This window comes from Silurus meridionalis, chromosome 14, assembly GCF_014805685.1.
Source record: "Silurus meridionalis isolate SWU-2019-XX chromosome 14, ASM1480568v1, whole genome shotgun sequence".
Taxonomy (NCBI): Eukaryota; Metazoa; Chordata; class Actinopteri; order Siluriformes; family Siluridae; genus Silurus; species Silurus meridionalis.
Genome location: NC_060897.1, coordinates 1,348,138 through 1,420,226, shown reverse-complemented (window position 1 = coordinate 1,420,226; position 72,089 = coordinate 1,348,138). Strand labels below are relative to the sequence as shown.

General features: G+C 41.5%; 1 protein-coding gene and 1 long non-coding RNA gene across 2 annotated transcripts; one reads left to right on the top strand and one right to left on the bottom strand.

Moving 5' to 3' along the window:
- Nucleotides 1-14,164: 14,164 nt before the first annotated feature.
- lrrc4ba (leucine rich repeat containing 4Ba) lies at nt 14,165-54,416 on the bottom strand. Its single transcript, XM_046866935.1, has 3 exons — nt 54,271-54,416; nt 18,586-19,134; nt 14,165-17,228 (listed from the first exon to the last, which is right to left on the bottom strand). The coding sequence occupies exons 2-3, from the start codon at nt 18,829-18,831 to the stop codon at nt 15,288-15,290; spliced, it is 2,187 nt and encodes a 728-aa protein (XP_046722891.1). The 5' UTR covers nt 18,832-19,134; nt 54,271-54,416; the 3' UTR covers nt 14,165-15,287.
- Nucleotides 54,417-62,603: 8,187 nt separating this feature from the next.
- LOC124397049 lies at nt 62,604-65,641 on the top strand. Its single transcript, XR_006927881.1, has 3 exons — nt 62,604-62,819; nt 64,171-64,430; nt 64,529-65,641. It is a non-coding gene; the product is annotated as an uncharacterized LOC124397049 (long non-coding RNA).
- The last annotated feature ends 6,448 nt before the right edge of the window (nt 65,642-72,089 follow it).

Sequence of the window (72,089 nt, the reverse complement as noted above, 5' to 3'; positions counted from 1 at the left end):
TATTGTTTTAAGTGAAAACAGGGGGAGAAATCATGATGATGATGATAATAATAATAGTGTGTGTTCTTCACCTGGGTCTGGTTCTTCACACAGACGATAATCACGCTCATGCTCGACTCCGAATCGACTCACTGAGACTCTGAGTTCAATGAGAAATACAGTAATCACAGCAGAAGAATATCCTGAACCCTGACTTACTGAGTATTTCTCATGATCGGGATACAAGAAACCAAACATAACCTCCTTAAACCTGTAGACCATAAGATCACGTCCCATTTCCTGCTATAATTAACCTTCACTCTTCCGGCAAGATGTTCCAGAGATTTGTGAAGATTCATTATGGATGTAGATGAGGTGAGGAGGCCTGGGTGTGTGTTCAGTAGGGTGGAGGTCAGAGCTCCAAGGCCAAATTGAAAAATAAATCATTAGCAGAAAATATCTGATTGGATTCGATGAAACAAAAACTATGAAAGATGAATTTATGGAGTGAATTCAGCGTTCGCTCGTGCTGGAACGTGGGCCCGGCTCCTGGATGAAAAGTGGAAAGACTTCGCAGGAGAGGAGAGAAGAGAAGAGCTTATTGCAGGGGGAGATTTCTTATGGAAAGAAGCGTTTTAGGACGTAAAGAACCCTGTGGAGAACCTGAGAATCGATATAAATCCACATAAGCAGTAAGGAACCCTTCCCCTGAAGAGCTCATGTTGGTGGAATGAGAGGTTTATGGGTTACACTAAGATGTAATATATGAAGATGGAAGACCCATGGAGCAATCAAAAGAATCTTTGTTCTTTGAGGAACTGTACAGCAGACGGTACTTCTGTAGAACATCTAAGCTCATAGAGGAGACTTAAGTCAAAAGAACATATAATATCTTGTTTTCCAGGAAACTTTCACTCTGTTTTTAGAATTAATTAGGCCAAGAGAAAATGAACGAAATAAACCTCCTTGATTTGATTTTGTTTTCTTCACAGATCTGCGTGTATGGATACAAGTGAGGCATGAGGAACGGGGAGAACATGCGTTAACTGTGTGTGTGTGTGTGTGTGTGTGTGTGTGTGTGTGTGTGCAGAACAATCAGTGTTTGTTGAGTCGCCTCGGGCTCGTGTACAGATCACCGTGATGACGCAAAGAGCTGCGGTGAACAGCTGATCTCATCTTCTGTCATTAACGCTCAGCAAACACACACACACACACACACACACACACACACACACACACACACACACACACACACACCACGATGCCAAATGTTTAATTTTCAACCTGTCATTTTCAACCGTGTGGTTAAACAGCAGTGTGAATGCTAAATAATTTTACATGAAACAAAAAAGTAAAAGTAAAAAGTAAAATAAATAAATAAAAAAACCAATAAAATTAAAGAGAAAAAACCCAATAATGAAATAAAATAATTAAAATAAAATAAAAATACAAAAAAATTAAAAAGACAACGGATAATATGGATTTATATAAAATTAACAGTTTGGTGCTGAAACAAACAAATAATAAATTGTTGATTAATTTTTGCATCAGGGCCTGTTGACAGACCGTTTGCTGGAAACGAGTGTTAATCATTAATGGTCCGAAATAAAAGCAATTTTAACCAGTAACTGGGAAAAGAAAGAGACAAGTGTGTCCCCTAAACCATCAGTAATGTAGTCGTTTATTTGTAATTCCGATAATCCGTTTAATATAATTGTAATCTGTCACGTAATCTGTGAATCCACCCCAAATCCTACAAATGGGTTTATTTATAAGTTTTCTTTTAAGGAATAATTATTATTTTAAAGTTTTTTTATTTTAAAAAGAGAGAATTTCATTTCCCTGGGTTGCCAGATTTAATCAAATGCATCCCATACAAGTGAGTAAAAGTTGTTGGGAATAAAGTTGGGCACTATATAAGGGCTTATTATTATTATTATTATTATTATTATTATTATTATTATTATTATTATTATGAATGGAATTAATTAATTTATTTTCTTAGCTTCTGTGTAGAAATCGAGGTCACACATTTCTGGACAGACTTACATACCATTTCTAAAACACACTTTTTATCCTCTTTTGATCAGTTGTGTAAGATGTCTTAGAATAGAAATGTTTATGTGAATCATAGACACAGATATTGGACAGTCTGCACTCACAGTTTCACCTTGTTGGATATTTATTACATTTCATTTCTCAAATACTATAAACTGTGGTCATGGTGTGAAAAACGCATCCCTGGCAAACCGGGGACTAAAATTCTGAGCACAGTGGGCAGCTATGGACCTCTTAACACCTGTTGCAGTTCCTGTTTTTGACCACTGGATGCATGAACATTGCACGGCAGGTAGAAAACAGTGATTATAATTAAAAGACTAGTATTTATTTATTATGTTTTTTTATTTTATTTTGTTTGTCAGGTTTAACATTTAGTGAATATTTTTGACCTTCGCAGGAGGACGTCATCATTTTGGTTTTTGTCTGTTGCAATATTTTTTTTTTTTTATTAAAAATGTTTTTGTGCTCTTTTTTTTTTTTTCGATAATACCTTAAATATCCATTAAACAATGTGATTATCATTTTCTTCAATGCTGAATATATATAGGTGGCGCTTATGAAACTCAACTCCCAACTCCTAAACTAAAGCTGCTTCTGAAAATGAATCAACAAAAGAAATGAACACACACACACACACCACGATGCCAAATGTTTAATTTTCAACCTGTCATTTTCAACCGTGTGGTTAAACAGCAGTGTGAATGCTAAATAATTTTACATGAAACAAAAAGTAAAAAGTAAAAAGTAAAATAAAATAAATAAAAACCAATAAAATTAAAGAGAAAAACCCAATAATGAAATAAAATAATTAAAATAAAATAAAAATACAAAAAAATTAAAAAGACAACGGATAATATGGATTTATATAAAATTAACAGTTTGGTGCTGAAACAAACAAATAATAAATTGTTGATTAATTTTTGCATCAGGGCCTGTTGACAGACCGTTTGCTGGAAACGAGTGTTAATCATTAATGGTCCGAAATAAAAGCAATTTTAACCAGTAACTGGGAAAAGAAAGAGACAAGTGTGTCCCCTAAACCATCAGTAATGTAGTCGTTTATTTGTAATTCCGATAATCCGTTTAATATAATTGTAATCTGTCACGTAATCTGTGAATCCACCCCCAATCCTACAAATGGGTTTATTTATAAGTTTTCTTTTAAGGAATAATTATTATTTTAAAGTTTTTATTTTAAAAAGAGAATTTCATTTCCTGGGTTGCCAGATTTAATCAAATGCATCCCATACAAGTGAGTAAAAGTTGTTGGGAATAAAGTTGGGCACTATATAAGGGCTTATTATTATTATTATTATTATTATTATTATTATTATTATTATTATTATGAATGGAATTAATTAATTTATTTTCTTAGCTTCTGTGTAGAAATCGAGGTCACACATTTCTGGACAGACTTACATACCATTTCTAAAACACACTTTTTATCCTCTTTTGATCAGTTGTGTAAGTTGTCTTAGAATAGAAATGTTTGTGTGAATCATAGACACAGATATTGGACAGTCTGCACTCACAGTTTCACCTTGTTGGATATTTATTACATTTCATTTCTCAAATACTATAAACTGTGGTCATGGTGTGAAAAACGCATCCCTGGCAAACCGGGGACTAAAATTCTGAGCACAGTGGGCAGCTATGGACCTCTTAACACCTGTTGCAGTTCCTGTTTTTGACCACTGGATGCATGAACATTGCACGGCAGGTAGAAAACAGTGATTATAATTAAAAGACTAGTATTTATTTATTATGTTTTTTTATTTTATTTTGTTTGTCAGGTTTAACATTTAGTGAATATTTTTGACCTTCGCAGGAGGACGTCATCATTTTGGTTTTTGTCTGTTGCAATATTTTTTTTTTTAATTAAAAATGTTTTTGTGCTCTTTTTTTTTTTTTTTTCGATAATACCTTAAATATCCATTAAACCATGTGATTATCATTTTCTTCAATGCTGAATATATATAGGTGGCGCTTAATGAAACTCAACTCCCAACTCCTAAACTAAAGCTGCTTCTGAAAAATGAATCAACAAAAAGAAATGAACACACACACACACACACACACACACACACACACACACAATATATATATATATATATATATATATATATATATATATATATATATATATATATATATATATAAATAAAATACTGCTCAAAAAAATAAAGGGAAAACTTAAACAACACAATGTAACTCCAAGTCAATCACCCTTCTGTAAAATCAAACTGCCCACTTAGGAAGCAACACTGATTGACAATCAATTTCACCTGCTGTTGTGCAAATGGAATAGACAACAAGTGGAAATTATAGGCAATTAGCAAGACCCCCAGTAAAGGAGTGGTTCTGCAGGTGGTGACCACAGACCACTTCTCAGTTCCGATGCTTTCTGGCTGATGTTTTGGTCACTTTTGAATGCTGGCGCTGCTTTCACTCTAGTGGTAGAATGACACAGAGTCTACAACCCACACAAGTGGCTCAGGTAGTGCAGCTCATCCTGGATGGCACATCAATGCGAGCTGTGGCAAAAAGTTTTGCTGTGTCTGTCAGCGTAGTGTCCAGAGCATGGAGGTGCTACCAGGAGACAGGCCGGTACATCAGGAGACATGGAGGAGGCCGTAGGAGGGCAACAACCCAGCAGCAGGACTGCTACCTCCGCCTTTGTGCAAAGAGGAACAGGAGGAGCACTGCCAGAGCCCTGCAAAATGACCTCCAGCAGGCCACAAATGTGCATGTGTCTGCACAAACAGTCAGAAACAGACTCCATGAGGGTGGTATGAGGGCCCGACGTCCACAGGTGGGGGTTGTGCTTACAGCCCAACACTGTGCAGGACGTTTGGCATTTGCCAGAGAACACCAAGATTGGCAAATTCGCCACTGGCACCCTGTGCTCTTCACAGATGAAAGCAGGTTCACACTGAGCACGTGACAGATGTGACTGGAGTCTGGAGATGCATTGGAGAACGATCTGCTGCCTGCAACATCCTCCAGCATGACCGGTTTGGCAGTGGGTCAGTAATGGTGTGGGGTGACATTTCTTTAGAGGGCCGCACAGCCCTCCATGTGCTCGCCAGACTGTCATTAGGTACCGAGATGAGATCCTCAGACCCCTTGTGAGACCATTTGCCGGTGCGGTTGGCCCTGGGTTCCTCCTAATGCAAGACAATGCTAGACCTCATGTGGCTGGAGTGTGTCAGCAGTTCCTGCAAGATGAAGGCACTGATGCTGTGGACTGGTCCGCCTGTTCCCAAGACCTGAATCCAATTGAGCACATGTGGGACATCATGTCTCGCTCCATCCACCAACGCCACGTTGCACCACAGACTGTGCAGGAGTTGGCGGATGCTTTAGTCCAGGTCTGGGAGGAGATCCCTCAGGAGACCATCCGCCACCTCATCCGGAGCATGCCTAGGCGTTGTAGGGAGGTCATACAGGCACGTGGAGGCCACACACACTACTGAGAAACATTTTGACTGGTTTTAAGGACATTACATCAAAGTTGGATCAGCCTGTAGTGTGTTTTTCCACTTCAATTTTGAGTGTGACTCCAAATCCAGACCTCCATGGGTTAATAAATTTGATTTTCATTGATCATTTTTGTGTGATTGTGTTGTCAGCACATTTGACAATGTAAAGAATAAAGTATTTAATAAGAATATTTCATTCATTCAGATCTAGGATGTGTTGTTTAAGTGTTCCCTTTATTTTTTTGAGCAGTGTATACACACACACACACACACACACACACACTTACATTTATGGTATTCTGGGATTTAAACCAACATCTCCAACACCTTCATCTCCAAAAACATCTACACGAACATAAGATAGTATTTTTAGATGTAACTGTAGAAGGTAAATTTGGATCAGAGTAATGAAATGCTAACGATCAAACATGAAGGAATTTTTACCCGTCTGGTGTGTTACAGAAAGTCTAGACTGTAAATCAGAGATGATTTGAGTGAAGGAGTGTGTGTGTGTGTGTGTGTGTGTGTGTGTGTGTGTGTGTGTGTTGGGCGGGGCACGAGCTGGAGTAATTTCCTCAGAGACTCACTTGCGCATCTCCTTTCACACTCGGTATGGTCTCATCGATTCATTAACAAGCCGGAAGAGTAAAGAAACGACCTTCCATCATCTGAGTGTCAGCAGAGGAACCGGAGAAATCCGAGCTGATCTGAGTGCACACAATTCAGAAAATCAAGAAGAAAGTTCTATCATAACCTGCTTACATTTTATCTGAATTTTTTTGTAACGTTTCCCACAATGCCTATGAAGATGGTGCGATGCGGCGGTGCTTTAATCCTTCGCTCCGTCCCCTGCTGAGTGAGAAAAGACGATTTGCATTCTTTTAAACTCCACAACGTGAACAACAACCATAACAACAACATGACATAAGAGTGTGTGATCCAGAACCGCTAACTTCTCACAGGATCATAATAAGAACAGCACCAACCTGAACACGACAAGGTGGTTTATAAAAGTTTCAAGACTAATGGTGTAACTGGTGATATTCTGACCCACGTGCGACAGCAAGTTGGAACAAAGAGCAAATGTAAAATTCTGCATGAAACTGGACAAATCTGCCACTGAGATGTTTGACGTGCCGTACGTTTGACATACGGAGACCCTGCAACAAGTCGTTCGAGAGCGGAAAAAACATCGCTGGAAGACGACCAGAGATCAGGAAGACCTTCAATGTGCTCGACCCCTGAAAATGTCAAAAAACGTTCAGCAACACGTGCATGATGATCGTAGGGGAACAATCCACACGATCTCACTTCCGCACCCACTCTAGTCATCAGATTTGGGACTTCGCCCCCTTTTTCCGAAGATGAAGCTCAAAGGTCACCGTTTTGGCACCGTTGCGGAGATCTGGCACTAATCGCAAAAGGTGCTTGACACACGCTTTGAAAAGAAGACTTCCAGGACATGTTTCAGAAGAACACTGGGGGTGCTGTATTGCTGTGCAAGAGGGCTTTTTTAAGGGTGATAAATAAAGCACTTTCTTGTTAACAGAGCGAGACTCAGAACTTTTTGATACCATCATATAACCTTGTATGAGATTAGTTCAACTTGACTAGGCCACTCCAAAGTCTTCATTTTGTTTTTCTTCAGCCATTCAGAGGTGGACTTGCTGGTGTGTTTTGGATCATTGTTGTGCTGCAGAACCCAAGTTCGTTCAGCTTGAGGTCACAAACAGATGGCTGGAGATTCTCCTTCAGGATTTTTTGGTAAACAGCAGAATTCATGATTCCGTTTATCACAGCAAGTCTTCCAGGTCCTGAAGCACCAAAACAGCCCCAGACCATCACACTACCACCACCATATTTCACTGTTGGTATGATGTTTTTTTTCTGAAATGTGGTGTTACTTTTACACCAGACGTAATGAGACACACACCTTCCAAAAATTTCAACTTTTGTCTCATCAGTCAACAGAGTATTTTCCCAAAAGTCTTGGAGATCATCAAGATGTTTTCTGGCAAAACTGAGACAAGCTTTTATGTTCTTTTTTTGTTATGGTCTTGAAACTCTGCCATGTCATGAACACTGACCTTCACTGAGGCGAGTGAGGCTGCAGTTCTTTGGATGATGTTGTGGGGTCTTGGATGAGTCGTCACTGTGCTTTTGTGGTAATTTTGGTCCACTCCTGGGAAGGTTCTCCACTGTTTAATGTTTTTGTGAATAACGGCTCTCACTGTGGCTAACTGGAGTCCCAGAACCTTAGAAACGACTTTATAACCTTTTTCAGACTGATGGATCTCATTTACTTTCTTTCTCATTTGTTTCTAAATTTATTTGGATTTCAGCATGATGTCTAGCTTTTGAGGATCTTTTGGTCGACTTCACTTTGTCAGGCAGGTCCTATTTAAGAGATTACTTGATGGTGAACAGGTGTGGCAGTCACAGTTTTAACAGGGGGCAAACACTTTCACACAGGGCCATGTAGTTTTGGATTTTGTTTTCCCCCAATATTAAAATTAGTTTGATGATCTGAAACATTAAAGTGTGACAAACATGCAAAAAAAAAGAAACCAGGAAGGGGGCAAACACTTTTTTACACCACTGTATCTGTGATTGGCCGGTTTAAATGACGTCATTACAACATATGTAAGAAACACCTTCTCCAATTCTCAACAAACGCAACATCCTGCATCAGCCCTCGAGTTTAGCGAGCGAACACAGAAGTGATCGAATCATCTGGCCCTCGGCTTCGTCCTTGTTAGCAGAATTTAAAACACTTATGGAGCTGAAAAGTTCATTGCTTTTTTCCTTCACCTGGAGCTCAGCTCAGGAGCTTAATTCTGACATCACGCTTTCACCGTTCATTAATCTCCAGCCAAAGCTCAAACGGCGGAGAAGAACGAGCCCTCAGAGAAACTGCTGGAACGACACTTTTCTCTCTTCCCCTACTTTTCATCCCTGAAAGCGAGAGCTGTCCTAGATTTCCCCGTCAGCGCCTGAGGACGGCGCAGGACCAATCAGAGGACAGGAAGGAGGACACATTACTGCATGACCTGGTGTCTTGTTCAAAATGTCACCCTGCTCCCTATTCCCTACATTTAAGAAAAGCAAAGTAGCACATTAAAAAAACAGGGTTTGTTCATCACTGTTATAGTGACAACACAAACACTGTGGACGTGTCCCAAATCACACCAATTTAATCACCTCTGCTGACCAGGCAACAAAATCTCCATCCAGGGAACGTCTGACTATTATACCTGTGTCCCAATTCACACTCTGTCCACTATACACGTAACAAAATCACATCATCTTTTAGCATTTCATCATCAGTATAAAGTGGATGTGTCCCAAATTACACCAAAATTAGCTCACTGTGGTTGTGTCCCAAATTACTTTCTATTCACTACATAGAAAATATAACAAAGATTCTAATCCCACATCCCATCCCTGGGCGTGTCCCAATCCACACTGTATTTACTGTGGATGTGTCAAATCACATTGATGCCAGTCCACTGTGGGCGTGTTCCAAATCACATAAATGTCAGTCCACTGTTTACATGTCCCAAATCACATTCAGTACACTGTGGACGTGTCCCAGATAACACCATAATCAATCCACTGTGGAAGTGTCCCTGATCACATTTAATACACTGTGGACGTGTCCTAAATCCCATTATAAACAGCCCAATGTGGTCGTGTTTCAAACTGCAGCATGTTCAGCACAGCGTGGATGTGTCCCAAATGTCTTTACATTCACTACACTGTGGACGTGTCCCTTATTGCATTAATATAAGTTCACTGTGGACATGTGCCAAATCGCATAAATGTCAGTCCACTGTTGACATGTCCTAAATCACAGCCCACTGTGGACATGTCCCAGATTACACCATGAGCAGTCCACTGTGGACATGTCCCAAATCACATTAACATGAGTCCACTGTGGACCTGTCCCAAATCACTTCAACAGCAATGGATGTGTCCCAAATCATATGCACAGCAATCCACTCTGGACATGTCCCAAATCTCATTCAGTACACTGTGGACATGTACCAGATTACACCATAATCAATCCACTGTGGACGTGTCCCTGATCACATTATACAAGCCCACAGTGGCAGTGTCCCAAATCAATTTAACAGCAATCCACTGTGGATGTGTCCCAAATCACATTTAATACACTGTGGACATGTCCCTTCCTGCATTAATATAAGTTCACTGTGGATGTGTTCCAAATCACAGCATGATCACTCCACTAGGGATGTGTCCAAAACCACATCCTATTCACTATGCAGATCCTCAGTCCTGTGCAGCAGAGTCAGAATTGACCCCTTAATTACTATGTAGGACACCGAATGTCCATCACAGTCCATCTGACAAGACTGTGGCCACGTCCCAAACCAAATTCTGTTCTGTTTCTAGGCCACATGAACATCATTGCACATGCAGCATAGGTATCTTCCTCCTTATGTCCATCACAGCATTGCGCGTCTCACTCAGAGACTATATATACACCGCAGTGCATCATGGGATTGCTTTAAGATTGCCAGATGTCTCCAAAAATAGAGCACTATATAGTGAACTGGGCTTGAATTGGAACACGCCCCCGTGAGGAATAACCATCCGTATACTGAAGAAACTGATGGGTTTAAAATGGATGCTCGGCTCCTCCCTCACACTCTCAGGTTTCCTCCTGACACATACACACACACACACACACACACACACACACACACATATATATACACACATATACACATATACACACACACACATACACATACACACACACACACACACACACACACACACACACACACACACTCTCTCTGACAAGTGAATGTGGCAGACAAGAAAATAAAAGAACTAAAATACTTAAATCATAGACAGAATTCACACACACACACACACACACACACACACACACACACACTCTCTCTCTCTGACAAGTGAATGTGGCAGACAAGAAAATAAAAAGAACTAAAATACTTAAATCATAGACAGAATTCACACACACACACACACACACACACACACACACACACACACAGTTGAATTTTGATTGGTCAGAAGGTGTCATGCTGAGATATGACAGGTTTATATGAACATGCTTGTTTCTATAGCAACAGCTCGTTCTCAGAGACATGCATGTGTCACGCTTTACATGTAAACAGATTAACACGTGGCCTTCGATATAGCAAAGGAAACCAGTAAGTAAGGAGTCTCCAGTGTTAGCGCTGTGAAAGCGAGCACACTGACAATTTCAATACAGAATATAAATCCTTTAAGACCTGGAACACCACACACACACACACACACACACACACACACACACACACACACACACACACAAAACCACACACGTTTTCTGTGTAACTCTTTGCATAAACCCTCATCAGCCTTAAGCAGGCTGGGGCTCTGCTCACTGAATATATATATGTGTGTGTGTGTGTGTGTGTTAGAGGAGAGCTGAGGACTGCTGGTGCTGTGTGGTGTGTTTTTCCCTTCGTGACTCAGACACTGCAGTGCTACGAGGCACAGAGACGGAGACAGTTCACAGTTTATGAAGTTTCATAGAGAACGATTTACACACACACACACACACACACACACACACACACACACGTGTATATATAAATTAACCAGTTTAACCTTGATCTGTCTGAGGCCACGCCTCCATCAATATTTATAATCAGTATACAGACCTCGCCTGCTTCAATATCCATAATCAATATTCAGGCCACACCTTGTTTAATATTTATAATCACAGGCCACATCTCCTTTGATATTCATAATTAATATAGAGGCCACGCTTACTTCAATATCTATAATCAATATACAGGCCCTGCCTTCTTCAATATTCATAATCACAGGCTACACCCCCTTCAATATTCATAATCAACATACAGGCCTCGCCTTTTTTAATATTCATAATTCACAGGCCTTGCCTCCTTTAAAATGTATAATCGATATACAGGTCACAAATTCTTCAATATTCATAATCACAGGCCATGCCTCCTTGCATATACATAATTAATATACAGGTCACACCTAATTCAATATTTATAATCAATATACAGGCCACACCTTCTTCAATATCACTGATCTATATACAGGCCACGCCTCCTTTAAAATTCATAATCAATATACAGGCTACGCCTGTTTCAATATCTGTTCGATATACAGGCCACACCTTCTTTAATATTCATAATCAATATATAGGCCACGCCTCATTCAATATCACTTATCTATATACAGACCACGCCTCCTTTAATATATTGATCTATTTAGAAGCCACACCTCCTTCAATATCACTGATCTATATACAGGCCTACTCGCCACGCCTCCTTTAATATAATTCCCACACAGGCCACACCTTCTTCTATACAAGAGAGAGAAAGCTAGTTAATGGAAAATTCATGCACACGTGCACACACACCCACACACACACGTGTAAATCAGAGTACAGGTGCAGTGCATGTTCTCGGTGCAGAAATAATCGTCCATCGTCCAGCATACAGAAGATCAGCGCTGTGTTACGACCATATGAGAGTCATGAATGCCAACAACCTGGTGTGTGTCATGCATAAAAAACACCTGTGTGTGTGTGTGTGTGTGTGTGCGTGTTACACCTTCGAGAAACGCTTTCTGTCCTCACATTTGCATCAGAGACCTGCATGAACACGGTGCTGGTGACCGTTGCAGAGGTAACAGTTGCCAAGGAAACGTCGCCGTGGGAACGAGCAAAGATGCTGGGGCCAGAGCGAGGATGTGTGTGTGTGTGTATGTGTGTTTTTCAGGTTGAAGGATCTTCAGATACACCAGCAAATGGACCAGTGAAGATGGTCCGGCAGCTTTGATGCGGTTCGGCATCAATTATATATCGGAGGCGCGTTGCTATGGCAACAGGATGCTGACATGCTGCAGCTTCTCTGCACCGCTAATAGGTGTCGTTCCAAGAACGTCGTCCCTCCAGGCGTCCGCAGAAGAAGGACACCGCCGTCTTTTCCTCAGAATCCATACGCTCTCGATTCACCTCGTAGGCCATAAATAAATAAATAAACAAACAACACAATAATAATGAAATAAACGCAAATGAAACAGCAGCAGCCACCAAGGTTCGTTACGTTTCCCATGTTTCGTGTGCCATATTTCTTTTTAATTCCGCTAAACAGAATATTTCTCAGAATAACGAGTTTGCTAATCATAATAACAATAACAATATTACAATTAAGATAACACTCAGTCTAAAAAAAGAAGGAAAAAAAAGGAAAAAATAAAACAGATAAAAACAAATCATGAAAGACACATCATAATAGGTCTGTATTTTCTTTTTAAAAGAACTCTATATTTCTATATTTTCTGATATTTTGTCCTTTTGTTCCATTAAAAAAAATCTTTCCAGACTCTTTTCCCATCTCTTACCAATATTTTTTTCTTTCTGTAAAAGTCTTTAGGCGTTACAAGTCTTTAATGCGAGAATGAGAAACGCGTCCGAGTCCATGTCCGAGGATCGTCGTTTATATCCACCGCTAACGTTAATGCTAACTTTAGCGTTAACACCAGAGCCTGGTTTTTCTGTTCAGTCACACCTGGGTGTGTGTGTGTGTGTGTGTGTGTGTGTGTATATACTCAGGCTTCTGGTTGAGGTCATGAATATTTTTTCCCCGTTTGATGAAGATGGTGTTGTGTTCGTTTGTGTGTTTATTATTTATTTATTTTTAATTTTATTCCACCTGGAATAAGTTTTCATCCGCTCGTGGTGACAATTACGACTAGCACGATGAAATACAAACATCACCTCTGGATACAAAAGGAAATAAAAAATTCCCCCCCCAAAAAAAAGAAAAAGAAAAAAGAAAAAAAGCTGACATGTCGGCATATTTCCTGTTATTGTAATAATAATAATAATAATAATAATAATAATAATAATAATAATAATAATAATATTTGTGATAGACATAAAATCGTATTCACATCTTTAATAATAATATATTTAGAGGGACAAAATGTCATAAAATTTTACTCTCTCTTTCCTTCTTTCTCTCTGTATATAGCAGCAATTAGATAAAAATTCACATTTTGCTTTAGTTACATAACCTATTACTGTGTTTTCCTCATGATTAGCATAGTTGGTGATTAGAAATTTTAAATGCCCATCTCCAACCCCTCCTTCGCCACTTTCCTTCCCACCTTCCCCATAATCCCTGCCTCCCCCCACCTGCTCCTCCCTACCTTCTCAATTACCCGCCTCCTGCCCACCTTTTGCCCGCCTCCTGCCCACCTTCTGCCCGCCTCCTGCTCTCCTTCTCAGTACATACAATTGGATTTAAATTCAATGTCATACACTGAAATGTTCATACTGTCAACAAGAACCCGGGATTCATTTCACCGTAATGATAAACGAAAAGTGACATGTCACTGGTAACCCTGTTAGTAAAATGCAACAAGAAAAGGGAAAAAGGGAAGAAGGGACTAAAAAAAAAAAAAGGAAAAACACAAAACTTCCAGGATCTCCTGAAAAATCCAGTTGTTTGGCCGCTTGTTTTTTTTTTGCGACCGTTTGTGAGGACGCTGAAGGACGGCGCAGTGCGGCCGAGTGATCTATCCAAAGACGTGGCTTTCGGTCAGAAAACGACAAAAAAATGTCAAGATTCTTCATAATTTATTTCTCTGAATGAAAATATATTTATATATCATGTGTCGTTTCACAGTTTCTTTTCTTTTTTTTTTTTTGTTTCCAGATTTTTCGGTATTTGTCTTTTTGCCCTTTAGGTTAATTCAGGAAGAAAAAAAAAACCAAACCAAAGGATGCTCTCTCTTTCTTTTCCTTCCACTGGAGGTGTTAAGCAGGATAGAGGATAGAGAAAGCGAGAATATGGCGGAGACCTTCGAAAAGAAAAAAAAATACACAAAAAAAGAAAAAACACAAGCCCTCGACACAGTGCTGGTCTGTCTGTTCCATCCACCCTGAATGCTACTGCAAACCTCTTGGGCCTGGGGTTGTCTTTTCCCTGCTGTTGTCTTTTCCCTACGCTGACTTTCAAAACGATGCTTTCGGCTGCTTGTGTTGTATATACATGTTTAGAACACATCTGCATGTCTGAAACACGTGTAGAAAAAACTCTTGTTACTCTCTGATTTCTATAAACTTCTCATTTACTGCATACTGTGTGTGTGTGTGGTGTTGTTTTCTCGTCTCCGCTGAGGCTATTCATGCCGATGTTTCAGACGTATTGTTCTTTACACTTTTCAGCCAGATAGCGTTTGGAAAAACGCATTTTTTTTAATGCAAATGCACAAAAATTTCACTTTGGCACGTATCTGTGCGAGTTTGGCACGTAATAGCTGATCGCGTATTCGACGCGTGAGTGCATCTGTTCTGCTGATGGTATCGTTTTCACGTCGAATTGGACTGAGTGTCGGTTGGGTAAGCGTTAATCTAAATGCTGCGGCATCTGTCTTTCTTTCTTTTTTTTCACCCTCCTCCCCTCCCTGCCTCTCCTCCCCTCCCCTCCCTTTGCTCGCTTTGTCTCTAGCATTGCGGTGTAGTGGTTTACAGCAACGTCTTTTTCTTGTGTAGGTAATATGTCATACAATGCTGGGTCTACCTCGCTCGTTACTCCTGAGAACAACAAACCCACAGGGGCTGAACAGCCAGTACACTTCATCTGTTTCTGTCTCACTCATGGCATCTTACTATTTTTCCCTCCCGTGTTTAATCGCTCTCTCTCCCATTTCTCTCTCTCTCTCTCACCCTCTCTCTCTTTCTCAGATCTGAGTCTCTTGGACATTCTCTTTGGAGCCACTCTTGAAGAGTAAAGGCTCGATTTGAGGGTTCTGCCCCTTCCCCATTAGGCCTTTCAGGGATCCGTGGATGCCGAGGGTAGGCAGAGGCATTGAGGATGGAATGGAGCTCACTGAGACAGGAACCTGGGAACAGGAAATTTGTGTGGGTTGGGCTTGGGAACAGGGGTTGTTGTTGTTGTTGAGGCCAATCCCAGAGCCTCCGGAGAGCCCCAAGCTCATCATGTTGTTGTTGAAGTGGTGGGGCTTGTAGTAGTGGTTAAGGTGGTCCGACCGAGCCAAGTTGGGGAGGTTGACAATCTCCGGGTGATGCAGCCGCAAGCTCTGGCCTCCTCCACTGGATCCGGCCTGGGGCAAGGTGGAACCACCAGAGATCCCGCTTCCACGGACGCTGGCACTAGCGTTGATCTCGTCCTCCATGTTGATAATTTCGATGGCTCTTGCTGGTCCGTGGTGCTTGTGCAACTGGTGCTGCTTTCTCAGCTTGTAGAAGACCACCAACATGACAGCTGCCATAAAGGTGATGGCGACAAAGCAGCCAATAATGATCTTGGTAGTCTTCATTACATCATCTAGACCTGTGGGGTAGCTTGGCTCAGAGACCGCAACAGTAAACGTAGGTTTGGTTGCTCGCGGAGAAGATGAAGATTCAAAAACTGATAGCGAGGAAGCTGTTGTTGGGATGCCATCATGCCAGAGGTGTCCAGAAGGTGTAGGACCAGGGATGTGAATAATAGTCTCGTTAATGGAACGTAGGGCTGAGTCCTCTTCTCCAGTGGATTCTACAGTTTCAACAGTGACGGTGGAAAAGTAAGTGTAATTGACACTGGTGTCTGCAGCAGTGACATTCAAAACAGCAGTTGCTGTGGTATTGCCAGCTGAGTTGGTCACCATGCAGGTGTACTGACCAGTGTCTCGCAAGGTGACATTAGTAAAATTCAGAGTTCCATCGTGTAGCACAGAGATCCGGACTCGGTATGATCCATGAGTCATCAGGGTTCCATTGGGTGTAATCCAGTTCACAGACGTCATGGAGGTTCCAGTACGGCACTTGAGTTCTGCAGCCATGCCTTCAGTCACGTTGAGGTCAGTGGGTGGCTCAACGATAACAGGGGCGTAGCACGTGAAGTGGCTTTGGTCCAGCTCTCCAATGTACTTGCCCTTCAGGTAGGGTGGTGCATGGCACCGAGCACAGCAAGTCGTGTTACTTGGTACGGTTTCTTTCAGCCACCAGCTAAGCCAAAGTACATCGCAATTACACACCCAAGGATTGTGGTTGAGGTGTACTCTCTCTAGCTTTTGCAGTGGGGTAAAGAGGTCATGGGGCAGCGAATGCAGAGAATTGTGGGAAAGATTCAACTCCTCCAGACTCTTGAGGTCGTCAAATGCATTGCGTTCTATGACAGACATCTGGGAGTGCATAAGCCACAGTTTGCGCAAAGACTCCAGGCCTTGGAATGATCCAGGTCTTATGATTTCCAGCTTATTTCCAGACAGCTCCAGCTCCTCCAACCGGATCAGAGGTGTCAGGTTGGGGATGTCCTTAAGACCACACATGCCCAGGTTAAGGTAGCGCAGATTGACAAGGCCGACAAAGGCAGCATCTGAAATGTAGTCCAGCTTTTTGAGCTCACCCAGATCGAGACGACGAAGGGAGGGCACGCGGTGGAAGGCATAGCCTGGCAAAGTCTCGATGGGGTTGTTTCGAAGCCAGAGCTCCCGAAGCTTGCTGAGATACTCGAACGCTTGTGATGGCACCAGCGTGAGACGGTTGTCAAACAGTTCCAAAGTGTTGAGGTTTGGGAGGCCATTGAACGCACCAACTTCAATTTGACGAATCTGGTTCTTGGAAAGCTGGAGGATCTCCAAGTGTCGCAAATGCTTGAAGGTATCTGATCTTATCACCTGAATGAAAGAAGATCAGGTTTAGCCTTTTGCTTTAATGAACTGGACAGTCTGTATAGTGTGACTGTTACATTATATATTGACATAATAACGAAACTGTCAGAGGTTTGATATTACAATGCAGGTTACATTTCAGCATCATTAGTGCAGTTGTGTCTGGATTTGATTTGCCCGTCTACTTCTCATGAAATATTTAGACAAACGGTGCACTAGAAGATGCAAACATAAAATACAGTCCCTGAATAATTATTAAGCAGAAGCCAGTGTTTTAAAAAAAGAAACCTTGAGTTTCAAACCTTCATTTTTTTTGTTCTATATTTGCCGTGCTCTCAAAAGCAAATGCTACAACTAGAAGTGAACTAGCGCTCATCTGTTTGATAGTAGCACCTTATAAAAACCTTACAAACACCTCACGGGTGCTTGCTGATAGCACGTGTAAAACAAATGTACGGAGAACTATCTTTAATAAAGCACAAAGCAGGACCGAGGCGTATCTATTTAGATGTGGCCAAAATCCCACTCCACACTTGATGAAGGGTTTCAAGCTCCATCGCAATTTCACACATTCGGGACTCGGAGAGAACTGGCACATTAGCGGCAGCCTTAGCCGAAGCCCTTTGGAAGAAAGCGAAAGGCTTCTTCTGGCTCATTGCCATCACCCGCTCTATATGAAGAACAAGGAAGGAGTGGAGCAAAAAGGGAGAGTGTGAAACCCTGTGGGCTGGGGGCGTTCAAGAGAACTGAGAAAACCTGTCAAATCTTTAATCTCTGGGTAACACGGCGGCGAGAGGAAAAGAAGCCAAAAGAGAAAATATCTAGGATGCCCTCAGGTGCTGAAACATTTTTAGATTTTTAATCATTTCAAATGGGGCTCTGGGATACAACAAATCAAATCTTTTTATGCTAACAGGTAGACATGACAAATGGTTTTATTCTACTTCTACTGCTTATTATTATTACTAATATTGTATTTTTTTAAATGTTTCTTGTTTTCTCTCACAAAACTGCAAAGAATCATCTAAAATTTCCAAGTCCTGAATCCTCAGACCCTGGTGTTCAAATTGGGTCGCTTTGCAACACCTGATTCAGCATTGAAAGTCAAACGGCTCTGAGGGGTGGTGGGGGTATAATGGTAATTATTTTTATTTGCTTTCTGTCTGAGCAGTCAGGAGAAAGATGCTTACACGGCCTTCTTCTCGCAGTTTGAGCAACGCTCAGGTTACCAGCTCTCGCTGCTGCAGTAATTAAACCTGCAAAAACGTTGATAGACAAGCAGCAAACACGCAATCGAGCGAGCAAACACTGCAGCTCTGTAAGTAGGTGATCAGATCGATATTTATCATCACAATATATTTACCTGTATCGAGTTCTCCTGTAAGTTGAGGTATCGCGTGTTGTTGGATATATTTTCAGGAACCTCGTCCAGGTTTCGTCTCGTACAGATGACCCGGCTTGCCTGATTGGAGCAGCTGCAAGGTGTCGGGCAGGTCGACGTGGCTCCGGCAAAGTCTTGGCCCAGGAGGAGGAGCCAAAACAGCAGCTGGGCCAATAGGAAAAAGAAGGGGGCGGGGTTAGGAAGGCCGGTCACCGTGGTGATCCGCATGGCATCTGGGTCATGACCTTCCTGTATTCCAAGCGTAAAGTGTATGTATTAAACTTATTCCAGAAGATAAATATCCGTTTCGGAATTCCACCACAAAGAGTGGCTTTTCCTGCGATTTCACTTCAGTTAAACATTGTTTTTCTTTTCTTTTTGGTCCTCCTTAGCTGAATGAACTACTCAACCGTCTCCTGTTTGTCCCTCCTTAGGTTTCAGTTTCACACACGATCGACTCGTGCACACAATGTATCTCCTTAGTCTTCGCAGGTCCTCCGCGGATTCCAGAAGCCTTTCTGAGTGGAATCACTGTAAGAAAAAAGATGGGAAAAAAAAGAGAAGTCATGAAGTGGCGAGAAGGTCAAAACAAAGCTATAAATCCTGTTTTAAATGCCTCCCTAATTACTATGAAGTGTATAAAGTGTATTCAAAAATAATTACACAGCAACCATGCATGATTCTCCAGAGCAATGAAAATTTGCTCTTTGTTGAGGTACTGGAGTCTCTCTCGACTATTTTTTTCCTAAGCAATCCCTGGAGAAAATACGCCTCATTATGGATCGTTTTATACTCCATTATGATTTTCCACACCCATATTATCTGTATGCGTAGGTGTTAAACAAAATAAAATAACAAACCCACGAATGCTTGTAAGTCACAGGTCTTTACAAGTAAATGAAACTCTTTGCCAGTTGAGGGCACGAGGGGCAGGACGGGATTTCTAATCCCTGACAGTTAAATAACGAATACGACACGACGGTACAGCAGTGGGATGATGTGCTAAAATGGGGTAACTTATTATTATTCTATAATAACATGTCCCAAAGCATTTCATTTCTCACACGATAGCAATTTACCCAGAATCTTTACATAAATCTAATTTATTATTGAAAGACACATCATATTTCTAACTATGTACAGATACATGGTGGAACATCCTTGAAACAAGTTTCTGTTTCCCCTTACATATACATTTATGGCATTTGATATAGGCCCTCATCCAGAGCAACTTACATGTATCTCATTCATACAGTTGAGCAGCTATGGGATTAAGAGCCTTGCTCAGGGGCCCAGGAGTGGCATCTTGGTGTGGCAGGGATTTAAACTCATGACCTTCAGAGCCAAATGCCTTAACTACTAAGCTATCAGCTTCAACTATAGCAGGTATAAACACTCGATCCATCATGCAGCTTGTTACTGTAAACCCCGTCTCTTCTGAAGATGCCAGGAAGCTGTGACCTCTGACTGTGCAAAGCACTTACACTGGAGACTCCTTCCATAAAACAAACATCTCCTTACTGAAAAGATCGCATCAACCAACAACATGGTTTGAACCCATACAGGTGGCATGTCTGAGGTACCTGACCAGCCACAGAGTCCAAAATGGGTCATTACTATGGACCTGATCTGAATGACAGAGAGGGTAAGGGCCTTGCTCAGGGGCCTAGGAGTGGCAGCTTTAAATGACAAAAAGAGCTGCTGTTCATAGAAATCACCTCCTGGGAATTTACAACATGATGCCCTTAACCAGAGCGACTTACAAATAATCTCATTCATACTACTGAGCAGCTATGGGGTAAAGGGCCTTGCTCAGGGGCCCAGGAATAACAACTTGTTGTGGTTTGTATTTGAACTCATGACCTTTACATCCAAAGACCAATGCATTAATCACCACATTATCTGTGTAAAGCTGCTTTGAGACAATGTTCATTGTTAAAAGCGCTATACAAATAAAAATGAATTGAATTGAATTGAATTAACCACTAAGCTAATACTGCTGCTAACGGCGTGGTAATGCCATGAGATGATACCGTCTGCTTACTTGACTGATGGCTTGTTCAGCGTATCCCCCCTGCAAACCAGAGAAAAGAGACTCCCACTGCGGGGCTGTTTCGACCTCAGTGACCTTATATAAGGGCATGTGGTGAAACCCAGGACATTATTAATGCTGACTGTCCACATAACGGACACAACATGCAAACCGATGTGACACGGGGAGGCGTTGGAGCCTGGCGGAAAAATGAGCGATGGAGAGCGAAGGATTACGAAACTGATAGATGAATGCACAGCTGCAGGGAGAGGAAGAAATGATCAACGGTAATGGATGAGAGCTAAAAAAGAGAAAGGACAGAAGGTGAAAGAGAGAGAGAGAACAGGAAAGCATAAGATCGAAGGGAAGAAAAAAAAGACATGGAAAGTGAAAGGACATGAGAGATAGAAGGAGAGACAGAGGCATTAATATTAATAATCTCTCACAGTGAAAGAGAGGAGAAGGGCTTGAGAGAAGGAGATGAATATGAAACGACGAGATGGAGGGAGGGCAAGAAAAACACGGAGGCGCATATAAAGCAGGCAGAGAGAGGGAACGGTGCGGAAGAAAGACAATACAGAGGGATGAATATAAAGCAGGCTGAGATGGACAGACAGAAGGAGAGGAGAAGAAAGGAGGAAGTAGACACTTCGAAAGCTGCATTAGAGGCAAATAAGCCTGGTTAGATTGATAAATTGTGTGTAATGGCATTATGACTGGTACACGAGTGTGTGTTACCACACACACACTGCGCACTTCTCATGCTACTCCGTATTAGCAACAGTGCTGCAACAGTTTCCCGGACCCCACATGGCAGCCTGTCTGGCTCGGCTGGCAAGAAAAAAAACTACGGATAATGTCCATAAAAGCGTTCATTAAAACATCATGCTCCGAATTAGCACCACCTTCGTTTTATTTACCCGTGGCGTGTCATCTTTACGCATGACTGACACGAGACACAATTAGCTTCGAGTGTGAAGAGCAACTTTAAGTGACTGTGATGGGAGATGACATCTGCTGCCGTGGCTGCTGACTCACACGAGTCCGAATCAGAATTCGATTCCACCATGTAATATGAAGAAAATTTTTCTAAAGAAACTTAACCCTAACCTGAAATTCTATAGAAAAGTGCCGGTTGAGCAAAATCAGGTTGTTTTCATCCTTTAAAAGACTTGCAAAAAAAACCCTCCAGGAGCCAGTTTTCAGCTTCAAGCTTTCCTCTAGCTGCCCACTGATACCCCCATGCACTCAGCTGAATCTGTACATGACAGTCATGAAAATAAAAGTTTGTACATCGTCCCCTGCTGTTTACACAAAGTTTGAGCAATGATACTTGTGGCGGCCATCTTGCATATAAGTGCAGAGTGTGTGTAGAGCATGCTTTATAGTGTTGTTGGAGTGGGGGTGGGGGTGCTAACTGCTCATGAAAGACAGAGTTCATGTACACTACATTGCCAAAAGTATTGGGACACCTGACCTTTTCTGCCATATCTGGTTCCTCTCCAAACTGTTACCACAAAGTTGGAGGCATACAATTGTATAGAACATTTATAATACGGTATAATAAAATTTGTCATTCACTTGAACTTGGAAACCCAAACGTGTTCCAGCATGGCAATGTCTGCTATAGTGTCTTCTTTCGGCTGCTCCTGTTAGGGGTCGCCATAGCAGATCATCTACATACTACTTTGTCCTCTACATCTGCCACTTTCAAACCAACCACCTGCATGTCTTCCCTTGCCACATAAATAAACTTCCTCCTTGGTCCTTCTCTTTTCCTCTTTCCCGGCGGCTCCATCCTCAGCATTCTCCCCCCACTCCACCCTGCCTGCACTCTTTTCTTCACTTCTCTAACACACTCTCCATTACGTTGCAATGTTGACCCCAGGTACCTGAACTCCTCCACCTTCTCCACCTCTTCTCCCTGCAACCGCACCACTCCACTGCCCTCCCTCTCATTCCCACACATTTACTCTGTCTTTCTCCTACTGACTTTCATTCCCCTTCTCTCCAGCGTGTACCTCCACCTCTCGAGGCTCTTCTCCATCTGCTCACTACTCTCACCACAAATCACAATATCATCCGCAAACATCATAGTATATGGAGACTCCTGTACGACCTTGTCCTTCAACCTGTCCATCACCACTGCAAAAAGGAAAGAGCTCAGAGCCGATCCTTGATGCAGTCCAACCTCCACCTTGAACCAGTCTGTCATTCCTACTGTACACTTCACTGCTTCACACTGTCCTCATACATGTCCTGCACCACCCTCACATACTTCTCTGACACACCAGACTTCCTCATACAATACTACAACTCCTCTCTCCACCCTCTCGTACGCTTTCTCTAAATCCACAAACACACAATGCAGCTCCTTCTGACCTTCTCTTTACTTCTCTATCAACATTCTCAAAGCAAATAATGCCTCTTCTTCAGCATGAAACCATACTGTTGCTCACAGATGGTCACCTCTTCTCTCAGCCTGGCTTCCACTACTCTTTCCCATAACTTCATGGTGTGACTGATCAACTTAATTCCCCTGTAATTACTGCAGGTCTGCCTTATTCTTAAAGATCAGTACCAGCACACTCCTCCATTCCTCAGGCATCTTCTCACCTTCCAGAATCTTGTTAAACAACCTGGTTAAAAACTCCACTGCATTTCTCCTAAACATCTCCATGCTTCTACTGGTTTGTCATCTGGTCCAACCGACTTTCCACTCTTCATCCTCTTAATCGCTGCTCTCACTTCCTCCTTACTAATCCTTACACACTCTCCTAACTAGTTAACACATTTCCATCTCCATCCTTTTTTGCTCTAACTTGCAGCACATCCTTCCCAGCTCGGTTCCTCTGCCTGGCTAATCGCTACAAATCCTTTTCTCCTTCCTTACTGTCCCACTTCTCCTACAGCTCCTCATATGCCTTTTCCTTGGCTTTCACTACATCTTTACCTCCACTGCACTCTTACTGTACTCTTCCTTCAGAATCACCTGTTTGTTCTGTTTGCCTAAGACATATATAATAAAGTAAATGTACAAACGTGGAAAACATGTTTTTTTAACTTACTATCTAATGTTTCTATATATGTAGGATACATGTACTTTAATATGTTGTGTAACACCATTCATCATACATTAAAGTACATCATAATATATGAAATACCTGATGTTGAGTTTCGGAATTAGTTACTATCTCAAACTCGTGCCACATAGACGAATTTGCTTATTAGACGATTCTTCTTTGAATAGAATCAAACAATTCAAATAAGAAATATTTTAAATGCTATACGTTAACTATTATTGTTCCAAATTACCCGATTTGTAAATGTAGATGTTGCACATTCGCCTTAGATTTAAAAATCAAATGGTTATAAAATAATTGCGGCAAATCGTGGCAAAATTCTTCCTACAATACTGACTCAGCAAAAAGGAAGATTTGGATAAAAAGATTTGGAGATTTTAGAAGATTTTAGAACAATCTTTATGATTTAATTGTTCTTGATGTAATAATTATATATACAGTGAGGAAAATAAGTATTTGAACACTCTGCTATTTTGCAAGTTCTCCCTCTTAGAAATCATGGAAGGGTCTGAAATTGTCATCGTAGCTGCATGTCCACTGTGAGAGACATAATCTAAAAAAAAAATCCAGAAATCACAATATATGATTTTTAAACTATTTATTTGTATGATACAGCTGCAAATAAGTATTTGAACACCTGTCTATCAGCTAGAATTCTGACCCTCAAAGACCTGTTAGTCTGCCTTTAAAATGTCCACCTCCACTACATTTATTATCCTAAATTAGATGCACCTGTTTGAGGTCGTTAGCTGCATAAAGACACCTGTCCACCCCATACAATCAGTAAGAATCCAACTACTAACATGGCCAAGACCAAAGAGCTGTCCAAAGACACTAGAGACAAAATTGTACACCTCCACAAGGCTGGAAAGGGCTACGGGGAAATTGCCAAGCAGCTTGGTGAAAAAGGTCCACTGTTGGAGCAATCATTAGAAAATGGAAGAAGCTAAACATGACTGTCAATCTCCTCGGACTGGGGCTCCATGCAAGATCTCACCTCGTGGGGTCTCAATGATCCTAAGGAAGGTGAGAAATCAGCACAGAACTACACGGGAGGAGCTGGTCAATGACCTGAAAAGAGCTGGGACCACCGTTTCCAAGGTTACTGTTGGTAATACACTAAGACGTCATGGTTTGAAATCATGCATTGCATGGAAGGTTCCCCTGCTTAAACCAGCACATGTCCAGGCACGTCTTAAGTTTGCCAATGACCATTTGGATGATCCAGAGGAGACATGGGAGAAAGTCATGTGGTCAGATGAGACCAAAATAGAACTTTTGGGTCATAATTCCACTAAACGTGTTTGGAGGAAGAAGAATGATGAGTACCATCCCAAGAACACCATCCCTACTGTGAAGCATGGGGTGGTAGCATCATGCTTTGGGGTGTTTTTCTGCACATGGGACAGGGCGACTGCACTGTATTAAGGAGAGGATGACCGGGGCCATGTATTGCGAGATTTTGGGAACAACCTCCTTCCTCAGTTAGAGCATTGAAGATGGGTCGAGGCTGGGTCTTCCAACATGACAATGACCAAGCACACAGCCAGGATAACCAAGCAGTGGCTCTGTAAGAAGCATATCAAGGTTCTGGCGTGGCCTAGCCAGTCTCCAGACCTAAACCCAATAGAGAATCTTTGAGGAGCTCAAATTCCGTGTTTCTCAGCGACAGGCCAGAAACCTGACTGATCTAGAGAAGATCTGTGTGGAGGAGTGGGCCAAAATCCCTCCTGCAGTGTGTGCAAACCTGGTGAAAAACTACAGGCAACGTTTGACCTCTGTAATTGCAAACAAAGGCTACTGTACCAAATATTAACATTGACTTTCTCAGGTGTTCAAATACTTATTTGCAGCTGTATCATACAAATAAATAGTTACAAAATCATACATTGTGATTTCTGGATTTATTTTTTAGATTATGTCTCTCACAGTGGACATGCACCTACGATGACAATTTCAGACCCCTCCATGATTTCTAAGTGGGAGAACTTGCAAAATAGCAGGGTGTTCAAATACTTATTTTCCTCACTGTATATATAACAGCTTTGTCATCTTGATGTTTTCTTTGCTAATATGCTAACATCTCAAACACATTTATAGGATTTCTCATTAAAACAAATCTTGTAACGTGAATCACTGTAAGTTATACGATCGCCTTCATGCATCGTATTTTAAGCAAATTACGTGTGTATGATTTTGTCATTTCAAAGTTCATTTTAATTTGCTGGAAATATCCTTTGCAAAAATGCCAAAACATTTCACAAACACACTCCGTCGACTGTATATGAAAGTTATCTAAAGTCATCATCCATATATAATAACTTATATCCATATAAGTTATTTAAAGGTTTGATTTCATGTTAAAACTAATTGTGTACGTGGATTGAAACATGCATTTTCATCCAGCGTTGTAACTTCATTACAAAAAAAAAAAAAATCTAACTACTGTCTATTTTTACTATTTCAAACATTCCACGTTACGACATTCCACGTTTTTTGCATTTTTGACTCTTTTGGATCAATCACTAAATTAAAGAATGTTTGTTCCATTTTTTATTATTATTATTATTATTATTTATACAACTTAACTTTTCGTGTAGCTTCTTTGTAAAGGTTTTGAAGTCTCTTGTTTTCTCTCTTTTTTCACAGTTTTGGGAGTGACATTATTCCAACATTTTGGTTTGAGAAAATCAATCAAATGCAGTGTTTCAAGTTCCAGATGAGGAAAAAGTGCAAATTGATGACTGCATCATGCCGTGATGTCACAATGTTACTTTGAAAATGTGAAAGTCATGTTTAACGTTGCACTGTCACAGTTTTGTTACATGATGTTGAATGTTGGATTTTGGTTCTTGTTCCGTGTTACTTGTTGGCACACAGGTTTTAAACACTTGCTTTAATGTAAGTACTGCATTATGTCCTGCTGCCTTTTTTTTTTTACTCTGGAAGCAACTATAAACTTATAAATAATCAAAATAATAACAATAAATGTGTAAAATAGTACATTTTATGTATTACACAAGCTTAAATCATAGTTCAGCAGGTTACATAATGTTTATTTAATTCATTTAACACACACACACACATTATATATATATAATGTGTGACAGAGGAGTGTTCGGGTGGGTGGGAATCATCTAATGATCAAATATAGTCGTATATCCCCTAAACTCATTCATTTACCCTCATTTAATCCCCACCCTGTTCTTGTTTCCTTTTCTCTCTCTCTCTCTCTATTTCACTTTCCCTCCGTCTCTCCCGACTGTCCATGCGTATTCCACAGGGTCTGGTTAGCACGTAAATACTGCACTGCCCTCTGTGTGTGATGAAACATTAACCTGCTGCTCCAATACACAATAACCCTTTACCCCGGATTCTGCACCATCTCTTTCTGTCTCTCTCTCTCTCTTTTCTCTGCTCTATCCATCACCTCACCTCTCCCTCTTCTCTCTCCTCTCTGTCAATTCAGACCTTAGCAAATAGAGTTACCATGGTTACCTTTTCACCAAACTCTTCCTCTTTCTCTCTCTCACTCCAGCTGTATGCTTCCCATTCCGCCATCCCCCTCTCCTTCTTCCTCCATCTTCCTCTCATTAACACGCACAAAACACACACACACACACACAAACACACTGGCGCGTTGAAGACATGTCAAAAAGTAGGCTGTGTGATGCGTCATGACCACAAGGACTGCATAAGCGCTCGACACACACAAACACACACCCACACGCGCTATTCATGTACAAATCTCGTACACTTCATTCAGCGTTCCGAGAGAGCGCTCGTTTCGTGACGTCGGATTCGATCGCGGTTAGTAAAATCCCTTTAAACCTCGACTGTGCACGCTGTAGGGCATCGTCACGTGAGCGAAATGCACAACGACTTAAAGACATGCAGACTATTTTTGCCTCGTCTCTGCGTTCTGCCGCTCTGCATGGCGCTCGACGCAGAATCTTTCAAATAAAATGCCCCATAGGCAAAGACGTGGAAAGAAGAATGCTTGATCAGTAAAGGAGAACAAGTTCCACACAGATCTTTCATGATAATACATCTTCTAAGCTGTCTGTCGCGCTGGTGTTTGGTGTGTGTACTTTTCTTTTCAGATGATTCCATGTATCTTTATACTGAGATAAATAGAGTCCTACTCAGGCTTCTAGACAGTACAGCCAGACATGCCACTCCTCCTTTAACAATACAAGCACAGAGGCCACACCTCCTTCTGAAGAACAAGCACATAGGCCACACCTCCTTCTGAAGAACAAGCACAGAGGCCACACCTCCTTCAACAGGTCAGGCACAGAGACTATACCTTTAAACAAGACAAGCACAGAGGCCACAAAAAAAAAAGGACAAGCCTTGAGGCCACACATTCTTCAACAAATCAAGCACAGAGGCCACACCTCCTTTAACAGGTCAGGCACAGAGACCACACCTCTTTCAATAGGACAGGCCACACCTCCTTCTACAGGACAAGCACAGAGGCCACATCCCTTCTACAGGACAAGCAGAGGCCACGCCTCTTTCAATAGATCAGGCCACACTTCCTTTAACAGGTCAACCACAGAGGCCACACCTCTTTCAAAAAGTCAACCACAGCAGCCACACCTCTTTCAATAGTTTAGGCCACACCTCCTTCTACAGGACCAGCACAGATGCCATACCTCCTTCAACAGGTCAGGTATAGAGGCCACACATTTTTCAACAGTACAAGCACAGAGGCCACACCTCCTTCACCGGACAAGCACAGAGGCCACGCCTCTTTCAACAGGACAAGCACAGAGGCCACACCTCTTTCAAAAAGTCAGGCCACACCTCTTTCAACAGGACAAGCACAGAGGACACACCTCCTTTAATATTACAGGGACAAAGGCCTTAACTATTGTAAAAGAAACAACAAAGCGGTCACAGAGAAAACAATATGACTATTAAAAGCCACTGCAAAACTGATTTAGATATAAACTATTTACAAATAAATTATTTTACCAAATAAATTCATATAATTAAAAATTTAATTATTATCAAAACCACTATATAAAATCTGTGTAATATTCAGATTCAGACCATTATACAATGTAAGAAATGTTCAAATTACAGAAATCTAAAAATCACATGAAAAGAAAAAAAGAATGACTTTTACGAGTAAAAGTGAAATTAATGATGACGGCCCTGAAACGGCTTCGAAAAACAAACAAGTCTGAAGTTTAGTAGCTGAACGGTGATACAGAGTGAGAAAATCAGAGGACCAGACAGAACAAATACTCTGGCGTCACATGGATAAAAACACTTTCCACGATTCTGTTCATAAATCGAACAGCATCTGCTTTTCAAAAATATCTGAGCAATGTGATTTTACACTCATAGAAATATGCCCTGTTCAGCAAATCCCTGTTGTATAAGGCTTCTTTTCACAGCGGCGGAGCGTGATGGAGCTCAGATATGACAGCGCAGATATTACACAAGAATCTTTTTATTACAGATCGTCACTCTGAGTGCCATTTATATCTTACATATTGTCCCTTTAAACTGTAGTGCGATGCGATTTTTACAAACATGTAACGCAGAAATCGGAGCAAATACAAGGGCAGAATAATCAGTGTAAAGGTGAATGCAGCTGTAAAAAAATATATGGAAATCATTAGCAGGATAAATTGATGTATTAATCACCCCCAAGTCACCCTGATTTAGAGAGAATACAGTGTGAGTATTATATGGCCGAGGGCTTGGCGGTAAGAGAGGGGTGTAAAGGTAGGTTTGAGGGTTAAGGAGTGGTGTATATAAGCGTGATAGAGTTAAACCCTAATGGATAACCTTTTCTGTCTGTTCATTGTTAACATTCTTTTACATTTTATGGTTTTCTTTGTGGTCCTTCCTGGATGGTCTTACTTTTCTGTGCCTTATAGCATTCCATATGTGGCACCAGGTCTCAAAATTTGTTGTTTTCTAAACCCTATACTGATGTCTGGTTTGGGGTAGAATGTAGGGATATATGTAAGGTTGTAAGTTCACAGATAGCGCTGAAGGGTAGGATTAAGTTTAAGGTAAAGTGAAGCAGTGTAGGTTTATGTGTTTGGAGGTTGGATGTAGGGGTGGGTTACGAGTTTGGGTAAGGTGTAGCGGTAAAGGGATGCATGTAGGGTTAAGGCTGGGGGTAAATTGTAGGGGTAGTTTAAAATTTGGGTAGGGTGTAGTTTGGGTAGAGTGTAGATTGTAGTTAAGTTGCGGGGTTAGGGTTAGGATGTAGGGGTTAGGTGTAGGGTTGGTAAGTTTGGGGTAGGGTGTAGGGGTTAGGTGTAGGGTTGGTGAGGTTGTGGTAGGGTGTAGGGGTTAGGTGTAGGGTTGGTAAGGTTGGGGTGTAAGGGTTAGGTGTAGGGTTGGTAAGGTCAGGGTAGGGTGTAGGGGTTAGGTGTAGGGGTTAGTAATGTTGGGGTAGGTTGTAGGGGTTAGGTGTAGGGTTGGTGAGGTTGGGGTAGGTGTAGGGGTTAGGTGTAGTGTTGGTAAGGTCAGGGTAGGGTGTAGGGGTTAGGTGTAGGGTTGGTAATGTTAGGGGTAGGTTGTAGGGGTTAGGTGTAGGTTTGGTGAGGTTGGGGTAGGGTGTAGGGGTAAGGTGTAGGGTTGGTAAGGTTGGGGTAGGGTGTAGGGATTAGGTGTAGGGTTGGTAATGTTGGGGTAGGTTGTAGGGGTTAGGTGTAGGGTTGGTGAAGTTGGGGTAGGGTGTAGGGGTAAGGTGTAGGGTTGGTAAGGTTGGGGTAGGATGTAGGGGTTAGGTGTAGGGTTGGTGAGGTTGGGGTAGGTTGTAGTGATTAACCTGTAAGGTTGGTGAGAGATTTACATTGACCTGCAGTAAATTGTTCACCCCTGCAGTGGAATATGTTTCTTAAGTGTGCAGTAAATGTAGAATTTACATTAATACATTATGAATCAGCCTTTGTGATTATCATAAATCTTAATCATTATCCTGTACATGCTTTCTGATTCAATAAACGTTCCACTGTGTTCGAGTTGCACTGCTGACTATTTCGCTACATTATCCTACAACAGTGTGAGCAGACATTAAATATTCACAGGATTCAAAAAAATCAAAGAAAGTAGAGGGTCGGGAATTCCTGGATTATTTTCAGAATAGAAAGAAGTGTAACCAAGGGCAAGAAGAACAGAGGAAAAAAAATCATTTGGTAAAATAAAACAGTACTTGTGAGTAGTGGGTAGTGGTCAGGTGTAGAAGTTAGGGGCAGTTAATTACAGGTAGTTCCTGAGTTACGATGGTTCAACTTAAGATTTTACGATGATGTGCGGTACAATACGATACGACACTGCCAGGATGTACGCATCTCCCGCCTCCTGAGATGTGTACCCAATGCAATCTTCTTTACATGTGGAACATAGTCAAAATCTGATTTTACTCAAGGAACTTATTAAGTTGCGGACCACATCTTTGTTACGTCTCTGCCTTTCACTTACATTTTAAAGTTTCACTGTGTCTTCTAACTCCGTACTGGAAATACGATTTGTAGTTCATTGTTTTGTGTATGCGCCAATTCCGTGTTTTTTGTATAACTTCAAGAATTTGATGATCTCCTAAAAGTAGAAAATCCTGACAATTCTGCGTATTACAGAAGTAAATGAATGAAAAATGGAAGAAATTAAGACATTTGTTAAAGTATGTTTAAATAAGTAGAACAGTTAAATAGAACATATCTTTAAAAAACACACACACACTTATAAAGATCTGTATCACCCAAATGGGGACTTACAAATACAGTATCTCACAAATGTAAGTATCTCAGCAACCATTGTATTAGATCTATGTAAGGGACAATACTATAGAAATGAAACTTGGATATATTTTAGAGTATCAGTGTGCAGTTTGTGTATCAGTACTGATTTACTGTCCTCTGAAAATAACAACATACAGTCATTATTGTGGTGTGGAATTCACCAGAGCTGCACAGGTTGTTGCTGGGATCCTCTTCCACTCCTCCATAATGACATCATAGAGCTGCTGGATGTTACACACATGGAGCTTCTCCACCTTCTGCTTGAGAATCCCAACAGGTGCTCAGTAGTGTTCAGGTTTAGAGATATACTTGGCCACTCCATCACCCTCACCTTCAGCTTCCTCAGCAGGGCATTTGTCATTTTGGTAGTGTGTTTGTGTTCGTTATTATGTTGGAAAACAGCCGTTCAGCCCAGTTTCTATGAGGAGCGGCTGGACATTCTGGACACTATCTGAGCCAAACTAGTTTGTCTCATCAGACCACAGGACTTGGTTACAGTAATTCATGCTCTTGGACAGGTCATCTTTAGCAAACTTCTGAAGCATTCATGCATCTGTTTTTTTTTAAGCAGCTTCTGCACCTGACGCACAGCACGAGGGCTCGACTTCTTTGATGGACCCTTGTGAGGTCTGTTCCCAGTGGAACCCGTCTTGGAAAACCTCTGTATGAACCTGAACACTGTACTGTAACTCAGTTTCAGGGTGATACTGATCTTCTTACAGCCTCGGCATCTTTGTGGAGAGAAACAATTCTAAGTCTTAAATCCTCAGAGACTCTTTACCATGAGGTGCATGTAGAACATCCAGTGGTCAGTGTGAGAGAATTGAACTCAAAGCACCAAATTGTAACTGCTCTAATACAAGATACACAAATGTATATGGTTCTGTAAAGCAGGTAAAAGCATAAACATGATGAATAGAACATGTGATGTTGCATGTTTACACCACGTTTTGTTGGCAGTTATTTAGACAATAATGTCTTTATGTTGTTATTTTTAGAGGACAGTAAATCAGTTCTGATACACAAACTGCACACTGACTACTGTAAAATATACACAAGTTCATGTCTATAGTATTGTCCTTTAAAAAGATATAATAAAATCTTTGCTGAAATGTGAGGGGTGCATTTACTTTTATGAGATACAGTAAAAGTTATTAAATGAAATAGCTGAATGAAGGGAGGGTGGGAGATTAGAGGTTAAGGCATTGTTTTATGTATCTAAAGGTTGTGAGTTTAAATCCCGCCACACAAAGCTCTAACTCCTGGGCCCCTGAGTAAGGCCCTTAACCCCATAGCTGCTCAGTTGTATGAATGAGGTTAAATGTAGTGTGCTCTGAATGAGGGCATCTGATAAATGAAATGAACAGTAGCAGCTCCATTTTCATTTTCACATCCAAATTCAGTTAATGTACAAATTTCAACAAAGGTCTTGAATTTCACTGATCTGGCCAGATTTAGACATGTGAAGAAACCAAGAAATGTTTTGGCTGTTTGAAAAGTTGCCGTAAAAGTGCACAGGTTATTTTTTTAGACCCCACAGTTTTGCTGCCATGTTTAAACAGATCCCTCATTACTCCTCTTCGCTTAGCTTCTAGATTTGATATCCTTAATTAGCACTGAAAGGTCTAATGAGAGCCTCTTATTTCAGCTCCTTATCTTGTCTAGCAGGGCGTTCCAGCACCTCGGGACAAATCGCCAAACTTTAAGTGTACATCAGCGCCAGGCCGAAACCTCACAGGCATTTAAACGAGCCGAGACCAAAGCCAGGAGCAACAGACTCGCAGACTCGTAGAGCCCAGGCTTTTATGGCGGTGAATGAGGGCATTGTGCGACGTCATGACACTCGGCCATTTAATTAACGCAGAGAGACGCAGAGTGCGCTGAAACACTGCCTCTTTCTTCAGCTGCATCTTTGTGCCGCGAGAAACAGGAAGTCGCTTTTCTTCGCTTTCCTCTGTGTGGGGGCTGAACTGTGGGGCAAAGGGGCTGAGCTGTGGGGCAGGACGTAATGCTGAGGACATCACTGATCTCCGTAATCAGCCTGGATCAGTTTAATAGATTAATGTTGGTCATTTTGCATGGAAATGATAAATGCATGATATTTTTATAGGACTGTGATGCAAGAAATCCAGAGCTAGGAAAGTATACATCTCTTTCAGACCTCATACATTTATCATATAAAGCAAGCAAGAAAAAAAGGTTAAGCCACGCCTCCCTCAAACAGAAGCCATGCCTCTTTTTGTAGCAGACAAGTAGGTCACAACTTTTATAAGGATTTCCAGGCACACAAGCCCCGCCTCCTTCACTAAAACTGACATACTGAGTTTAAAGGCCACACCTCCTTCACTCTGCCTCAAGCACAAAGGCCACACCTCCTTTACTCTGCCTCAAGCACCAAGGCCACACCTCCTTCACGCTGCCGCAGAAAGGCCACACCTCCTTCACTCTGCCTCAATCACAAAGTCGAACAGGTGAATGTAACTGCATTGTCCTGCATGAAGGTCTTCCAATTTATGAGGACACAGCCCTCAAGTTCAGAGATCTGCTTCAGGTTCCAGGCCACGTGTCGATCTGGGTAAATCAATGTACTGCTCAATACTCAACCTATGGCTAGACCAACACACACACACACACACACACACACACACACAAGATTTACACAGCAGGTACAGAACATGAAGTTCCCGTCTGTAGGAGTGAAGTGCAGTCAGGCTGTGGGTGAGGAGATCCTCCACACGCCGTTACAGTCAGAAAGCGGAGGTGACTCAAAAACACAGAGACTGTTATTAATGCTGTCTTACACGTAGCAGCACAATGTGCCAACACACACACACACACACACACACACACACACACACACCTACTGAGGAGTTAATTATAGGTGTATAGTAATTTATCAGTCAACACGTATCTGAAATTTTAATTCAACGTTAACTTCTCTCTCTTTCTCTCTTTCTTTCTCCTTCTCTCTCTCTCTCTCTCTCTCTCTCTCTCTCTCTCTCTCTGTGTCCCCATCCATTGGCATGCAGCAGGACACTCATCTCTATTCACTCTAAGAAGCACACACACACTGCTGAATCCAGAACCTCAGACTTCCTTCAGTACTAATGCTCCAGGCTCTGTAACACCTGCCCTTGTGTATGTGTGTGTGTGTGTGTGTGTGTGTGTGTGTTGTATGTGTCTGAGAAATGAATCTCACAGTTTAAATTTTCATATTTTTCCAAAACGGCATCTTGGCCGTGACCGAGTCTGTCTCAGCTATCGCTCCATCAATGTATTTTCAGCCTGAACTTTCAGTAAAAATAAAAATCTGCTCTTTTCTAAGTAAGGAAATGAGCGTGCAGTGGTTTAATCTGGTTTTCCGGGGCATTGGAGGGTATATTGTGCTTGGCAACATGGTAGTTAACCTAGTTTGGCGGGGTGGGGGTGGGGGTGGGGGGTATTAAAGGCGGTGATATTAAAAAGTTTAGAGACTCGCTTTGTTTACAAGAAAGTATTTCCTTTATTTATCTACGTCTCCACACCTACACCTTCAACTAGTCCCCTTTTTCCGCCTCCAGGTTCGCTCCATCAATGTATTTTCAGCCTGAACTTTCAGTAAAAATAAAAATCTGCTCTTTTCTAAGTAAGGAAATGAGCGTGCAGTGGTTTAATCTGGTTTTCCGGGGCATTGGAGGGTATATTGTGTGCTTGGCAACATGGTAGTTAACGTGTCCTTGAAGTCTTCCTTTCGCGCGTGGCAAGCACCTTCGGCAATTTGCACTGGATCTCCACAATGGTGTCAAAACAGCGAGCTGGATCTTCGGGAAGAGGGTGAAGTCCGCAAGAGCCAAATCTGGCAAGTAGGGTGGGTGTGGAAGTGAGATCATGTGGATTGTTCTCCGCTGATCATCATGCACGAGTTGCCGAACAGTTTCCATGTTTTGGGTGTTTAAGCTTGTGGAAGGTCTTCCTGATTTCTCGTCGTCTTCCGGTGATGTTCTGCTGCTCTTGTAGTGTGTTTGCCGCTCAAACGTATGTCATGTCAGACGTCTCTGTTGCAGATTTCATGCAAAATTTCACGTTTGTTCTTTGTTGCTTTTGATGATGAAATCGCAGACACAGTAACACACATTCGTCTTCGACCTTTTTGATATCATCTCGTACGTATTTTGTTTTAAATGCATTTGATTTACAGGTGCAAAACGGTACCAGTGCGGTCAGAGCGCAGGGTCGGCCATGATACTGTGCCCCTGAAGCACAGAGGGTCAAGGGCCTTGCTCAAGGGCCCAAGACTGGCAGCTTGGCGATACTGGGGCTTGAACCCCCAACCTTCCAATCAGTAACCCAGAGCCTTAACCACTGAGCTCCCACTCGAGACCCACACATAAATAAAACTCAATTGAATTGAATTCATTCAATCACACCTAAAGCGCAAAGCCTGTTTAGGACACGCCTCATTTGCATTTGGTGATGCCCACAAAACTCCATAAAAGGTAAAGTGTACAGATAGTGGACTCACTTCTATCCCAATACTACAGGTGTGAATGTTCTTGATGGTGCTCGTCACTCCTGACCCAGTGATCTACATGAGAATGTGTTTCTGATCGAGCTTGTCTTGGAGAACCTCAGAATACGCTCTCAGAATATCTGCTGAACGCAGAAGACATAAACGATTTACAATCCACAGTATATAAATTCCCAGACATAAAAAACGCACTCATCTGCGCAGGATATATGATCTGAGGTTGATGGAGTCAAGGTTTACAGGAGGTCGTCTTCTTGAGTAAATTTACACAGGCTGAGGAACATGAGGATGATACAAATTTCTTACATAAACGCTTGTACCATCCGTGCAAGGGGAGGGGGAGATTAAGGATTAAGATGCTGGACATCTGGTCAGAACGTCATGAGCTCAAATTACAGCAAAACCAAGCTGGGCCCTATAGTAAGGCCCTTAACCCTCACCTGCTCAGATATTTTAAGATACAAACGTCAGACAAATGCTATAAATGTAAAAAATGGACAACCCGCTCATATCTGGTTTGATCGATGAGACCCACTTGAGGTCATCACACAGGTTCATGCGTTTTCTTACTTACGGTAGCTGGTAGCAAAGATAAACAATCGGTGGCGTTCATTTTGCTCATGACATCCTGCCTTGATCATAAAAATGTCACACAAACACTTCTTTTGGACAGTAAGGAAGAAAATGTAATTCGTTTCTGTACTTAAGTAGTTTCTTCACGCATTCGTACTTGACTGAAGTATTACCATTTGGGGAGATTTTTACTTTAACTTAAATAATTTCAGTCATATATCTCACTTTTCTACTACAGTTTGTGAAATCAGTCGTTTCTTTTTATTTAAAGCTTCTCCCATTAGGGGGCACCACAGCGGATCATCCGTATTCATGACCACATGTTTGATTTGGCACGTTTTACGCTGGATGCCCTTCCTAACGCAACCCTCCCCATTTATCCGGGCTTGGGACCGGCACTAAGGCTTGTGCAACACTAATGGCTGGGGTTGGTTCCCTGACCGGGAATCGAACCCGGGCCGCAGCGGTGAGAGCACCGCATCCTAACCACTAGACCACCAGGGGACCATGGTTGTTTCTTTTATTTATAAGGATAATAAAAATGTAACTGGTCAAACATGCAAGTCACCAATCAGGGTGTTGAACTTTGGCGCTTGGTGTATCTACTAAATGATGGAAGAAACTCCTGACATGAACTCACCACAACACCCGTGAACTTATTTACACGATTGTTTTGAAGTAGTTTTGTGCTCATGATAATTAATTAATTAAATCAGTGTTTGAGTCTTTAATATCATTCTATTAATAGATCAGTGTGTTGAGAGTCACATTCGAGTCTTTACACATCAACTGAGGTGATTATGTGAAGAATCTTGTAATAAAAATGATCATAGGAACATTATAGTACTTTGGATACAGTATACAGATAAAGTACATTTGAAGGCAAATCATTTTTTACTTTTACTCAAGTGAACGTTTAAAGGGAGCGTTTACTTTAACTGGAGTCACATTTGTCTCTACTATTTTCTGGTTCGGTGCTCAGATTGGTTCATCGTTGAAATAGTCACAATGCAAGAAATAGTCTAAAACGTCTGAATTAATAAAAATCGATCGTAAATGGCTATTAATCGGCTGTCAGTGAACAAACGAGGGATCAAAAGCCACGGATTATACTAATCTTTTATAGGACCAAATCGTGGTCAAAATCACACTTGTGCATGTGTCTTAGGAAAAGCATTAAAAACTACCAATTCGTACCAAAGCAATCAATTGGCTCCCTGGCAGATTCTACAACCTCCTGATCAATATAACTGACCCCCCACCGCCTCTGCGTACAAACACACACCAGCTCCTGGCAAACAGTTAATTGCCACATCGGAGCACTAAGCATGTTGATATGCTCGAGCGCTGCCAGTTGGAGCAGAAGTCATTAATCAGGCTGTTGCTCAGGCGTTTACAGGCACATGTAACCGCTCAGAGTAGTGCAGGGGGACGACGGCCACTCGCGACGCAACCCAACACACTTGCAGCTATTTTTGAGAGAACTTACCTCAGCACTTCTCTCTCTTTTCTCTCTCTCTCTCTCTTTTTTCTCTTTCCTGTATAATTTGGCTTTGCATTTGCACTGCAGCCGAGCCGTGTTGCTTCCCTGCACTGCTGCGAGCGGTGTTCAGCGTGGGCGTCGCTGCTCCACGCTTTCTGCATTAGTGCGTTTTGCTGTGTTGCGTGCTTCCTGAAGACTACGCTGTTTTTGTTGGTGTGTTTATTCTCACACTCTGCTGTGTAACTACAAACCTGCTGATTCTGCATTTCACGGCATCTGACTCGTATTTTTTGTAAAAATCCAAACATCCTCAAAAAAAAAAACTTTTCTTTGAGTCATTCGCAATGTAAACGCTTGAAACGTTCCAAATGCTGTGAAGGTCCTGACGGGTTTTATGATCTTATGGCCATGGCTTCCCCTGGGTCCTATATATCAACAAGGTCATATGTCACAACGTTCAATGTAATCAAAGCTATAGGTTCCTGAGAATGCATTTTTAGCAGTTGTAAACATTCCCATGGGTCTAAAGCACTAGTTCTGTTTATTCCCTGTGCCCTATAGTATCAGGACTCAGTTTTTTTCAGGGTTCTACGAGGTGGCATCCAAACGTTTTGAGAATAACGGTGTAACTGGTGCTATTCTGACCACGTCTGCGATTTCTTCACGGACAGGAGAACAAAGAGCAAACGTGAAATTCTGCATGAAACTGGGTAAATCTGCCACAGAGACCTTCGACATGCTGCAACGAATCGTTTCGAGGTGTTTCGAATGGGACGCACACCAAGAGCGGCAGAACATCACTGGAAGATGACAAGAGATCCGAAAAATCTTCAACGAGCTCAACTATTGTCGAAAATGTCGAAACCGTTGCGACAACTCGTGCATGATGATCGTCTAAAAAACAATCCACATGATCTCACTTCCGCACTCACCCTACTCGCCAGGTTTGGCTCCTGCGGACTTCAAACTCTTCCTTAAGATGAAGATCCGTCTCAAGGGCTGCTGTTTTGACACCATTGTGAAAATCCAGCGCGAATTGCAGAAGGTGCACGACACGCTTTAAAAAAGGACTTCCAGGACATTCCAGAAGAGGCGGGAACTCTGGGAGCAGTGTGTTGCTGAGCAAGGAGACTATTCTGAAGGTGATAGTGTGGAAACTTAGATAAATAAAGTACTTTATTGTAAACAGAGCGAGTCTCGAAATCTTTTGATACCACCTTGTACATTCCTTATCAAGATCCTCTGTTTCTATATCACCAGTTCCCTTTGCGACCATAACTTAAAATTTCAGGATCACATGTTTCTAGGGTCCTATATCCCCTATATACACAGTTCTATTTTCCCAAAGCCTCAGAGCCCCACGTACCAAGAGTTCTATATTCCCTGTGCTTTATTACCAGGATACAATTTTCCTACAGTTAAATGTTCTAAGGATCCTCTTGTTCGTAGGTTCCATCCTCACAATGTTCTATGTATCAAAGGAGCCCTAAACCCATGTCCAATATTCCCCGGGAATATTCACTATTTCGTTCCCAGTGCTCTCGATTATCAGTTCCTTATTTTTTTTATCTTCCCAGTGTTTTATATAAGCAGTTATAAACAGTGTGCTATATTTAGCAGGACCCTATGTTCAGACATTCCCTGTTGCAAGGATCCAAACATATAGATGACCCACGCACACATGGTTCTACATAATATGTAGTGACGGGTCATTTATGAACGATTCATTCATTTTGAATGAGTCTTTAATATGACTCAGAAGAACGAGTCGTTTTGAAAAGAGTGATTCATTCATTTTCTACTGCGAATGGGAAAAGGGAACAGAATCGAGTTGTTCATTATTTGATCACGGGACTCTCATATACACTTTGCAGTTATATATACAAATTTGTTGAAACAATTTCTGATCAAAGGAATGAAATGAACCAAATGACTCAAAAAAAAAAAAAAAAGATTTGTTTATTTTGATCTTTCCATCATTAATACTCAGGGTCTTTATTTCTACCAAAAGCCATGTTTTTCCACATTTTACACAGAGTTCAATTTTCCAAGAATGTTTTACTTATGGGCCATTGCTCTCAGAGATCTATGTGACCAAAATCTAATGTTCCCAGCATCTATATTTGGTGGCTATATTCCCAGAGCTCTGCATTCAAATTCTATATTCTTCAGGCCATATGTTCCTCAGGTCATTTGATCCCTAAAACCCTTTACTTTGATACCATGATTCAATTCTTAAAGGCTCATAATTCCCCAAGACCCAAATATCACAGAAGTCCTATATTTCCATTATAATACATTTCATGTACATACTGTACATTTGCATTATTTCCCGGGTTCTAATTTGACAAGGTTTAAAGCAGTGAAGGTTTGATTTGATCAAAACCCTATGTTTCCAGAATTCTATATTCCCGTTAGCATATGTTCCCAGAGTTCTTTGCTTCTAAGACTCAGGATTCTATATTCTGAGAAGTACCAGGAAACAGCGTCCTATGTCCTCAAATTATTATGTTTCCATGGTCTCTTTACATTACAAGGCCCAATGCCAACTTTATTCTAGATTACAATAGCCCAATACCTGCAGGGTTCTATGTTCTCAGTGGTCTATAGCACTAGTCCCCTATGCTCTCATGGGATTTCCTGATTTTTACCAAAGCCCAAAACCCAGCTAGCTCAATTCCCAATGTGTTATGTCCTCTAAATCCTATATTATCCAGGGTCCTGTGTTTCCAGATCCATTTTCTCCCATGGGCCTTACATTACATTTGCGTACTTATCCATTATTCCCAGGCTCTTACACCTTCTTCGTCTTCTTTTTGCCCATTAAGGATCGCCACAGCGAATCATCCGTCTCCATACCCCCACGTCCTCTACATCTGCCTCTTTCAAACCAACTTCCCAGGCTATTACACTGATCAGGTATAACATTATGACCACCTGCCTATGATTGTGTTGGTCCCCTTTTGCTGTTTAAACAGTCGTGACCCATCGATCATCACCAGCATGAACTTCTTTAGCAGTTTGAGCTACAGGAGCTCGTTTGTTGGATCGGACCACACGGACCAGCCTTCGCTCCTCACGTGCATCAATGAGCTTCGGCCGCACGTGACCCTGTCGCCAGTTCACCACTGTTCCTTGCTTGGAGCACTTTTGATAGATTCTGACCACTGCAGACCAGGAACATCCAACAAGAGCTGCAGTTTTGGAGATGCTCTGACCCAGACGTCTAGACGACACAATTCGTCAAACTTGCTCAAATCCTTACACTCGCCCATTTTTCCTGCTTCTAACATCAACTTTGAGGACAAAATGTTCACCTGCTGCCTAATAAATAAATCCACCCACTAACAGGAGCCATGATGAAGATCATCAGTGTTCTGCACTTCACCACTCAGTGTTATAATGTTCTCCCTGATTGGTGTGTATTTTCAGATGGTTATATGCTTTGTTTATGGTTATAAGTCCTTTTTTTTCCCAAAGCCATTTGTTTCCAGGGTTTTTATCTCATAGGGCCCCAAGTTCTTTAAATATATATTGTAACAAGGACAATAGGAAAAAGCAAACATGATAGATAGATAGATAGATAGATAGATAGATAGATAGATATAGATAGATAGATAGATAGATGATAGATAGATAGATAGATAGATAGATAGATAGATAGATATAGATAGATAGATAGATAGATATTTTATTCATCCAAATGGAAAATCTATGCAGAGTTATGGTTTGTCTGTGAACACGATCCTCAGGAGACGATTTTATCCTCCATGTTTTTTTTAAACCTTCAGATTTGCAGAACTCACACAGGATTGCTGGAAGTTCATCTGAAATGTTGCCGTTAATTTTGTCCAGCATAAGCAAGCTCTAAAAGCAGCTTTTTCGTAAGGTGGCTTATGAATGGCACAGACTTTATCTCAGCAGCACACACACTGCGTGAGGAACGCTTCCGTGCCTCCTCCTGAACAGAACGCATGGCGTAGCGACTGAACGTGTTCGGCTTTGCTGAGTCTCGAATAAAAGATGATGGACACATGCCCCGCTGTAACACACACACGGCCGCGGCTTTGACTGGCACGCTGAAAAACCCACACGCTGACAAACACGATAAAAGCCTGGAGTGTGACACACTCGCAAACGCATGCTGATCTGCATCTCCATGGCAACACGATGACCCACGGTGACTGATGGACATCTCCATGGATACCTGTCACCGTGGAGACCGTGGCTGTGCCTCTCTCTGCACGCTACCATCGATATCAGCATGGGGGAGTGATGTGTGTGTGTGTGTGTGTGTGTGTGTGTGTGTGTGTGTGTGTGTGTGTGGATGGAACAGAAGGGCTGCAGAGAGCAATGTTCACCCATTCAGCCTCCTTCTCTCTGTTTATTTCAGCTACCTTCATTTTACATCTCTCCGTTTCTCTCTCTGTATATAAATTCCACCAAATCATGTTTATGTGTTTGAGTGTGTGTGTGTGTGTGTGTGTGTGTGTGTGTGTCTATTTCAGGAGATCTTCCACATCTTCCAACCTATGGAAAGCAGATCTTCATGGAGTCTTTTGTTCCTTCTGCACATCCACTCAATACTGTAAAACATTCAAAGTCACACCTCCTTCACTCTGTCCAATAAAAACAGGGGCCACACCTCCTTCATTTTAATAGAAACAGAGCCCACACCCCCTTCATTTTAATAGAAACAAAGGCCACACCTCATTCATTTAAATATAAACAAAGGCCACACCTCCTGCTTTTTTGATAGAAACAGAGGCAACACCTCCTTCATTTGAATAGAAACTGAGGCCACACCACCTTCATTTTATTAGAAACAAGACCACACCTCCTTTATTTTAATAGAAACAAAGGCTACACCTTCTTCTCTCTCTCACTGTGTGAAATGAAAGAGCAATCTCTAAGAGACCCTGGTTTCCATAGTAACTACACATGGGCCACGTCTCATTTACTGGGTCTGACAAGAAAAAGTGCACACCTGGATCCTAGGGGCCCTATCTAGGGTGCTAATACATAGTGTCAGTATGGAGTAGAGTTAGTACAGAGATAGATAGATAAGCGAGTGGATGAAGGGATTAATGTGACCGCTTTCAGTAAATTCACTCTAAACTCAATTATTACATTAATGATACTGACATCACTACACACCTCCCTCTCTCTCTCTCTCTCTCTCTCTCTCTCCCCATCTCTCTTCTTTCACTGCTCCAGAAGATGTAAACAAACAAACAAACAAACACACACACACACACACACACACACACACACACACACACACACACACACACACACACAAATCTGCTCAGCATGCCACAAACAGAAACTCAGGTCAGACTGGTCATGTGATCTGGATATATGTGACACCAGATCATCATCCTTCTTTTCTAAACACGCCCTTTTATAATGTATTTATTCTGGCTCCGCCCCCAAGCAAGTGCACTGAACACACATCTCCATCTGGTCTGAGCTCATCCAGTCTCTCACTGACCCGAATAAAACACGTGTGAAGCTAAATGCAGAGACACCTCACACACACACACACACACACACACACACACACACACACACACACACACACAGTCAGGACGCTGAAGCCCTCGCCACTTTCATTACCGGACCAGGAGCTAAATACATCTGACCGCTGCTTTACCCTTAGTCCCAGCTTTTTCTGCACACACACACACACACACACACACACACACACACACACACACACACTTAACATCATTTCCTGTTCTTTTATTTTTCCCAGTCGAACTGGAAAGTCTAAATCCATCAATCCAACTGTTGCTTTAACCAATCAGATTTCGAGGTGGCGACACTGAGGCCGTCTAGCAGGCATCCAATAACATCAGCATTTTTCGGAGAGAGTCACTAGTCAGAGCTCACAAACTGCATCTGTAGCAAACTGCAAAATCTCCAATAAATTCATGTGGATTTAATATCTGTTCTTCAGACCACGATGACTGACAGAGGAGAAGAAACCGAAACACTTACAAGCACATTTACAAGAAAAGCTGGACGTCGTGAGGAAAAGTCACCAAAACACTACTTTTGCGTACTTTTGTGTTTTCTTTCCTGTAGAATTTACACAAAAACACACAATTTGCCTGAATTTCAAATCCCAGGAAATCTGTAATAAACAGAAACACAGGAACCCCAGGGTGATGTGAGGAGGTGAATATCGGTGCTTCTGCTGGAGATGATGAATGTGGAGGTGCAGTTGTGGCTCCAGTGAAAGGAGACGTGTTGACTTGTGTTCATTGTGTTTGTTGCTTTAGTGATGAAATTCATTTTGACTGTATGAGATCCTGTGTGTTCTACTGGACACCACTGAAGTTCTGGCCTGCATGGCCTGCTACTGCTATCCATCCATCCATCCATCCATCCATCCATCCATCTTATAAATTAATTTGTTTGTATACAGTTGTATTTTTCAGACATAGGAATGGAAATGAATGTGTTGAATAGAATCATTAGCTGGATTCTGATCATTGGAGATCCAATCCAGCCGTATGATCACATGATGCTAAGATGCAAACAGGAGCATAATGTGTGTGTTTCGTTTGTGTGTAGAGAAGAGTGAGCATTAGCTATTGAGATGCATTAATGTGTGTGTGTGTGTGTGTGTGTGTGTGTGTGTGTGTGTGTGCACTGGTTGTCCAGGAAATCGTTTCTCAACACATTTTTACTTGACTGATTCATTTGTTAAATGAAATACACACACACACACACACACTTAAGGACAAGTCTAATGGGAGGATATTAGGCTTTATACACACACACACGCACGCACCCACACACACACACCCACACACACACTGTGTGTGTGTGTGTGTGTGTGTGTGTGCGTGCGTGTGTGTGTGTATAAAGCCTAATATCCTCCCATTAGACTTGTTCTTAAGTCGATTTCCCTCCGAGCCCCAGAGTTCTCTCTGAGAACCGTTTTGCAGCTTGCGCTTGTTTTTCCTGTGTGGTGAAGAAAAACACTCACTGGTGGGATTTTGACGAGATCTCAGCTCGGAGTTTTCTCCACACCTGCTCATTCCAGGTCGTAGTCTAACACTCCACTGAGAGGACGAGTGAGAGATTAGCCAGAGAAGTGTGAAATCTGATGACTAGATGGGACATTAGATGGCATGAAGAGTGATTAGACAACGAGATGAAAGATTAGGAGATTAGATGAGAGATTAGACATGAGATTAGACGAGAGATTATTTGACTAGTCCAGTGATTAGACAATGAGACGAGAGATTAGATAATTTGACAAAAGATTTCAAAACAGAACAAGGGATTAGACGACCAGACAAGAGATTACATGATACAATTAAAGATTAGAAAACCAAATGAGAAATTAGAAGACTAATCATAAGATTAGAACATTAGGCAGGAGATTAGACAATTAGACTGGGTATAAGAACACTAATAAGGAGATCAGACAATTCAATAAGAGATAAGATTATAATTTCAGAGATTAGACAATTAGATTACACATAACAATGACAGACAAGAGATTAGACAACCAGAGATTAGAAGGCTAGATGAGAGTTAGAGGACTAGATGTGAGATTAGAACATGATGAGAACATGATAGATGATTAGACGAGACAACACGATGAAATAGATTACAGAATTAAATTAGAGATTAGAAGACTAGTTGTAAGATTAGAACATTAGATAAGATATCAGAAGATTGAATAAGAGAGATTAGAAGAGATTAGAACATTCGATTAATTATTATATATCAAGTCGAGATTTAAATTAATAGTAGACAAGAAATAATGGGATGAGAATGAGATGATGAGATGGTAAAATTATGAAACGAGATGAGATGGTGAGATGAGACAGATGGTGAGACGAGGAGACAATGAGATGATGAGATGGTAAAATTATGAAATAAGAATAAGATAGTTAGATAAGACAATGAGATGAATAAGGTGTAATGGTGAGATGATATGAGATAAGAAGATGGTGAGATCATTAGATGGTTAGACGATGAGATGGTTGTGATGGTGAGATGATTAGATGATGAGACGATGAGATAAGATGGTGAGATGAATTGTAACAGAGCAAAGAATGGACGTCTCTCACTCGCACTCTCACTGCATTCGAACGGCTTGCCCTCACTGCTCTTGATCACCATCATCATCATCATCCTTTATAGATACTGCTGTGGAATCCAGCGTTTGCTTACTAGAGCAGAAGAACTTCCTTCACCATGCGACTCTAAAATCCTGATCCCATAAGCTCTTTACTCACACACCACAACTCCACCATCACACAAACTCCTCCCACAGGAGCCGGGAAACCCCTGGTCTTTTCAGTTACACCCATCCTGCCCAGATTCCGCCATCCATTTTAATATCTCTAACCACGGCCATCTTTTACTGACAATTATTCCATAATTAAAGGTCTGACAGCGTTCATTTATTCCCTCAGAGCTCTGGCTTTGGACCGAGCCGTGGCTCAATCAGAGCAGTCAGTGCTAATTAAGGGTCAGAGGGAACGGAGGGGTTTGCATGAGTACGTTCCACACGCTCGGATCGGGACGAGGCCGATTCGCCCGCTGGCTTCTTGCACTGATGAACCCGCACGTGTTTTATTACACGTCATTTTACTCATTTGCACTGCCACTAACGGCTTCACCTCCTCTTTAGAGCTTCATCAGATTTAAAGACCAAATGTGAGTCACTTGTCCATCCAATCAGAATGGACGAAAAAAATTCTTCAAAAACCTGTTCCAGCCCATGTACCCTATACCACAGCTAGAGGGAGCTCCAAACTGAATCAGAATACTGCTTACATTACAGCAGATACAAACAGCTGGATCTTCACCAACTGGCTTCTCTTCAGACAAAAAACCAAATCCATCACCACCACCATCACACTCACCACAAAAAACATCATATCTCCATCACCATCACCCACACCACCAACATTATATTTATCATCTCCATCACCTCACAGTCATCAACACCATCATCATCATCACCACCACCCTCACCATCATCTCCACATCACCCTCACCACCAACATCATATTTATCATGTACATCACCTCACAGTCATCATCACCATCACCACCTTCATCATCACCACCACCATCACCATCATCACCCTCACCACCAACATCATATTTATCATCTCCATCACCACCATCAGCATCACCACCACCATCACCATCATCTCCACCATCACCCTCACCACCAACATCATATTTATCATCTCCATCACCTCATAGTCATCATCATAGTCATCTGCATCTGAGAGAACTGTTTACAGTCCAGTCTCATCAGTTGTCCTTCTTCTACATTTTTCCAGGTAAACTCATTAACTGCTAGCATGCGCGATTGTTAGCATTTGCTGTTTGCTAGTTTATTAAGAGTTGATCATGTTCCCCAGAACCTTTTTGCAAGTTTTTTTTGATCCAGAAAAAAAACCCTATCAAAATCTTGCAATAAAATACAGAAGTGGGCGTAGCAAGATGCTGACTTCCTGTTATGGAAATGAGAAGGCGGGGAAAAAGTGGCAGATTATATTCTTACACCAAACCATAAAGACAAGGAGGTCACTAAGGCTAGCTAGAGCGACGTACCCATAGCAACACTGACTAGCAATCCAAGTAGTGACCTGAGGCAATAAATATAAAATCACCCTTACGTCCCCTGAAACGGTTGACGGGCCGCGTCCCAAATCGCCGAACTCGGCCTCGCTAAACGTCCCGAGGGGCGACCATGAAGAAACAAGTGAAGAGCGCAAAACTCACCTTCAGCCTTCAGCAGCTGCTCACTCAAGAGTCATAAAGGTTTTTTTTGTGTTATGAATTTAACACAAATGTTTATTCTTGTATCTTGTAATAAAAATAATAATGACAATAATAAAAAATGTTTTATTTAAATATTATTCTAATTCATTTATTTAAACTATTACAAAACTATCATTCAATATATATTTAATATATTATATTGCAGTTTTTTATATTATATAAATTTTTTTAACAATTTATTAATGAAACATTAAAATTGCATTTTAATTGAAGAGATTATTTATTTATTTATTTCTACTATTTATTTTTATTTTATCACTTTATACGAAGGTCCTGTAATAACTCTTCATTTAATCGCTGTTTAATCAATGCTTATGCAGTTTTCATTATTATTATTGTCATTAATTCATGTATGAATATGCCGTTATTTCCTCGATCTGTCCTGACTGTAATTGTCCTCATGAGCAGTGAAGTCGGTTTCCACGCAGCAGTCTGAGCTTCAGCCAAGCAAGTGAGCAGTTTCACAGAGTCTCCTGTAAGATTTATTGGAAGTGGAGGAGTGGAGCTGAGCGTGTTAACACTGGAGACGCTTCCTGATGGTGTAATGCAGCCCCAGTCTATAGATTTACTCCTCCGACAGACGCTTTTCTCCACAACGATTTACAAGTCAAGTGGAATCCGGTCCAAGTTCACAGCCGAGCCGAACGCAGAACCGAGAGCAGAACCAGGAGCAAAACCAAACGCAGAACCGAGAGCAGAACCATGCACGGAGACCCAGTCAAACCCTGCGCAGAACCAAACTCAACACGGAACCATGTGCAGAACCACGACCAGAACCGAGAGCAGAACCAGGAGCAAAACAGAACGCAGAGCCAAGAGCAGAACCGAGAGCAGAACCAGGAGCAGAACCGAATGCAGAGCCAAGAGCAGAACCATGCACCGAGACCCAGTCAAACCCAGCGCAGGACCAAACCCAGCGCAGAACTAAACTCAACACGGAACTGAACTCAACACCAGAACTACTTTCAGCACCAGAATGTGCAGAACCAAGACCAGAACTGAGATCAGAACCAAACCCTGCACAAAACTATGCACATAAATAAATAAATAAACAAACACTACGAAGGAGAAGGAAAAGAAGAAAAGTCCAAACACTCCACAGAGAAAGAAAAGAAAAATCCCAATCAGTTTAAAGTGTATCTTTATGTATTTGAGTTTTTTTTCCCTCCCGTAACCATGACGACAACATCGTACGTGTCGCACGTTGTGAGAAAGCGTGGAGGCGATCGTCAGCTCAGGCAGGTTTGATGTTCTTGCTGATTCCTGTCAGGTTCCGTCCTGCGGGAGACGAGTGAAGGTCGAAGACGTCCTCCCGGATTTCTGTCCAAATGTCACCCTCTGATACGGGATTCAGCGTGTAAACAGTCCAACGCTTAACACTGAGGAATTCTCGATCCTGATTGGTCAGAGAGGGCGTGGATTAGTCTTCTATCACAACAGCTCTGACCAGCACCGGGTCATTAATTATTACTGCTCTGATACGAATTCTGGCCAAATGTATTTGGACACCCGACATTTCCAGCCATATGTGGTTCTTCTCCAAAGTTGGAGACGCACAATTGTATGGGAGGCTATTGGCATGAAAACTTCCCAAACCTGTTCCAGCATGACGATGCCCCTGTGCACAAAGCCAGCTCCGTGGAGATCTGCTTTCCATGGGTTGGAAGATCTCCTGCTATAGAGCTCCAACCTGATTGAACACCTTTGGGCCACACACACACACACTAGTTTCTTTTGGAGATGCAGAAGGGAGATGTGGTGCAGTTTGGAAGTGTAGCGTGGATCTCTGAGGGATTCAGGAGTCCAATCATGCCAATCTCCCACACATTACCTGCGATGTCATCAGCTGCCGCTTGGCCAGACTCCGCCCACTGACTGTTTCCTCACCTTCTCCTGAGCCTCTCCTGATGCTCAGAGTATTTATTACTGTTTTAAAATAAAACTATTCTGTATTTTAGACTTCAACAGTTTCATCCATTATTTATTTATTGATTTATTGATTTATTTATTATATTTTATAATATATATTATATATTATATTTATAATTATATATATATATATATATATATATATATATATATATATATATATATATATATATATATATATATTTTTTTTTTTTTATTATTTATTCATTTATGTTTGTTTGTTGGTTATTTATTTTAAAAATATATATCTGTTAATTTATTTTAAGCCACAGAGATGTTGTTTATTTATTTATTGTTTTCTATTTATTTCCTTTTATTCTATTTATTATTATTTCTTTCTTTTCTTTTGCTTATTTCAACCTATATAATGACCAACGTTGATAAGTTTAAATGGTGTCTCATTTGAGCTCCTCAACATGCATGCTAACTAGCTAGAGTAGCTAAAGCATCTAACAAAATAAACAAACAAACAAACAAACAAACAGTCACATGGTAAAGCTTTGTTTCTGTAAATCCACATATCTACAGTATTAGAACCACTTACAGCACTGTGATTAAATCATACGCAGTATAATATCAAAGAGTAGGGATGAAAGTCCAGCTAACTGTGTGTGTGTGTGCATGTGTGTGTGTGTGTGTGTGTGTGTGTGTACTGAGTTTGCTGATCTCCTTCGCCCGATCCCCGCCCCTTTACACGGCCATTTTCATCCATCACTTTCTCTTGTTGCCCCTTTAATCACGATCTGCTTATTTACAGCTCATTTAGGGGAAAATGGAGGAAAGCTGTGCAGTAGGTGAGGATTCGCTCTCGGTCTCCGAGTTCTCGTCGACGCAGATGGACGCCGGCGGCCGAGGAGGACAGACGGCACGGAGAGACAAATAGAGAGTGATGAGGTCATTAACGGAATTATTCATAAATCTGGCTAGCGTGTTTACCTCTGACCGTGCGGCCGATAAAACACACTGCATCGTTTTCAAAACAGTTAGCATTAGCGTGGATTTATAAATAAAGCCATCAGGTGGGAGATTTTATCGGCGTATGTCTTATCGGTCTCGCAGCGGCGCCTCCACCTCTCTCACGCTAATCGCTGCAACACCAGCAGAAGAAACTGTGGTGTTTTTGCTAACAACTCTGCCCTGAGGATCCCCATAAACCAGTTGTATTGAAAAGAAATCTGTGTGTGTGACGTTCCACAGCTTTGGTTGCCATGGGAACCGATCCTTCGAGGAGGCAGAACCTCTTTACTTACTTACTTTTTACTTCCACTGTGTTCACAGCCTGATACTAACCCACACACTAACCCAAGAAAGTCCAGAACCACCACCAACACCACCAATAATGTCTGCACCAATACCAGAACCAACACCATCAGCCCCAACACCCCCAACAACACCACCACCACCACGAACGTCTGCACCAATACCAGAACCAACACAACAGCCCTAACACCACCAACACCACCACCACTAACGTCTGCACAAAATACCAGAACCAACACCACCACCACCAACACAACCACTTACGTCTGCACCAAATACCAGAACCAACACCACCAGCCCCAACAACCCCAACAACACCACCACCACTAACGTTTGCACCAATACCAAAACCAACACCACCAAAAACAACCCAACCCCACTACCATCTGCACCAATACCAGAACCAACAACACCAACAACACCAGAACCAACTTCTGCACCAATAACAGAACCAACACCACCAGCCCCAACACCCCCAACAATTACACCACCACCATTGTTTGTTTGTTTTAGCTTTTTTTTGGAGTTAAGATGTATTTTGCTTTCAACTGTAATAAATGGTTTCTGGAGATTTCTGATGTCTGGTGAGGTCAGATGAAGAGTGTTGGAGTTGTGTTGAAAAACACCAGGGTTTGAGTTTTTGTGTTGCTGTGTTCTGGTGTTTGAAGATTTGCTGCATGATGGAATATATTGATGTTTAGTGGAGTTGTTGGTGTTTAATGGAGCATTGTAGGTTTGATAAGTATTTGATGAGTATTTTGATGCTTGGTGAAGTATCTTGCTATTTGTTGGAGTACTTTGGTGTTTGATGAAGTATGTTGCTGTCAAATGGAGGATTATGTTGTTTAATATACTGTATTAGTACTTGAAGTATTTTGGTATTTGATGTTTTAATATTTAATGGAGTGTTTTAGTGTTTGATGGATGTTTTGGAATTTAATGCGGTATTTGTGGTGCCTGGTAGAGTATTTTTATCTTTGATGGAGTATTTTGGCATTTGATAAAGTATTTTGGTGCTTGGTGGAGTATTTTGGTAATTTTCTGGGTACTTTGGTGTTTGATGAAACATTTAGTTCTTTGATGGAGTATCTTGGTGTTTAATGGAGTATTGTGTTATCTGATATCGGTGTTAGTGCTTGGATTTGTTGGTGCAGTATTTTGGTGTTTGATGGCATATATTAGTATTTAATCAAGTATTTTACTCTTTGATGGACTATAATGGTGTTTTATGGAGTATTTTTTTATTTGAGTAAATATTTTGGCTTGTGGTGAAGTGTGCTGGTATATGATGAAGTATTTTGATGTTTGATGGAGAATTGTGTTGTATGATATACTATGATGGTGTTTGATGAAGTATTTAGATTTTTTTTATTTTAGTATTTAGCTTTTGTTTGGAATTGTAATTATTTCTTTCAAATACAATAAGATTTGCTGTTTGGTGATGATGTTTGGTATCTGCTGAGGTTAGAGGAAGAATCTTGGTGTTAATTAAAAACACTGATGTTTGAGGGTTTTTTGTGAGTATTTTGGTTTCTGGTGAAGAATTTTGGTGTCTGTTTGGTGTTTGGAGACACCTTACTGTCTACTCTCACACACGATAAACGAACAACCTTTAGAAATGTCAAATTTGCTTAATTTAAAGGGCTCTTAAAGCCTCTTTATGTGCTTTCCTTTTTTGAAACCTGAGAACCCTTAATGATCTTCTGAACCCTCGAAAAACCCTTGAAGATCCTTTTTTCCCCTACTAACAGTGCATGTATTAACCGTGCGAAAGTGTGAAAGATTTGCTTTTATAGCTCATTATTTTCACCAAGATGTTTAACATTTAGCTTCTTGTAACTTGGCACATTCAGCAGAAAAGGTTCTTTGAGGGTTCATTAAGGTTCTCAACCTTCTAAAACAGAGATTACTTTGACCACTTCTGGTAAGGACGTGTCAGACAAAAAACATTTACTGAACTCCAGCCTGAAAACTCGAACTCTATAGCGAAAGAACTTCTAAAATGAAAAGCTTTGAGGTGCACTGATCTACACGAGTGGTCACCTGACCTCCTAATGAAGATGCATCTTCCTGTCAGGTTGCTGCAAATCATGCTGAATAAACTCTTTACATAGTAGGCTGGAGACCAAACACAAGATGGCCTCCTGAGTAGGCTCCTCAATGTGTTTCTCAAGAAATCTGAGACTATCTGAGCATGAATTCAGAAATGAATCATATGCGCTTTGAGGGTTTCTGATGTTCGCTGTTCGATCCACATCACAGAACGCTAATTAGTTCAGGCTTCTGAGCTGTTCATAAACAAAAGCTCAACTGTAGATGAGAAAGAAACCCTGGACTGATCCTACCAGCACCTGATGCAACAACATCAGCACCACCACCACCACCACCACCAACAACAACAGGTCAAAAACCGCTAAAACGCTCTGAACTGTAAACATTCACATCATCATCCTTCCTTTGGGGAAGTTTGAGTCTAGACAACAGAGCCAGCGATGTGCAGCCATGTCGCAGCAGTGTGACACACATCACCACGGCATGGCGTGCACAACTGGAACATCTGCACGCCTCAAAATGCACGAGTCTGAACAAAAAATTATTCAAATGAAACATATCGTATCACGGCACAAATCATTTGCACGTAACCACAAACGCGCGCGAGCGACATATAAGAGACACACTGTTCACACACACACACACACACACACCATCAACGAGCATTTTCTCTGCAACGCTCTATCCACGCGTACGTGAGAGGCGCGCGCCAGGTGCAAACGATTTCCCATGTCGGAGTTTCAAGTGAGAAAAAAACAAGCAAACAATGAAAAAAACATCCTCTTATTCTGGGCATGCATTACTGCAGAACATGTTAGGTGGAAAAAAAAACAGCAATAAATGTCGCGCGTGTGCGTGGATCTGGTCTGCGTGGATCTGGTCTGCGTAACTGAAGCGTGTTTGCGACGCAAATGCGCAGATTTTTTCCGCTTTCTTTCATTTTTTTCTTTCTCACTCGGATAATTACAAATGTCCAAAACCAAACACAATGCAATAATCAGACACGTCCACGCGCTCGCGTGATCCGATCGGTCTGATATGCGCTAAGCCTTCATCATCATCATCTTCCTCCAAGGAAAAGAAAAAAATGTCTGAATTATAAAAAATGTGCAGACTGGAGTGAAGTGATCCGCGCGCACTTACCTGGATGCTGCTGATGAAGATGATTATCTTCTCGAGAACCAAAATCCTTCCATCAGAGAGAAGAAAAAGAGAGCGAGTTCATGACCAACATCCTCCATCCTCAATGTTCTGTTTCTATCTGTCTCTCTCTCTCTCTCTGCTCCAACCCCTCCTCTCTCTCTCTCTCTCTCTCTCTCTCTCTCTCTCTCTCCTCCTCTTTCTCCTATTTTTTTTTACTTTGCGCCTGCTTTCCTCCACAGTGGCAGATCATATGGAACGCAGATGAGGATGATGATGAGGATGATGATGAGGATGATCACCAGTTTTACTCTTCTGTGTAATTCACATATGCATGCCCTGGAGAACAGATGCAGCGTGCCAGAGCTTACAGAACCGTATGCTCTCTAAAACATCAGCCTGAAGACATATGGAGCACCAACACGCCACACCTGATGATGATTAACTTCAGAAAACACACACACTGGCAGGTGTGGTGAAACCGAAGTGTTTTATTCCTCCTACACCACTATGGTGTTGGAATTCCAGAGTTATAATGGTACTAGTTTATTTGAGGAAAGACGTGGCTTACTTTTCATCCGGTTATAGTTACATTTCATGCCGTGGAATGTCCTTCAAGCTGAAAACGAATGAAAGAACCTTAAAGGAACTATCTTCTCTATAAACAAGGACAGATACTCTGATTAAACTCTTACAACAATAAAGAAAATAAAAAAAACAAAGAAAGCCTTTTGGTCATACAGGCATGCATGCTATGGAACTTCTGGAACCTATGGAACTCTAAGGAGGCCAGAATGTCACCATTTTCCAGAATTCTGGAGCGTGGAATGTATGGTCACGACCAACTCTCCGAGTCTACGAGTCTATGGATGACAGAGGGCTGGGATATTCTAGATGAAAAAATCGTGATCAGAAATGTAAAAAAAAATAAATGGCACCCCTGTCACAAACTTTCTTCTTTTTTTTTAGACCTCACAATTAAAATCTAGATGTTTACACCTGGTTTTTGAGGTGCACCAGAAGAAACTAAACACTAGCAAACACCAGCCAATCAGAAGAAGGATCACAACAACCACCAATCATGTTACCTTTGTAATTCAGAAAGCTAAAGAGCTGCATCAGGTGCCAGTGGATCCGTTGTAGGGTACCAGGATACATACTCTACCATATACAACATACTGTCTATTACAAATGGTCTACAGATGAAGCTCCTATAGGTAGAACTCCAAAAAACCCTTTTGCAGAAGATGGTAGCCAGCAGAAATTTGTCTTCAAAAGCTCCTCAAGAGTCTTTTATCGTTAAAGCTACGGATAACTTTAGATAAATTCAGGCAACATAGCTGAATAATCTTCCTACTCGAGAAGAACTCCCTCAAGCAGAGGAATACTAAAAAACCAATAGTTCCTTTGTATATTTAATGGTTCTTAGCTTTCTATCTGACACCCTTTAGGAAGAGAGAAATCCCAACACCATCCAAATAACCTTTAAGATTCAAAGCTATTAAAGTCTTCAAGGGTACTTTAAAAAACTCTTTAGATCATTGTGGGTTCTTCAGACCAGTTCTTGGCTTCCTAAATGAATTCTAACTGGAACCCTAAATGGAAAAAGTAGTAATTAAGATGTTCTAACTTTCACTCAACTAGAAAACAAAACAGAACCCTTTGAGCAGGTGGGGACCCTTTTATTATCCAAAGAATTTCTTTCTCACAGAACATAGTTGTTTGGATTTATTTGGATTTTGAGGTTCTAACACCTGTACCTTTTGGATAAACTCCATCATTAAAATCTTCAAGGGTTCCCTAAAGTATCCAAAAAAGTTGGGACACTGTGTAAAATATATAAATCATATAAATCCATATTATATTTACAATCAAACAAAAAATATATATAAAATGAAGTGAGTATCGTATTCTCATAATAAATTGAGAATTTATAACATTTTAAGGAAAAAATAAGGTCATTTTGAATTTGATGTCTGCAACACGTCTTTAAAAAGTTGGGACAGGACCATGTTTCCCACTGTGTACTATCACATCCTCTGTCTGTATACATCTGGGAATGGAGGACACCAGCATCTGGTTGTTTTGGGAAAGGGAATGTCGTTCCAATTGTGTCTAATACAGGATTCTAGTTGCTCAACCATTTTGGGTTTTCTTTGTTGTGTTTTTCATTTCATGATCCTCTGAATGTTTTCAGATGGTTTGGTTTGAGCTCACAGATTGGTGAAGCTCTGCCCATCTTTTCTTCTGAGAGGCTCTGCCTCTCTAAGATACACTTCTTCTTTTTTTGGCTTCTCCTATTAGGTGTCGCCACAGCGGATCATCCGTCTCCACAGACCGATCCGGTATGAAATTCTTATTCGTGATCCGCAGGTTCAAATTGGCACACGTTTTATGCTGGATGCTCTTCCTACGCAACCCTCTCCATTTATCCGGGCACTAAGAATGCACTGGCTTGTGCAACCATAATGGCTGGGTTCCTCTCTAAGATACACTATTCATACCAAATCATCTTACTGACCTGATGTCAATAAACATTATTAAGTGCAAATTCTTTCTTGAACTGCAGAATTTTTATCACACTCTTTCCCTCAGACTTTTGTTGCCGTGTCCCAATGTTTTTGAGGCGTGTTGCGTTCATCAAATTCAAAATGGCCTCATTTTCAACATTTGATATGTTTTTTTTATGTTCTATTCTGAATTAAATATGGACTTATGAGATTTGTAAATCATTGCATTCCCAACTTTTCTGGAATTAGTATTGTATGTGATTTTACAAAACCAGGTAAAACCATTTTAGGAGGCGAGGAACTAAAAAAAAAAACCTTGGATCCTTGTGAGAAAGTAAATGAGTTTGTTTGTGTGGAGTTTTTAACCCCAAAGGTTTTTCCTCCAAAGGCTCGATAAATATTTATGGGTTCTTGGTTTAAAAGGGAAACTCTGTAGTAAAAGGCAATGTAGAACTTTGAGTTAAAAAAAAACAACAAATAAAAGTAGTGGTTCAACCTTTTTTCCCTCATTTTTTTTATTCATTTGAATTAAAATTATATCTAAGAGAAGAAGTTCCCAAACCAAGAGCAGTAGATCATTCAGTTGTTTTAATTTAAATCCATACATCAAACACATCTAGGAAGTTTTTCTGGTGGTTAGAAATCCATCATTGTCAAAAAACCCAAAAGAAACGCTTTTCTGTGAGAACATCACTATCTGTTGTAATTTTTTTATAAACTAAACTCTTTAAGAATTCTCGTCAAGGATGGAGTGGGAAGTTTTATATAGAAGCTCAAGATTTTCCAAAAGAGAGACAGTCGAAGAACCTTCAAGTGATTAGATATTTTCATTTGGATGTGATTAAGAACGTTTATTATCCAGGAACACCAGAGCATGCATCTTGGTCATACAGCATTGGGCCAGATGATTAAATAACTTGTGAGATCCAAAAACCTTTTGCAAGTTCCTGATCATACGATGATGATGTATGCCTTCTGCTCCACAACATCATATATGATCTTTTTCACATTTTGCACATTTTCAGATTCAATGGAAACTGTTGCAAATATTATCATATTTACAGACACGCATCATCTCACTGATCATCTCAGGGCTGGAATCCGGTTTAAACCAGGCGTTGAGGTGGTTTAGATAATCACAGGTGAAGAGAGAGTGATAGAGACAGTCAGTGAGCTTTCAGTCTGAATCAATGGACCGAGCAGGAGAACATATACAAAGAGAGATCCAGGAGGATTTCAGCACTGAGGTCCTTCTCTTGGACTGAGGACAAGAAAGGAAGTGTAGAGATTAAGTGTGTGTGTGTGTGTGTGTGTGTGTGTGTGTGTGTGTGTGTGTGTGTGTGTGTGTGTGTGTGTGTGAGCTCTGTCTCTGATTCACTCAACATTTATTTCAAGGTGTGCGGAATAATTTTCCAAGTATTCAAGTGAAGTGGGTTCTCTATAGAACACTGTGGAGTGGGTTCTCTATAGAACACTGTGGAGTGGGTTCTCTATAGAAACATTGTGGAGTGGGTTCTCTATAGAAACAGTGTGGAGTGGGTTCTCTATAAAAACACTGTGGAGTGGGTTCTCTATAGAAACATTGTGGAGTGGGTTCTCTATAGAAACACTGTGGAGTGGGTTCCCTATAGAAACATTGTGGAGTGGGTTCTCTATAGAAACACTGTGGAGTGGGTTCTCTATAGAAACACTGTGGAGTGGGTTCTCTATAGAAACACTGTGGAGTGGGTTTTCTATAGAAACATTGTGGAGTGGGTTCTCTATAGAAACATTGTGGAGTGGGTTCTCTATAGAAACATTGTGGAGTGGGTTCTCTATAGTAACATTGTGGAGTGGGTTCTCTATAGAAACACTGTGGAGTGGGTTCTCTATAGAAACATTGTGTAGTGGGTTCTTTATAATAAACACTGTGGAGTGGGTTCTCTATAGAATCACTGTGGAGTGGGTTCTCTATAAAAACACTGTGGAGTGGGGGTTTCTATAGAAACACTGTGGAGTGGGTTCTCTATAGAAACATTGTGGAGTGGGTTCTCTATAGAAACATTGTGGAGTGGGTTCTCTATAGAAACACTGTGGAGTGGGTTCTCTATAAAAACACTGTGGAGTGGGTTCTCTATAGAAATGTTATGGAGTGTTTTCTTTATAAAAACACTGTGGAGTGGGTTCTCTATAAAAACACTGTGGAGTGGGTTCTCTATAGAAATGTTATGGAGTGTTTTCTTTATAAAAACACTGTGGAGTGGGTTCTCTATAGAAACATTGTGGAGTGGGTTCTCTATAAAAACACTGTGGAGTGGGTTCTCTATAGAAACATTGTGGAGTGGGTTCTCTATAGAAACACTGTGGAGTGGGATCTTTATAATAAACACTGTGGAGTGGGTTCTCTATAGAAACACTGTGGAGTGGGTTCTCTATAGAAACATTGTGGAGTGGGTTCTCTATAGAAACACTGTGGAGTGGGTTCTCTATAGAAATGTTGTGGAGTGGGTTCTCTATAAAAACACTGTGGAGTGGGTTTTCTATAAAAACACTGTGGAGTAAGTTCTCTATAGAAATGTTGTGGAGTGTTTTCTTTATAGAAACACTGTGAAATGGGATCTTTATAGAAATGTTGTGGAGTGGGTTCTTTATAATAAACACTGTGGAGTGGGTTCTCTATAGAAACATTGTGGAGTGGGTTCTCTATAGAAACATTGGAGTGGGTTCTCTATAGAAATGCACTAAATGAGGTATGAAGTAAAGGCTCCTGGACCAGGTGTAGTGCACTATATGTTAAATAAGGAGCCATTTGGGATTTAGCCCGTGTGTGTGTGTGTGTGTGTGTGTGTGTGTGTGTGTGTGTGTGTGTGTAGTCTGTATGCTCTCTCTGGTATGGCTGTGGGTTACCGTGGCAACGCCAAGCTCAGAGACCGTTGGTCCCACCTTCCCCCTCACACACACACACACACACACACACACACACACACACACACACACACACACATTCACACAAATCTATACCCTGATTTAAAAGGTGTAGATATATCATCATGCTCAATATCAGGGGCCATAACGAATGTGGCTGGGGGTAAACGAGGCGTGTGTGAGAGGGGGGAGGGGTTATTGCAGCAACAGCACAGTGTGTGTGTGTGTGTGTGTGTGTGTGTGTGAGTGTGACTGATTCCCCCCGAGTCTGAATATAGCACGTTATCAGTTCAGCGCTAATCATCCCTCTGATAATCTCTCATATCTGAGCTATGGATCGTTCCTTTTTATTCCTCTACACTACCCATAATGCACTGCACTCCACTGACATGTCTAATCTGATTAACTATCTAGTGTTAGGGCACTGCGTAGGAAAAAGAGTGCAGCAAACTCTAGTGGAACGAAACACACTTTTTAGTGCACTGCATTGTGAGGTCAGTGTGAGCTGTTCAGGTGCTGAAAGCTTCAAACTGTTCACACAGCAGCCCGTGCTGGATCAGGTGCTATTTACTCGCTCGCATTTTCAGAATCGTGTATCAAAACATACAATACCTGAATACCAGAGTAACCTGAATGGAGACCTCAGAACATTTGCTTGAAATCGGATTCGCAGCCCTCGCGCAAGGGCCCAACATCGGCAACTTACCAGTGCTGGTATTGGAATTCACAGTCTTTTGATCAGAAGTCCAACATCTTAACCACTTAGCTACCACTTCGTTACATGTAATATATTCTGTATTTTATACTACACCGCGAAATGTTTTTTGGACACATGAGCATAAGATTGCTATGTGCTTCTTTTTGAACATCTCATTCCAAATTCAGTTTCCATTTACTCTTATAATATGCTCCAATCTTCTGGAAAGAACTAGAATTTGTAAAGAGTAGTTGTTCCTCAAGCAACAAGGTGTTGGTAAATTCAGGTATTAATGATAGTGAGGTGAGGCGGCCTGGGGTGAAGTCAGCCTGAAATGTTCAACCCAAAAGGTGGTCAATAGGGTCTTTAGTAGATCTTCTATATCTTCCAAAGTATCTAAAGAGTATCTTCATGAAGCTAGCTTTGTGCACAGGCGCATCCTAATGCTGGAACAGGTTTGGGTCTCCTAGTAGTGAAGGGAAAATTTCATGCCATATCCTAAGATGTCCTATATATTTGTGAGCCTCCAGTTTTGAGAGGAACCACATATGGATGGAAAGTGTGCTGTCCCGATAGTGTGCTGTAGTGCACTAGGTAGTTTTCGAATGGTCCTATTTACACCCCGTCCAGTCCCTATATACCGTAAGTGAATTCGATTTGATGCGTTCACTTAGAGCTTAAAAGATTGAAATCAGATTATCTTCCACATCCCCTCGTGCACTACATCGAGTACTCGTTAATTAATTAGACATTATATACAGTTATGCACTGCATAGTGCAATTCCCTGAGCCGTGTCTTATTGCATATACAACAGGTAGTGCACTTTTACTAGTGTGGAGGGAACGGATTTGGAACACTCCCCATCACTCCACATTCTCCGCTATCATCTTGGTGCTTTGCGATTTTTACTTGTGGACAATGGAGAGCACGTCTCACGCGTTCCTGTTTGACCGGCGTGTCCTCGGATTGGCAGGGTGGACGTGGGTGTGTGTGTGTGTGTGTGTGTGTGTGTGTGTGTGTGTGTGTGTGTAGGGAGGGGTTTTAAAAATCAGTATGCTCCTGAAGCACCTCCACACTCTCTTCTTCATCTGTCTGCAATAAAGCTCCCACTGCACTGACGACACAGTGAGAACATTAGAGCTCTCTCTCTCTCTCTCTCTCTCTCTCTCTCTCTCTCCTTGTCCCTTTATTCCCTCCATCCCTCCCTTGATCCTCCTCTTCCTCCACCACCTCATGCTAACGAAGGCCATATTGTGGAATTCTATAGCGCTGGATGTTTGGCCCCTTCTCTCTGCTTGCCTCCTTCCTCTCTTCCCGTCCCTCCCTCCGTCGCTCACTTGCTCGCTCTCCATTAAATTTCCAGTCACACAACAGTGCAGTGGATATCCCTTTCTCCCTCCCTCTCTCTCTCTCTCTCTCACACACACACACACACACACAAACACACACACACACACACAAAACCCCTCTCGAACCTCCTGTGTTAAAATCATTCCGGATCTTTCCATCTCCTTCTCTGTCTCCATCCTCAGCTAATCTTATCTTTGCCCATTGTTTTTAACCCAATCCCACACTTCCGGGTGTTCCGCAGTGTGTGTGTGTGTGTGTGTGTGTGTGTGTGTGTGTGTGTAGGAGGGTTTTAAAATCAGTATGCTCCTGAAGCACCTCCACACTCTCTTCTTCATCTGTCTGCAATAAAGCTCCCACTGCACTGACGACACAGTGAGAACATTAGAGCTCTCTCTCTCTCTCTCTCTCTCTCTCTCTCTCCTTGTCCCTTTATTCCCTCCATCCCTCCCTTGATCCTCCTCTTCCTCCACCACCTCATGCTAACGAAGGCCATATTGTGGAATTCTATAGCGCTGGATGTTTGGCCCCTTCTCTCTGCTTGCCTCCTTCCTCTCTTCCGTCCCTCCCTCCGTCGCTCACTTGCTCGCTCTCCATTAAATTTCCAGTCACACAACAGTGCAGTGGATATCCCTTTCTCCCTCCCTCTCTCTCTCTCTCTCTCTCTCTCACACACACACACACACACACACACAAACACACAAACACACACACAAAACCCCCTCTCGAACCTCCTGTGTTAAAATCATTCCGGATCTTTCCATCTCCTTCTCTGTCTCCATCCTCAGCTAATCTTATCTTTGCCCATTGTTTTTTAACCCAATCCCACACTTCCGGGGTGTTCCGCAGTGTGTGTGTGTGTGTGTGTGTGTGTGTGTGTGTGTGTGCACGCTGGCCATGTGCTGTGTTTGGACTCCTCCTTGTCCCTTGTGAGACTGTGTGAGCGAATGTGTGTGTCCAGTCAAGAGAAAGTGAATGACAGCGTGGACACTGCAGGCTGTTACCCAAGACCAGATGAGACGAAATGAGACGAGATGAGATGCAGGCCACAGCTTTCGTCTTCTAAACGATCTGCACTAATCGGCAGGAAGTTGTAAGTTTGAACCTTGGGGAGATAGTGATGGGCCCAGTGAAGGTCCTCAAACACTTTCTCACTCAATTCTAAGCTCGTGTACCATGAGATTTTCTCACTAATACTCAAATTCGTTAAGACTCTGTAACAAGGGCAATTCTCTACAATCCCACTGGTGACTCTGGTCCAGTGTGTCGATTCTATTGACTCAAATCTATTGCCTCAGTTCTGACAACTCTGTTCCAACACCACGGTTCTCATGACCCTGATCTAATGTCTTGGTTATGCCAGATCATTTCTAACACCTCGGTTCTAAGGTCTAGGTTCTAACTCCTTCATAGTGATCATTTAGATCTAATGCCTCAGTTATGATGACTCTGATCTAATGCCTTGGATTCGGGCAAATATTTTCTAACACCTCGGTTCTGACAACTCAGTTCTAAAGACTTTGTTCTAATGCTTAGGCTCTGACATTTCAAATCTGATAATTTAGTTCTAATGCTTTGCTTCAGTTGACTCTGGTCTAATGCTTTGGTTCTGACAACTAATTTCCAACACCTTGGTTCGAATGACTCTCCTATTCTGAGGACTAGGTTTTAATGACTTAATTCTATGGCCTTGGTTCTAATGCCTCATTTCTAAAGACTCGATTCTGGTGACTCTGGTAAATTCCCTTGTTTCTGACAACTTATTTCTCACACCTTGGTTTGAAAGAGTCCGATCTATTGCCTTAGTTCTGATAACTCGGTTCTGACAGCTCTGGTCTAATGCGTTGGTTCTGACAGCTCATTTCTAACACCTTGGTTTTGATGAGTCTGGTCCATTGCCTCGGCTTTGATGACTCGGTTTTGACACCTCAGATCTGTGTAAATAAAGAAAAAAAACAACCATGTATTTACAGTTATATACATTCAGTTATGGCTTCTTTACAAAGAAAAATAAAGTGTGGAATGATGTACATGTCTTTGATGCTAGCTTTGCTTTTATTAGCTAATCTAACCTGAGGACAACCCAGTACCAGCCAAGGACATAAAACACAAATCACAGAACTGGATTTCTCATTATTGACTTGGTGTTTACATGGTTAGATTTAGAAACCATTTCTATAACTACAGCCTAGCGGACAACAACGGTTAAATATTGCCTGGATATTCATAACTAAGTGCTGTTTGAACCACCAGCTTTTAAACACAATGAAACTTTAAACAACCAATCAGAATGCTTCCCTCATTCTCATTCCATTTTTTAATTTCACTGGACACATACATGATAATACTAATAATATGATAATAATAATTATGACTATTTCGTTGGAATTCACTGCAATCGGTGGTTTCATGCTGCATACATTTAAAAATGAAATTTTTTCCAGTTTTACTACAGTGGATGAAACTTTGACAAACCAAAGATCAACACCAATGAGAGAAGAAACACCGATATGGCAGTGAGGATGCTTTACTTCAACTTCAACCTACATGACAACCAGAATCCGCTATGTTTTTTGGTAGACCTTTCATATCCACTGCAGGGCAAAAGGCAGGAGTGCACTCTGAGTAGGATGGAAAGTCCAGACAACCCTTAACTGTGAGGCTGTGATGCTTTTCAGTTTTTAGTGGACCACCCTCTAACTAGGTTGGTGTTTAATGGGCTTAAATTATGAAAAGTTATCATTGTTATGATAATGATGTTAGCTCCGCCCACCATATTCTTTTTATATTCTTTTTTCAAAGGGAAAAGTTTTTAACGAGATATTTCCCGTTACACACTGATGATATTCCACTGCGAAACGAACCCGACTGTTTCAACGCATTACAGTGGAAGTGCTGCAGCGGCTCTGGTGATGTAAATGAAGCCGACGACCGCGTCCTCTCTCTCTCTCTCTTCCTCTCTCTCTCTCTAATAAAGGTTTATGGCTGTTGGTAGGAGGTCGAAGCGCCGCAGCGTCTCACACGTCTCAGTTTCTGGGGTTCTGTGGAGATGTTATAAAACAAGCTTTCCTTGGCACGATGCATTTTTCGTATACTCCCTCAAGGACGCCAGAAGGAGTTTTGGCCCGTCTCGCTCCAGACAATTTTCATTCCTCTGTGGAATCGTCCCCCATTCCCATCCCTGCTCCTTGGAGAAGGCGTGTTCTCTGTCCCTGGAAGGTCATTCATTAGAAAAAAAAAACACTGTACTGTCACTGCAATAAAATCTCCTGTTTTTCTTTTTCTTATTTAGGAACCAGTCTTTTGATGCTTTTTGTAACCACTAATACATTACTACATTTTCCTATATGGTTTCTTTAACCTTTTGACATTTGTATCCCACAGTTATAACATTCAATTCCTAAAGCTAATAACCATTAGAGTCTCACCTCTCCTATCCCCTATGCCTCTCTCATTGTGCTGAGATGGAGATCTTTTGGGTGGTGATGGTGGTGCTTTTGCGATTGGTGAAAATAAAAGATACCTAAGGAGTATGGAGGTGATAGGTCAGTGGTTAGGGCATTGGAGGTCGACTTAGGTCACGAGTTTAAATCCCAGCACAACCAAGCTGTCAGTGCTGGGCCCTTGAGCAAGGAGTGTAGTAACTCTCAATTGCTCAGTCACTTTGGATGCGGGTGTCTTTCGAATGCCATAAATGTAAATGCTTAAAGACCTCAGCATGTGTTTTATCACGATTGTGTATGTTTTTTTTATTTGATTATTGCCCCATTGCTTTATTCTTACACCTCTGTTCTGGGGATTCAGTTACATTTACATTTTTGCCATTCAGCAGACGTCCTTATCCAGAACAACAACTGAGCAGCTGAGGGTTAAGGGCTCAGCAGTGTCATACCACTGAACTACCCCCTTTTCCTACCACTAAACTACCTTCTCCCCATACCACTGAACTACCCCCTCTCCCTACCACTGAACTACCACCTCCCCATACCACTGAACTACCCCTTTTCCTACCACTAAACTACCTTCTCCCCATACCACTGAATTACCACCTCCCATACCACTGAACTACCCCCTCTCCCTAACACTGAACTACCTCCCCCACATACCACTGAATTACCACCTCCCCATACCACTGAATTACCACCTCCCCAGTTCTGACTACTTGATTGTAACAGTTCGATTCTGACTGCTTGGTTCTCTCAACTTGGTTCTTATGACTAGATTCTCACGCCTCAGGTCTAACAACTTAGATCCAAAGTAAAGGTTCTGACAACTCTGGGCCAATTCTTGGTTCTAACACTTTGGGTTTGATGACTCTTTTCTGATAGTCCTGGACAGAGTGTATTAGATAATGTTGTAAATAAAATACAACAATGTGAGAACTACATTATTTCCTCTTTGTACTTGCCTCCCAAGCCACGCCCCCTGTCTAACTTCAATATCTTGTTTGTATGAGAGGTTTTGAATAGTGGACAGTTTCCACCTGTCTGCTCAGTGGTTGTTGTTTTTGCAACTCGTGGACATGGAAGAAGTTACCAATACATACAGTGAGGAAAATAAGTATTTGAACACCCTGCTATTTTGCAAGTTCTCCCACTTAGAAATCATGGAGGGTCTGAAATTGTCATCGTAGGTGCATGTCCACTGTGAGAGACATAATCTAAAAAAAAATCCAGAAATCACAATGTATGATTTTGTAACTATTTATTTGTATGATACAGCTGCAAATAAGTATTTGAACACCTGAGAAAGTCAATGTTAATATTTGGTACAGTAGCCTTTGTTTGCAATTACAGAGGTCAAACGTTTCATGTAGTTTTCACCAGGTTTGCACACACTGCAGGAGGGATTTTGGCCCTCCTCCACACAGATCTTCTCTAGATCAGTCAGGTTTCTGGCCTGTTGTTAAGAAACACGGAGTTTGAGCTCCCTCCAAAGATTCTCTATTGGGTTTAGGTCTGGAGACTGGCTAGGCCATGCCAGAACCTTAATATGCTTCTTACAGAGCTTCTCCTTGGTTATCCTGGCTGTGTGCTTGGTCATTGTCATGTTGGAAGACCCAGCCTCGACCCATCTTCAATGCTCTAACTGAGGAAGGAGGTTGTTCCCAAAATCTCGCAATACATGGCCCCAGTCATCCTCTCCTTAATACAGTGCAGTCGCCCTGTCCCATGTGCAGAAAAACACCCCCAAAGCATGATGCTACCACCCCATGCTTCACAGTAGGGATGGTGTTCTTGGGATGGTACTCATCATTCTTTTTCCTCCAAACTCGTTTAGTGGAATTATGACCCAAAAGTTCTATTTTGGTCTCATCTGACCACATGACTTTCTCCCATGACTCCTCTGGATCATCCCAATGGTCATTGGCAAACTTAAGACATGCCTGGACATGTGCTGGTTTAAGCAGAGGAACCTTCCGTGCCATGCATGATTTCAAACCATGACGTCTTAGTGTATTACCAACAGTAACCTTGGAAATGGTGGTCCCAGCTCTTTTCAGGTCATTGACCAGCTCCTCCCGTGTAGTTCTGTGCTGATTTCATACCTTCCTTAGGATCATTGAGACCCCACGAGGTGAGATCTTGCATGGAGCCCCAGTCCGAGGGAGATTGACAGTCATGTTTAGCTTCTTCCATTTTCTAATGATTGCTCCAACAGTGGACCTTTTTTCACCAAGCTGCTTGGCAATTTCCCCGTAGCCCTTTCCAGCCTTGTGGAGGTGTACAATTTTGTCTCTAGTGTCTTTGGACAGCTGTTTGGTCTTGGCCATGTTAGTAGTTGGATTCTTACTGATTGTATGGGGTGGACACGTGTCTTTATGCAGCTAACGACCTCAAACAGGTGCATCTAATTTAGGATAATAAATGTAGTGGAGGTGGACATTTTAAAGGCAGACTAACAGGTCTTTGAGGGTCAGAATTCTAGCTGATAGACAGGTGTTCAAATACTTATTTGCAGCTGTATCATACAAATAAATAGTTTAAAAATCATATATTGTGATTTCTGGATTTTTTTTTTAGATTATGTCTCTCACAGTGGACATGCACCTACGATGACAATTTCAGACCCTCCATGATTTCTAAGTGGGAGAACTTGCAAAATAGCAGGGTGTTCAAATACTTATTTTCCTCACTGTATCAGTACAGATCAAAATCAAGGTGAACAGGTGCAGTGCAGAAAGAGTCAATGAGTGCAGCTGCATGCAGACGTGCTGAAGTTCCGCAAAAAGTTTTAAGACTAAACTATTAGACAAAATACCAGAGTTTTATTTTATTTCCAGAATTTTCTTTCTCCCAAAAGGAGGTGTTAATGAACATTTAATCATCTCATAAACAAATCTGTCTGCTTGAATGTATTTGTACCTTGGTAAAATAAATAAATAAATAAATAAAATAAACACTGTAGAAAACATCAGCAAGAGCATGTGCGTAAATTCTATTCCTTTCCTTATCGTAAATCCTATTTTCATTTTATTGCATTTATATTTTTTTATATTGTAAATTTAAATGTCTGTTCAAAAAAATGTTATTTACATTTTTCCTGTTTATTAATTTTTCTTGTTTTTGTTCATTTTGTTTAAATTCTACTCAAATTTTTTATTTCATTTTGTCACACGCTGGTCGTTAAAAACTTTAATTTATTTATTTTATTGTACCGAAATATCTCTAGGTTTACAGCATGGATGATAAAAAGATGAATATGAAAATCAGTGTTTTTTAGTTTTTAAACCATGACCCATGTGATCGTCCGTCACTGCCAATCAAACACACTGATGTAAAAGATTCAGCTGAAGGCAACACTTTGGGTCAGACACAAGCTACAGGAAGAGAGATTTCAGCCTTTTGTTTTTTTTTTCCCTCAATACGGTCTGATTAACGAACTGACGTCAGAAACGGCACCATTTTGCAATTATAGACGGAATAATGTTCCTACATCGGAATCATCATCTGGATTTTACAGAGGTCAGAATTTTCTTTCTTTTTTTGGTTCAAATCAAAAGAAACCCGGCAGCTGTCATGACCTTTGACCCGCTCGTGTTTCGCACGTTGCAGCATTATTACACTGAAGTCATCATCTCTGCTGTCAGCAAACGCACTCACGTTACCCAGAACCTGACGAAATCCTACACCACACTGTGAGCTCTGACCTGCACGTCAACCTGCTTCCTCACCGACACCACCGAGGCATCCATTCCTTCTCCAAGAGAAAACATAGACACGAATGGCAATTCTTTTATTTTTTTATTTAAAATGAGCTCTGAAAGAGATTTCCAGCTGTTGTGAGAAGGTCCTCAGGTCACCTGACCATCAAATCAAGAAGCAGAATTTTTTCCAGAATGCATTGATCGCACTTTTCCCAAAAAATCAGATTCTAGAAATAGTTGTGACACGTTCTGACCAATCAGATTTGAGAATTGGTTTTGATAGCTCTGTGCACAGATCGGCTCTGCAGCCTGAACAGAATTTCCTCAGGTGCTTTGCTCAGTGAAAGTTCCTTCAATCGCAGGGGAACAACAATAATAAAGAGATGGATGGCTGACGTGAGGCCTGATTAAAAGCCTGATTAGCGGATCTGCGGAGAGGCCCATCGTTTGTCGTGTTTTCCTCACCTTTGGTGTCAACATCTGACGTTAATGTAGTAATTATTCTCTGAATAAAGGAGATGCAGGATGAGGAGCGTTTTACTCCATTCACCGCCCACTTTCCACCTTCTCACACGGCATAAAACACAACCTGTAGCAAAAAAACTCAACCGGCACAAACGAATACACGACATCGGTGAAGGCAGCTGAAGGACGCAGGATGGGACAGAGGTAAGGAGAAAAAAGGGGGAAGAGAATTAAAGAGGGGGCTTTCAGGGGGATGCTGACGTGACCCGGATGGGCGAAAGAGCGACGAGTAGCCGTCCTGAGAAAACAGAAGATCCTCTATTTCACAGTGTCTGTGTGAGTGAGTGAGAGAGAAAAAGAGAGAAAAAAAAGAGAGAGAAAAAGAGGGGGATGGAGGCAAGAGTTCAAAATCCAATCCTAGTGTCAGCGTTTCTTAGCAACAGTCTCCGTTTCCCGGGTGATGGGGACCAACATCACTTCCTGTCTGTGTGAGAGAATGTGACTGCACCGAGTTGTCTGGAGCGGAAAAATAGGTACCACACACACACACACACACACACACACACACACACACACACACACACACACACACACACACACAGAGAGGAGGCTCGTTCCTGACCAATAAGATTGGAGAATTTGTTTTAAGCATTCTTGACTAATCGGATTCAAGAATTCGTTCAGAGACCTTTTGGCCAATCAGATTTGAGAATTCATTTTGACATCTCCCGACCAATCAGATAAAAGAATTCAAGACCGTTTGACCAGTCAAATTTGCAAACTGGATTTAATACCTTCTGGACCAATCAGATTTCAAAATTTACCAATGGGACCAATCAGATTTAAGAACTCATTAACACCACCTGACCAATCAGATTTAAGAATTTGTTTTAAAAAATTTGGGACTTATGAAATTTAAGAATTTGTATCGACACCTCCTGACCAATCATAGTGGAGAATTTATTTTAGAACCTCCAAAAAGATCAAAGAATTAGTTTCGAGACAAGTCCGATTTGATATCTTCTTGGCTAATCAAATTCAAGAATTAAAAACTTTTTGAAATGAGATAAAATTCAAGACCTTTGGACCAATCAGATTTGAGAACTCATTGCATGCATCCCATTTACAAAACACACTTTTTTAAACCCAGTAAAATAAAGAACAGAGAAGAGACGCATTTGACTATCAGCTGGACCTGGTTCAGGTTGGGAAAATAAACCTCCAATGTGTGTGTGTGTGTGTGTGTGTGTGTTTTGGCAGACAGAAGTCACCCCAGGTCAGGTGCAACTGGTCCACCTTCAGGTTCACTGCAACACGTCTGAGTTTGTCTGATTTTGTCTGAGAGCCCTTTGTGAAAGCCGTGGGTGTACGGTGACCTTGGAGTGAGTGATGGAGAAGAAACAGGATTTAAAAAAGAATCCCAGATTCACTCAGTTGCTCATTCTTTTACTCGCGTTCATTCTTCCTCTCTCTCTCTCTCTCTCTCTGTCCTGCTGCTCTGATTGTAAAGAATTCCTAGAAAGCTGAAGTGGCCACATTTTTAGGAGAAAGAGATTTCACAAAAAGCCGTGTTAACGTGTGTCAGAATCCACAGCTTCGGTCTCCAGACACATCAGAGCTTCAGTAAGAAAGTGTTCCATGGACGTTCCACAACATGATAAATGGAAACTAGACACAGATAAACGCACAAATTTGACGCCCCTGCAATCAAAGTGATAAAAAGAAACAATGCTGCAACACATCTGGAAAAAGTTGGGACAGGGCTGTGTTTACCACCGTGTAGCATCACATCTTCTGTGTAGACATCTGGGAACTCAGGAGAGCAGTTTTGGGAGAGGAATGTTTTCCCACGTGTGTCTGATACAGGATTCTCTCTGCTCAACAGCTTCAAATGTTTTCAAAAGGTGAAAGGTCTAGAGTGCAGGTCCGTTCAACACCCGGACTCTTCTGCTACAAACTCATGCGATTGTAATAGATGCAGCAGGTCGTTAGCGTTGTCCTGCTCAGATATTAATTATTAACAATAATCTGTTGCTCCAAAACCTGTATGTAGCGTTCAGCATTGGTGGATCCTCTCCAGATGTTTAATCTACCATTCCACAGGCACTTACACACCACCATAGCATCAGAGATGCTTCTTTTTAAACTGAGCTCTGATAACGAGTCAGACGTTCACGCTCCTCTTTAGTCTGGAGGATGTGGTGTCCACGGTTATCAAAAAGAATTTCAAATGTCGATTCGTCTGACCACAGACCAGTTTTTCACTTTGTCTCAGTACATTTTAAATGAGCTTTGACCAAGAGAAGATGGCAGCATTTCTGGATCATGTTCATGCATGCCTTCTTTGCATTATGAGATTTAACCATATTCGAGACGTGTTGCAGCCGTCAAAATGATATTTCTAAACATATAGTTTAAACATGTGATATGTCTCCTGTGTCCTATTATAAATAACATATGGATTTATGACATTCGAAAATTAATGGTGCTGTGTGTTTATTTACATTTTACACAGTGTCCCAACTTTTTGGGAATTGGGGTTGTACATACATTTATGTCCAAAACGACAGTAGGTAAACCCTCTGACCATCACAGCATTATGTCCTGGATGAACATCTCAGTCTCATCAGGTTAATTGTTATAATGAGCACCACTCTTTTTCTCTGTCTTTCTACTAGCTTTGGGGTCATGGCTACAGGGGGTAGTGTTCATTCACGATCAAGAGCATCAGTGGGATCAGAAACTAATGTT

Excerpts from the sequence above, each read along its gene's own strand:
- lrrc4ba (XM_046866935.1), bottom strand. The coding sequence starts at position 18,831 with ATGCGGATCACCACGGTGACCGGCCTTCCTAACCCCGCCCCCTTCTTT. Across the intron at positions 17,229-18,585 it reads TACAGGAGAACTCGATACAG|GTGATAAGATCAGATACCTT; the intron begins GTAAATATATTG and ends TCTTTCATTCAG.